Here is a 65,910-nt window from a genome sequence, read left to right as displayed (position 1 = left end):
ACCCCATTTATAAGGCAAGAAATCCCACTTATTAAACCTGACAGGGCACACCTGTGCAGTGAAAACCATTTCCGGTGACTACCTCTTGAAGCTCATCAAGAGAATGCCAAGAGTGTGCAGAGCAGGAATCAAAGCAAAAGGTGGCTACTTTGAAGAACCTAGAATATAAGACAGATTTTCAGCTGTTTCACACTTTTTTGTTAAGTATATAATCCCACATGTGGTAATTCATAGTTTTGATGACTTCAGTGTGAATTTACAATTGTCATAGTCATGAAAATACAGAAAACTCTTCGAATGAGAAGGTGTGTCCAAACTTTTGGTCTGTACTGTATATATTGTAAGCCGATGGCTGGGCAGGTAATGGAGGGGGTGTACATCTCATCCAGACTACTAAGATGGGTGAGATGAGAAAACTCCATAAAGAATCTTTATCAGCAGATAACTACTCTCTGCTGAGGGTTATTTCAAAGTTCCGGTTACTGGGCTGGATTTTTAAGAATGGCAGGTAGGTTGGCAGTGGGACCTGTCATTCCACCTCCCTCCAGTCCACACTTTGAGGATGTTCCAGCATCAAATCAGCTGCAGGGAGTCTGCTCATCAAGGGAGCTTAAGATGTCTGCTCCAGCAACAGACTTTTGGGCAGAGCTTGGCTGGAGAGCCAAAGAGATAGGTCGTATTTTTGGAGCTGTGTCCTGAATGATTCAACTGGCTTTTAATTTCTATTATTCTAGGTGAGGTAACCTACTCTATGTTTAGTTAGAGCCTAGCCGGGCACTTATTTATTTTTGTATTGTTTCCTTTTGTTGCTGCACTATATTTTTGAGTGAAAATAAAACTCTACCTTTGTTTTGGACTAAAGAAACTGGACTTGTGTGTCTATGCCACCCCATCTAGCAACCCCAGAACCTGACTATATATATATATATATATATATATATATATATATATATATATATATATGTTATATAACACATAAGTAGAACCTTGTTACCCCCCTTGGCAACCGCATGACAAGTCCACCCGAATGCTAGCCACTGCGTTCAGGTAGGCATATGTTAGATGTTCTTCTGGGTGACATGGCGATAGTCCTCTTCATCACTGAAAGGGGACAAGGTCCTGCCATATGTCGCCAGAGCTCAGTGTAAATATACAACAAGTTCTAAACCTTCCCCCCACCATTTTTCCCTAGCAGCATGAACAGGGCCCTTTCCACTCTATCCTGGATACCACCAAGAAATATATCCAGGCCAATGTAATTTAGATGGACACCATCATTTCGCAGCAAAGTCCAATTATCTCCCTCTAGTTGGAGCTGTCTGAAAACCATTCGTCTGTGCATCCTCATGTGACGCACCACCTGAATATTTGGCAATCTTTTAGATCTCTTAAGTGAGGCTGGGTTACGCGCACCGCACTAATGAGCTCTCGGCACAATCTTGAACCAGACTGCGACCATGGCTGGAAAAAAGCTAGAGAACCTGTCAAAATCTGACTGAATCAATGAGATCAACTCAGGCAGACACCATGTCATTGCTTCCAGCATGAATCACCAGTACCGCAGGGGCCTGGGTGTCTCTGCTGGCACGCACGACCTCCGGCAACACTTGTATCCATTTCATTCCACACACACTGAGCCAATGTACGTCAACGTTACTGAAGCTCAACTGGAGGCCACCTGGCCGAACGGCTGCCTGTCTGGCAGCCCACAAAACTTATGAATAGCAGATGATCCAAACTATGGGGCGAGAACCTGTACCAACAACCAGAAATAAAAAACAGCTTAACATACACTTTTATATTTTTTAGTTAGATAGTAATTAAGCCAGGCCTAACATAATGCCTGTAACAGTTAGATCGCTATCCGCCAATGTGCTTGACCTCCTCCTCTGTCAGCCCTGGTGCATCTGCCTTTGTCACGGTCCTGATGTGGAAGGAATCAGTGCCAAATTCTGAGGGTGCAACCTCGACGACTGTAAGGCATCTTTTAAACAAGGCCTCAAACTGAAATTTTGTTAAAAAAAAGCAACCATCGCTGTGTGAAGCTGGACCGTCTGAGCGATTCCAGCAGGATGATTACATCTTCTGCTAACAATCCTGACAACTTCTGGGCATAGCGCTAAAGGCTGCCTGAATTCCTCATCGTACCTCCACCACGCAAGCCAACACATAACTTAAGAGCTGAGAAAATGGTGTCTATATATCCAAACAGTTCAGCTGCCCTTTCAGGTTTAGCCTGGCAAAGTACACAGGACAACCTAGCGAAAACCTGCAACCAATTGGCAGAAGTCCTAGCTACTTTTGGATTATTATCCTCGACTCTACCATATGTTCACTCTTTATCCACCGTGAGCTTGACTTGTGATATTAATGACCATATGTCCAAAAATTCACCTCTCCAAATTTTCTCTTTAACCTCCGTTGGCTTGTGAGTGCCTAACAGTGCCAAACCACAAAATACGTATCTCTGAATAAACAACCATCAGGCTGTGATGTAACTACAACCAGTGTAATCACTGAAGGGGGCCGTCCTTCCAACTTTTCCAACATTGCTTTAAGAATATCCAAAACGTCACTGCCATTGGTGGACTGTGTAGACCAAGCTTGAGGACATGTCAACTAACTAGTCAGTATGAGAATATGAGGGGTGGTTGTGCCGGCTTGTCCAAGGGTGGAGGCAGCGGAGTAGGTCCAGGCATCTCAGCCGCAGGCACATATCAGATGTCCTGAGAGGCCCTGGGTTTTCTTCTGACACTTCGCCTCTAACTATTCACTTGGTCGTGCGTCCGTCTGGATCTGGAAGAGTTATGAGAAGAAGAGAATGAAGAGCACGAAAGAGAGGAACGTGTTATGGAATCCAATGTTGATTCGATTACAGATAAACTATGGTAACCATTTCAAGGTGACATAGTGACACGGGATGAGGGCGGTAGCAGCTGCATTAGTTCAACCTAGCATGCAGCCCCAAAAGCCAAAAAAATTTACATGGGGTAGATCCAAGTCCAGCTCAGATGGTGGTAGCACTGACAGACACATTGCTGGTTTTGGCAGCTTGTATGGTAGTTTTTTGTAAATTGACAGATTGATGGCAAGATCTGCAAATAGATAATTAGCCATGGCGTACAGGTATACGTGAAGGAACTAGGTCTCTCTGTACTCACATAAAATGATGGAATTAGCATATTTGGCAAAGTCGATTAGCAGTGTCACAAAGTGAGTAAGATCATTCTGTTTCTTCTCTGCATGACCGTCTTTGTAGGCAGGCCACATCCATTTTCTGTACTCCTGCTGTTGCTACTCCTAAACAGCTAGCACCACCCAGTAAGCTGTGTCCTGCAGCCTGGTATATACACATTTCCAACAATTGCCTAGTGTGTACCACCACAGCCCCCAGGCCGATAAAGATGTCCTAGAGGCGAAACAGCAAAAAAATAAATGTCATTTTGAATTGTGTTCTAGGGAAAGGGGGATGATTTGACCCTAGGGGTCTTGAACCTCAGGGGGTCTGATCACTAATGAAATGCATCACAATGTTAATATATTCCAATGTATTGATAATTACCAGGAAAGAGCTGCCTGTAATACAAGTAAATGAGAGACAAGCCTGGGCACCTTTAACAGGCTCCTGGCTGTTATAGCAACTGATTGCCAGACCCTGATCTTGTTCCGGGCATCAGTGATCTATCCAAAGATGGTGGTGCCCATGCGCCTTTACAAAAATATCACCTCTGTCAGATTTGACCGAGATGCCAGAGGCTTCAATGCCCAGTAATCAGTGCAGACATTGATTGCGGGCATTAGCAGTAGATGTTTGCTGTAGAATACAGCAAAGACCCGGCAGTTATGGCGGCCACTAAGCTCCTGAGTGGCTGCCATATTTAAACCGAAAGTGACATCACTAGTCCTACAGGTCCGTGGTTATAGCAACGCTGTATAAATAGAATATGTTCACACAGCAGGCAAACAAAGCAGAATTTCTAAAGCAATACATTTAGGAAAAGTCTTCAATTCACATAAGCTACCAGTATAGATAGGATGCTTGAGATGGGACAACCCCTCTAAGGCACATGGTACAATGCCAGTCCAGAATCCCTGGGGCCAGATTTGTGCAGAACTGGAATGAGGGGCCCATCCCTGGCACTGGTTGCAGATTCTAGGCTGCCAACAATAGTTGATCTATTCTTTATGGATAATGTCCCTAAGGATGTTCAGATTATTAAGGAGACTCAGAGCTCTGTGAATACAATAGAATAGCATATTAGGGTCAGTTTGCAACAGGATAGCTTGAAATAGGTTGAGGATAGCATCTTTTAACACAGTAATGGACTCTGGTACTCCTCAAATGTGGATGTTAGAATGTGTTGATCTGCTCTACCAATCCTCTAATTAGTAAGACCTGATTTATCATCTTCCAGGGCATCCGCCATTTTATCTATTCTGTCTTCAAAATCTGAGACCTGTATGCCAAGTTCATGGATCGGTTTGGTGAAATCCATTATCACTTTGGATAACTCAGTGAAGAATAGTTGTGTGATGTTAGCAAGAATGTTGATGGAATATGGTCGTAGCATGGGTCATGTTCAGAGGCTACTAAAGATGTAGTTGGATGAGGGGAGCCACTATCTGCCTTAAAGGGGTTGGCCACTTTCAGACCAATATTGACAAACAAATGTACAATAAAAAGATTTTCTGATATACTTTCTGTATCTATTCCTCACGGTTTTTTAGATTTCGGCTTGCTGTCATTCATTCTGTTACTTCTAGAGGATAAAACTCTGACCATGGTCATGTGATTTATGGTCCATGGTCATGTGATGAGCACACAGGTGCCGCTCGTTACAGTCATAGCACAATATTCAGATAGCTGACTGGTAATCAGCTGTGCACCTGTGTACTCATCACATGACCATGGACCGTAAATCACATGACCATGGTCAGAATTTTATCCTCTAGAAGTAACAGAATGAATGACAACAAGCCAAAATCTAGAAAACCGTGAGGAATTGATACAGAAAGTATATCGGAAAGTTGTATATCTTTTTATTGTACATTTGTTTGTCAATATTGGTCTGATGGTGCTCAACCCCTTTAATAGCAGGTCTTGGGGTCTGAAAACATTTCAAGAGAGTCTGCCATGAGGAGGGAAGGTCTCTATGCCCCTTATACCACAACTAAAACCACGACAAAAACCCAGTTTACAGAACAGTTTACAATAAGGAGGCTACATTAAGTCATTCTGTTGATGACATGACCTTATCCAGGTACATCAAAGAAAGCAAACAAGGATGGAAAGTGGGAAGGAAAAATCTTCTGCTCTTTGAGGTGTTAAAGATAATTCTATATTTGTTATCTTCCCAGGCTGAAGAATGGCTGATAGAACTTCCAGCTTTGGTAAGGATTCCTCCACTTCTCCCTCCTTTCTTCTTATTCCTCTATAGGTGGAAGGTCTTATAACATCTGGACAATTCACACATGCCAATATCCTGATAAGGAATAGACTGAATGGGAAATGGCCCCCTACAGATAACGTATTACTATGAAATGGCTAACATTATAAAGGATTAGACTATTATACTAGGAGGCCCTCTCCCGACATGTTCAGGCCGGTCAATCCGGGGAACACATGGAGTTTCATGTTGTGTGAATGTGGCTTCACTAGTGGTTATAGTGTTTCACAGTTTAATGATTCTGATAAGAACAGACAGTGTGTGAACTGTGATGTGAAGGAGGATCCAGTGGAGGTGGAAGCCATGTTGCTCTTTCTGGTAGTATTGGCGGTTGTAGCCATGTTTGTGATACTGGAAGGAGAAAATCTAGGTGGTGGAGATAATAGAAGGTAAGAAGACCATGGCCAGACCTATGATATAGAGATGTAACCCATGCTATGTCATAAGAAATATTCCACGCAGTATATTTCCTTCTCCATCTCCTCCCCCCCAGCAGGCACCCATTCCTTGGCTTAGCAGTGTTGCGGAGTGAAGCAGGTGGACTGTAGTAAACAAGACTATTTAGATCACATGTTTCTGTAGAAAATATCACGGCACTACCAGTAAGACGAGGATTCTGGTGCACTGGGAGAATTTCACCCCGTTCTAATATAATAGTTATATACAACTCATGCACTCAGAAGTTCAGATATCACTTGTAGGGTTGAGCGGATCTTGAGATTTCAGGACCGATTTTAAAATCTGATTTCAGATCATTTTCCAGCCGATCCCAATCGTAAAATTTGGATTTTTCGTAAAATCCAATCTTTTCCGATCCTGATCGCTAAACCCTAGTCAATGCTTCTATATGGGAAAAGTTGAGATCACGTTTGACCTCGATCTCGCTGGAAAAGATTGGATTTCTGATCACGATCATGAAATTTACTCGATTGACGATAGGAATCGGATCTTCTCCGATCCTGATCGCTCAACCCTAGTCAATGCTTCTCTATGGGAAAATAGGAAGAGGACGAGTGGATGGAAAGGACACTGCGCTACTCCAAAACTGTTGAATCAACACGCATTTTATTAAGGTTTCTTGCACACTGTGTGTAAGAAACCTTAATAAAGTGCATGTTGATTCAATGGTTTTGGAGTAGCGCAGTGTCCTTTCCATCCACTCGTCCTCTTCCTAATTTGCTTCACCCTTTGGGGGTGCCGGATGCTTCTACTGCTGCTGATTGTCTCCAGATCACAATCTCCCAGACTGATAACAATTTCAGACCACTATAAAAAGGTGGTGGGTTGCTCGGTACAATAGTTTATTGTGTTTCTCTATGGGAAAAGTCCCTTTTAGGGTTGAGCCGATCTTGAAATAACCTCTGACCTCGATTCCGCTGGAAAAGATCGTTATCGGAATTCCGATTGCGATCATGAAATTTACTCGATCGCTGATCTTTTCCGATCTCTCAACCTTAATCACTGGTTTATTTTCATGCAACCCATAAATCGTACAGTAAATGTTTTCAGTCCTTATGAGGCCTTTATCAGACCATCGCATTGTCTTAAGAAAAGAGGAATAGGAAATAAGTATTAGCAGGTAGTACAGCTGGTTGCAGGAAAATACACCACTGAAATCTGAACTACTGATGAAGAACTAGGGATTTTAAGTATATCTTGAAGAACTACACAATATGGAATCTGTCCTCCTTTGGAATTACTTAATATACAAATCACAAATTATTATTTATGTTACGAAAGTGACATAAATGACGTTAGAATCCAATACAATGGTAAACACCTCATGATGGAGACATAATTTATGGCGGTCTTGATGAATTCCCCCCAACGTCTATTCATATCTGTAGGGTGTCGATGTAAAGCAGGACAGGACAGTCCTCCACTGCATGAGATGATCTTTGTTACTTCTCTGCATCTTCAAGGCATAATGATCCTGAATAAAGTGAATCTATCCCCAGAATATTCTGTACTGTTTAAAGGGAACATATTATTGAGACAAGTCAGAAACTATTGTGTCACATAAGTGATATCACCTGACACTGAACTCATAGATGTAAGTCCGCTCTATTCATGGGGGATGTTCCCGTTCTCCAGTGACCGCCGTCTGTCGGCTATATACATGTATACAGGCAGTCAGATAATGTCTGCTGTAAATACATCCCAATAGTGCTGGTAAATTACTGGGGTTGTGGATTCTCATCCGTGGAACCTTCTAGAATGATCCAGAATAAGAATATTCTACATACAATGCTGCCAGTCTTCTCCATGTCCTAGAAGATTTCATTCTTGCCTTCATTTCCTAGATGATAATGAGGATGATGATGAGGAGACCCGGCAGTTTCACCAGCGGCTTTATCAGTATAAAGATCATGTCCTGAGGATGACGTATGAATATTTCCAGGATGATCTTCTCTACATTGTGGAGAACATGAGGAGGCCCCAATCACTTCTGAGTGAGCTGAAATCCAGAAATGTCCCAGATCTTGAGGTGAGAATAAATGACCAGCTAGTGCTGTATACAAGTGTCCTATGCAGGGGCATAACTAGCTAAGACTTGGACCCATAGCAAACTTTTGACTTACCCCCCCCCCCCCCCCACGTAACATAGTGCCCCCTTTCCTTGTTTCTACATGGTATATAATGCCCCATTTTCACACAAAGTGACCTCCAGACAGTATAATATCCCATAGCAGTCAATTCACACAGTATGATGTCCCTCAGCACACAAAATAATGTCCCATAGTGGACCCTCCACACAGTATTATGCCCCATAGTGGACCACCCCCTAATGATCATGTTCAGAGGCCCAGGTGAGGTGACAAATATAAAAAAACAGTGTTACTCACCTCTCCTGGGCTCTAGCACGACTCCACTTCAATGTCGTCACAGACATGGGTTATGCCAGCGTGATTATGCATCAAAACATCGGCCTGACCTACGTGTCATTTTGTGATGTCTATAAAGAGGCTCAAAGAGAGCAAGGACTCCCGAGTATAATAATAGTAGTTTAAGTTCAGATGTATTTGGTTCAACATAAGTGTCAGGTGAACCTCACTGGAAAAATCTTGTGAGTCCACCCAACAAACACTCTTGCCGTGGGCCCACAGCTTTTCTCACCAAACACCACCCTTGCTTGAGGTCACCTCAGCTTCCCCTTCTACCCTCCAGGGGGCCTCAAGTCTCCATCATGTCGGCCTATTAAAAAAAAAAAAAAGGCCCCACCAGACCCCCTAAGTTTTCAGCCCAGAAGCAGCTGTTATGGCCCCCATAGCAGCTGCCCCACTCTCCACATACATTAGGGGTCATGATTATTACTTGTGGATCCAAACAGTATTCTCTCCCCCCTAATCCATATATTTTTCTTTGGATCAACACATTATACGGAAGACTGACATGAAGTATCTGTGAGTATTGATCCTTTCTATTACTTATCTTTTATACTGACTCTTATCTGTGACCTTTCTTGTGTTCTAGGGATATCTGAGTCTAGAACATGATAGAAAAATATTGGCCCACACTTTACTACGGGATATTTTCCAGAGAGGAAGAGAAGCTGTGATAGCATTGTGGGTCAGTCTATACGTCTTACGGAAGAATCATGGTTCTCCCACCCTGCTCGCTGTACTGGCAGAACTCCGTCATAGAGGTAACATTGTGTATATGAGGATGCCGGTGCATGGCTTTTAGGGTTGAGCGATTGGGATCGGAAGAAAAAAATAAAAGATCAGATCCTGATTGAGTAAATTTCAGGATCGAGATCCAATCCCGCCTAAAAAAGATCGGGAATGGAATTCCGATCCAGATCACCCAACTTACCTGCACAGAATCGCTGCCACTGCCGGTTGTTTTTTTCTTCTCTCTACTTCACATGCCTGCAGAGTGCCGTGCGCACCCCCGCCTCCAAGACTAGTGTTACAGATGCTGGAAGAAGGCGGGGCCTAGGAAAGTGTGGGCTGGTACTGGGAGAGGACCTATGTGACATTTGTGTACTGCTCTGTACCTGCCCACACTCTCCTAAGTCAGTCCAGTTAACAAAAAAATTAGACATCAAAGGACTAAGGCTAGATGTGCACAACAGTGATGCAAAAAAAAAAATGCCCATCGGGTACAAGACGGTCATGAAATATGGGTGCTTTTCTCTGGCTATCTTGCACTTGCGGGGCATCTGTTGTAATGGATCCTCCATATATTTCTGTGTATGCCGGGATTCACCAAACTGGCCAAAACTAGGACATGGCCTATATTTTAGGTCATAAAAAATAGCATAGGAGCATTAGACCTTGTCCTGGTCACTGATAATCTCATATCTGTACATCCAGCACTGGTGAAGTGTATACCCTAGAAATCCTACAAATCTGTCAATTCTTATTAGGTGTCAGTTTGGTGGAGGAAATAATACTGGATGAAGAAGGACACCGACTAACCCCAGAACTGACAGGTAAGTGTATATTATATATACGTGTTATAGTGTCCATTAAGCTAAACCAATACAACCACTACCCAATGAAGCAGCCAACCCAACTACCACAGTGCCTTATCTACTTACAACTGTTCTACAATGGATGAGATCAGACATGGGCTCCTGTCACATACATACTGAAACAAAGCAGGAAAAACAGGTACAAAATAAGTGATAAAAAATAACAGAAAACCCTAATTTACATGATACAGTCCTACTGATTCCTTTACAGTAGGCAAAAATAGGGGAACGCCCTCAGACTTGTCAGCTCCCCATATGTGTAACACTGATAATTTGGCTAAACCCAGGTTTTATCCTCTCAGTCCTTGGCTCACGTTTCAGCGATGTCCTTCTATATCATTATCATGGGCATTAGATTAATAGGTTCCATGAATATTAATCTGTACCTGGTCTCTTAATTTACATTCCTGTATGGGATAGATTCAGCTGGTGATAGATACAGGATACTTTGTAGCATGAACAAGCCTGACCCAGGTGTCAGAAGTCACAGTCTCCTTTCTCCGGATGACTCTGACTCACATTCTCTATCTTGTAGTTAAAAGTGCTGGTCCTAAATCCCATTTAATACACATAAACTGGCATCAACAAGTGAATTCCCCTGTCAGATGTATACATTAACCCCTTAAGGGCACAGCCCAAAAGTATCTTCATGACCAGGTCTCATTTATCAAAACGGATGTGTCACTTTATATGGTAATAACTTTGAGACGTTCTAACTTACACAAGTGATTTTGAGATTTTTTTTTCGTGACACATTATACTTCATGTTAGTGGTAAGGGCTCATTCACATCTGCGCCCGGTCTCCGTTCTGCAGGTTTCCGTTTCCTGCACAAAACAGAGGCAGGAGACGGAAACCTGCAGGACTCTTTCAAACCCATTCATTTGAATGGGTTTGAAAGCTGTCCGGCTGTGAGTGGCGGTGAGCATTTTATGCTCTCCGCTGCGAAACCATTTTTTTTTTAAACCGGACACAGCGTCGGACATGTAGTACTCTGTGTGTCCGATTTTAAAAAATCCGGTTTCGAGGCGGAGAGCATAAAACGCTCACCACCGGACCCGATCTGACAGGTTTCCCTCTTCTGCATGCACCGCTCATGGCCGGACCCAATCTGACAGGTTTCCACAGAACAGAGACCCGAACACTAGTGTGAACCTAGCGTAAACATTGATCAATGTTTTTGTATTCATTTATAAAAAAAAAATAGGAAATTTGATGGAAATTTGGGAAAAATATCACCATTTCCAAAATTTACAAGGAAAAAGTTTGTTTTTGTACCGTGTTAGCCAGTGGGCATGAAATATAGAAAACAAAAAACTTGAGAGTCTTCAGTAGTTGATACCTTTTTTAATGGCTAACTAATAATGATGATAGATTACAAGCTTTCGAAAGATCTCAGATCCCTTCCTCAGGTATATTTAAAAACAATTTCTGAAGGATGCATATTTATGTAAAAAGAGGCACATAGGAATAGAATGTTGGTTGGGAGGGTGGATGGTCATTGGTACATACAAGTAAACAATTCATCAGTTCACAAGGTCCCTATCAGTTCAAATAGTGGTCTTTATGGCTGCTTTTAATCAGTGACTCCTGTAAAAGGCCATAAAACCTTGTGACAGATTCAACCCCTCCTAGAGTGTGTTGAACAGGGTTATCAGCTTGTACTCATAAATCCTTCTCTCTTTCTTATATTTGAAGTTTCTCCTTAAAACCCAAATTTTCATGTCATTGGTGATATTATGATTTGATTGCAAAAATGTTTTGGCACGGGAAGAATGGACCTTCCTTGGTGCACCTTCAGCTTATCTCACTTGGAGCTGTGGGAGTTGCTGGGAATCCAGAAATCCTCAAACCCACTACCATATGACAGGCTGCTGTTCACATTAGCTGTGATTTAAGGCAGCGGGCGAAGCCCGGTCTGACAGCGACCACAGAGCCTGATGCAGCTGTAGCACAGGCCATAGCAATAGATATTAGTGTTTTTAGTTTATGCACTAAAACACAGAGAAAAAGCTGGAGAGGACTTAGCTTACCTTATTGTTGGGCAGAGAATGAGCTGTAACACAGCTGACTCAATTAGAAACACCTTGCAAAGCAGGTAAGACAAAAGAATGCAATATCTAAAACACCTAAATCTTTCACTACCAGAAAGAAAGAAAAGAAGAAGAAGGTTTACCGACACCTTCTTCCAAACCATACAGGAGGCCACAGGGTCTCCACCACCTGTCCAGTCACACAGGACAGAAAAAAACACGCAGAGGGAAGGGCTCTGTACCCTCTTATAGGGGGCTAGGCTGCATTTATTAAGCTAATTAAAAATTCCACCTGTCCTATTAGCACACAGGGGCAGAAAATACCCTGTATGTTGTGCTGCTGTTGTGGATGTAAGGGAATCATTATTTCTGATGTTCACTGTGCAGAATTGGAATAAAGCATGAACCAAGCAATTACACAGGCAGATTAGTGCTGGAATTCAATAGAGAGAGGATAGGTTCATAGACAGTGGAGAACTAGGCCAAAAGTCATGGGAAGGAACCAGATGTGCCATTAATATCGGGTCGCCCCTCCACGAGCCCTGATAACTGCAGCAAGATGAGGAGACATGGACTCCACGAATTGTTGGAAGAGTTCTGAAGGGATATTGATCCACGCAGTCTTCACTACAGCCCACAATTGGATCTGTGTAGTTGGTGCTGGGTCCATGCAGCGAACACTGGTATCCACAGCATCCCATAAATGCTCTATGGGGTTGAGGTCGGGTGAGCGGGCAGGCCAATTGAGGGTCGGGAGGTCAATAGTGTGTTCATTACGCCAGTCCAGTGATACAAACGGACGATGACATGTTGCATTGTCCTGTTGGTACACAACATCCCCATCAGGGAACTCCAACTCCAGAAAGGGGTGCAGATGGTCTGCCATAAGTTGCACGTATCGTAGGGTGTCCAGTTTTGTGGGGCAGAAGATGGAAACCGGCAGGATTGGCTAAAGCGGGCGCAGATGTGAATCCACCCTCAGTGTGATGTCACACTTATGCAAGTTCAAACCTGCCTGTTCCTGACGTGGACAGGGGTAGAAGTGACCCCAAGAACATTTTTTTGAGTCATACTGCAGGTGGATGCTGATGGCAATATGTATGACATTGGTACTAAGAAAGGACGATTGGCTCAAAAGTATTCTAGAAACCAGTTTTCCATATGTGAGATTTTCATCTCCATCAAAACAAAAAAATGAAGTGGACTAACTTATCATTTAATGATAAATCTAAAAAGCTAGAAAATGTGTCACTGGTGCACAATCGTACTAAAACTCTGACTACAATAATGTGAACAGGAGCCCATAAAGAAATCTGCTATGTCTGAATATATTGCAGTAAAGAGACGATTAGAGTGTTGATGGCCGCACATAGTGCATAAACAGGAGGCTACATAAGGACAGCGGTGGTTACCTTTAAAAACCCATTCAAGTAGGTTTTAAAGCTGACCGCCGGCCAGCCGTCCCCAGTCCAGTTTCCCTAGTGTTTAGGATAGAAACTCCTGGGTGGACAGCGGTAGTGTGAATGCCCCTTAAAATAACCAGTTAAAATAATAAATTGACTACATCACTTCTCCTTTATTGGTTATTATGTATAATACCCGGTATTTATGCATATTAACACATTTATCAAAGTAGCAGTAACATATACAATCTTTATACATATAGTAACAGTGTTCTAATGTGTCAATAAAAACAGACAAGGCCATAATTTACTAAATGTGATTAAAAAAATGTTTTGCTCAACTTCTGATCTTCACCTTTTATTTTCCATAGACATCCAGGATTGTCACAAGAAACATTTATATGCAAAAACTGACATTCTTATAGAGAGCATACCTCCAAGATGTAACCAGGGAGAGGAACGTTTTTCCTTCTCTACACGTTATGTGAACCTCATCATTGTCTCCAGTGATCATTTTAGGGAACGTTCTGAGAATGAGCTCATAGAGACCGGGGTAATACATGAGGAATATTTAAAGAAAACCCAAAATGAATTAAAGTGCATTTCCCCCAATAAGATGTTCCGTTGGTGTCACCAATACAGGTTTGTACCACATATGATATTGGTGAGTGGAGTGCCCGGTGTAGGGAAGACCACACTGATGCAGAAGTTTGTCCATGATTGGGTGAAGGGCGATCTCTATCAAAGATTCTCTTTTGTCTTTTTCTTCAAATTCCGAGAACTCAACATTCTTAAGGATAAGGTTAGTCTGGAGACCATGATCCTTCATCAGTACCCATATCTGGAGGAGCAGCTGGAGAACATCTTACAAGATCCAGAGAAACTTCTCTTTATATTTGATGGATTAGATGAAAGCAATCATACAATGGATTTCACATCACGTCACTTGTGCTCTCATCCTAAACAGCTCGGACATTGTGGTCAGATTGTGGTTAGTTTGGTGAGAAAGTCTCTTCTTACTGGTTGTTCTGTCCTAATGACCAGTCGTCCAACCAGACTGGCATCAATTGATTGTAGAGTTTTCCAGAGAATAGTAGAAATCATTGGTTTTTTTCCAGAAGAACGACAGACTTACTTTGAGAATTTCTTCTCCAACCCTGAACTGTCAGAGAAGGCTTTTACTTATGTGAAGCAGAATGCCACCTTGTACACGTTCTGTTACTTCCCGTCCTACTGCTGGATCATCTGTACTGTACTATCCAGGAGCTTCCAGACGACAAGTAGTGACCAGCAGGTGACATTATTACCCAGAACAGTGACACAACTCTTTGCCATATTTGTCGCCAACATTCTGTCCAATCATAGCCTGGAGAAAAGTGACGCTCAGGAGATCCTGCAGTCCATTGGATGGATGGCAGAATATGGAGTCATGAATCACAGGGTTATTTTTGAGAAAATAGATCTGGATTCTTTCCATGTGGACAATAAGTCAAAGCTGTTATCAAGTTTTCTGATGGAATCGGAGGAACCTGTGACCTATTCCTTCTTACATCTCACTGTCCAGGAATTCTTCTCTGCCTTGGTCCATTATACTGATTATTCTCCTGAGACATTACAGGAATCACTTGATAAAGCCAAATCCTATCCTGATGGACGTGGTGAGATGTTTCACCGTTTCCTGTGTGGTCTATCAGACGGAACCACCAGGTCAATACTATCTGGATACCTGGCTAAACAAGCAGCTCAGGCCTCCAGAGATGTTATCACTTGGCTCCAGAACTTCATTTCAGAAGAACAGAGACTGGAGGAAAGTGAAGACAAGAAGCGACGTCTTCTCGGGACTTTCTTCTATCTATTTGAAACCCGGAATAAGGCTCTAGTGCAGGAATCATTACAATCACTCAGAATAATTGATCTTTCTCGTGTTCACATGTCAGCTCTAGACTGCACAGTGTTAGCATTCATCATGGAAATCTGCACACATATAGAAGAACTGAATCTAACTGGATGTTCCTTAAATACTGAAGGATTAGAAAGACTTGCGCCAGCGTTACATAACCTGCATCATCTGGGGTAAATACTATTTATATTTTACCTATCTTGGGTATTAAGGTTTCGACAGGGCAGGTTTTTTAGTGAGGATAAGAACCACTATAGTTACAGGAGGTTTAATCCTGTGTGTGAGGAACATGTGGTGTCCGTGTAACCTCTGCTCCATAAGATGGCTGCTCTAGCACACAGTCTCTGGTCTCTATCATATTACCCTGATTCTTTGCTATATTATTAATGCAGAGAAACCTCCAGGAACGTCACAAGAGTCATAGTGGGATCTTTTTGTGCTTGTTTCCTTAAAGGGGTTATTCAGGCAAAAATGGACAACCCTTTTAAAGGGACTCTATCATTGGGAATTTAATTTTTTAAGTAAGAACACTTTGGAACAGCCTTTAGAAAAGCTATTCTAGTCGTACCTCCCTTTCTCTACCCTTGCAGCCATTTTTGAAATATATTGTTCTTTGCAAATTTGTAAATGAAGCTCAGGAACCACCACAGCTTCATACCTTGTTCCCGAGCACCACAGCTTCATACCACTGATATCGCCTCCCGAGCCGTTCCTTTATGCAGATTAGCTAATCCTCTTCACTGCCTAGTAGCCGCCTCTGTCTTCAGCGGGATCTAAATCCCACACATGCGCTGTTCACTTCTATATAATAATAAGGATGGCTGGCGAAACCCGAAGTGGCCATGCATACAGCCCATGCATGTCTCTGAAGACAGAGTCAGCTGCTATGCAATGAAGAGGATGTGGTAATCTGCATAAAGGAACGGCCCAGGAGGAGGCCTAAATGGTATGACGCTGTGGTGCTCCGGCACAAGGTATGATGCTGTGGTGCGCCCTGAGCTTCATTTATATATTTGCAAAAAACAATATATTTCAAAAATGGCTGTGAGGAAGAGAAAAAGAGCGGTACGACAAGAAGAGCCTTTCTAAGGGCTAGTCCAACGTGTGTCTACTTAAAAAACTAAATCCCCAAAGATAGATTCACTTCAACTTTTTTTTTTTTTTTTTTGTAAATAAAGTTTTATTGGTTTTCAATATAAGAACATACAGCAAATACAGCCGTGACATGTTGAACATACAAATCAGTCACAACATCAATCATGAAACAGTCAGCACAACATACAAAGAGTGACGAATCAAAGAATGAGGCAATTAAATCATGGAATGAAAAAGGAAGATAAGCATGGGGCCTGCCATATGTGAGCCCAAGCAGCATCCTTAGTAAAGGAGTACCATGGCTCCCATATAGAACAGAATTTTGGGTAGGTACAGAGTAGAGTTGAGCGGATCGGAATCGGGATCGGAAAACATCGGATTCCGATCGGCAATCGAGTAAATTTCACGATCGCAATTTCAATCCCGATCTTTTCCAGCGGGAACGAGGTTGGAGGTTATCTCAAGATCGGCTCAACCCTAAAAGTGACTTTTCCCATAGAGAAGCATTGACTAGGGTTGAGCGATTGGGATCGGAAAAGATCGGATTCCGATCAGCGAATGAGCAAATTTCACGATCGCGATCGGCTGGAATATGATCGGAAATCGGATTTTAAAATCGATCCTGAAATCTCAAGATCGGCTCAACCCTAGTACAGAGTTCCAAATAAGAGAGCTCCTCCGTACGGGTTATGATATTTTCCTGAGGAAGTGAGAGATCGGTGGGGAATCTGAAGCCCAATAAAGGGGGATTAGGGATTTGGCAGCAGACACTAATTGGAGCCAGAGCTGTCTAGGAAGGAAGGTAGGCCACAGGTTCAGAAATATTCCTGCAGGAGACAGAGGGATAGAGACACCGCTGACTCGGTCAAGAATCTGCTGCACACTAGATCAGTATGGGATTAAGTCCTCACATTCCCATCAGATATGGAGGTCAGAGCCTATAGTTTTATGACAGCACCAACATTGAGGCGAATCATCTGGGAAAAACTTGTGTATTACCACCGGAGTTATGTAGCTTCTAGTCAAGAATTTATAGGTATACTCTTGCAGTTGAACACATCGGGAGGGCTTCATACAGCGGCTTAAAATAGATGACACTTCAACAGGAGAGAGGGACAACTGAAGTTCTGTCTCCCAGGCCCTGACATAGGAGGGGTGTTCCTTTGCCTGTTCCCTTAGGAGGATGGAGTAAAGAAGTGAGGTCTTTTTGGGGGCTGTTTCTGTAGGAGTAGTTTCTCTAACCAAGAAATGTCTCTAGGAGACTGCATCAATCGTAGAACACCAAGGTACGGAGCCCTAAAGGATTGGTATGTGAGAAAATGTGCCTGGATGGAGAGGAGTTACAGTGTTGGCCAAAAGTATTGGCACCCCTGCAATTCTGTCAGATAAAACTAATTTTCTTACAGAAAATGATTGCAATCACAAACTCTTTGGTATTAATATCTTCATTTATTAAGTCAAATCATTCATCATTTTACACAAAACTCCAAAAATGAGCCGGACAAAAGTATTGGCACCCTCAGCCTAATACTTGGTAGCACAACCTTTAGACAAAATAACTGCGAACAACCGCTTCGGTAACCATCAATGAGTTTCTTACAATGCTCTGCTGGAATTTTAGACCGTTCTTCTTTGGCAGGTCCCTGAGATGTGAAGGGGGCCTTCTCCAAACTGCCACCAAGAGATCTCTCCCCCTCCCCCACAGGTGTTCTATGGGATTCAGGGCTGGACTCATTGCTGCCACTTTACAAGTCTCCAGGGCTTTCTCTCACCACCATTTTCTAGTGCTGACCTGAAGTGTGTTTTGGGTCCTTGTCCTGCTGGAAGACCCCTGACCTCTGAGGGAGACCCAGCTTTCTCACACTGGGCCCTACATTATGCTGCACAATGTGTTGGTCGTCTTCAGACTTCATAATGCCATGCACACGGTCAAGCAGTCCAGTGCCAGAGGCAGCAAAGCATCCCCAAAACATCAGGGACCCTCCGCCATGTTTGACTGTAGGGACTGTGTTGCTTTCTTTGAAGGCCTCTTTTTTTTTTCCCTGTAAACTCTATGTTGATGCCTTTTCCTACTTTTGTCTCATCTGACCAGAGAACATTCTTCCAAAACGTATTTTGCTTTCTCAGGTAAGTTTTGGCAAACTCCAACCTGGCTTTTTTATGTCTCTGGGTAAGAAGTGGGGTCTTCCTGGGTCTCCTACCATACAGTCCCTTTTCATTCAGATGCTGACGGATAGTACGGGGTGACACTGTTGTACCCTCAGATTGCAGGGCAGCTTGAACTTGTTAGTCGAGGTTCTTTATCCGCTATCCGCACAATCTTGCATTGAAATCTCTCGTCAATTTTTCTTTTTCGTCTACATCTAGGGAGGTTAGCCACAGTGCCATGGGCTTTAAACTTCTGCGCGCGGTAGACACAGATTGCTCATGCTTCTTCACAATTTTGCTTCTCAAATCCTCAGACAGTTCTTTGGTCTTCTTTCTTTTCTCCATGCTCAATGTGGTACAGACAAGGACACAGGTTGAGTCAACTTTAATCCATTTCAACTGGCTGCAAGTGTGATTTAGTTATTGCCACCACCTGTTAGGTGCCTCAGGTAAGTAACAGGTGCTGTTAATTACACAAATTAGAGAAGCATCACATGATTTTTCAAACAGTGCCAATACTTTTGTCCAACCCCTTTTTTATTTTTGGTGTGGAATTATATCCAATTTGGCTTTTTGACAATTCTTTTTGTGGTTTTCCATTGAAGACAAATTAAATGAAGATAATAATACCAAATAATTTGTGATTGCAATCATTTTCTGGAAGAAAGTGAGTATTATCTGACAGAATTGCAGGGGTGCCAATACTGCACCCTGATGCTGTGCACAGGGTGCTGCTGTAATAAAACATGACATTCATATCTCATCTTCTTATCCTTTACAGATTGGATAATAATAAACTATCAGACGCTTCCTGCATCCATTTGGCTTCTGTAATAAGGAATAGCCCATCCCTGAAGATAATTGGCCTGTCTGGTAATGATCTTTCTGGTCCTCACGTTAGTGACTTGATGGCCGCTCTATCCAGTCCAACCTGCAGGATAGAGGAATTACTGTGAGTATAGGAGATGTGTATAGAATGAGACGTGGGGAAGGGCCGGCTTCAGTACCCAGCAAAACAGGGCAAGTGCCGGGGCCCCAACCTCCTGAGGGGACCAACTAGGCCGCCAGATGCTGACTGTCTGTGGTGCTGAGGGACACAGGGACTCCATCCTGCGGCAGATAATAGTGGTCTTAAAAATATTTGATGATGTCATGTGTGGGCGGAGCTACACTGGATCATACAGAACCGTTTGGTGTTACACAGGAAGGTGAATCTGCTGGGAACATTCTGATGGAAGGTAAGGAGAAGAGAACATGTGTGAGCAATAGTGAGGACATGGGGGTGCAGGCTATGTGAGCAAGAGTAGGGAATGATGTTGCAGGCTATGCGAGTAAGAGCGGGGAATTGGGGTGCAGGCTGTGTGAAAAAGAGGAGGGAGTGGGGTGTTCATTCTCTGGGGGGTGGACACTGTGAGCATATGATACCATGTGAGTGTTACTGGTGAGCACAAAATACTGTGGGGGGTCACAGTGGAGTGCATACTGTTTGGGGCCACTGTGGAGTACATAATACTGTTAGCAGGCCACTGTGGAGCACATAATATTGTTTTGGGGCCTCTGTGGAGCACACAATACTGTTTTGGGGCCACTATTGAGCACATAATACTGAGTGGGGCCACTATGGAGTATGTAATACTGTCCCAGTATTGTTTACATGCAGGGCGCTGCTCACTCACCGTATTCTTGATAACTGCAGTTGTAGGTACGAAAGCTGTATCCCTTTCAAGTATCAGATATATATCGCTTCAGCGCCCATAACTGCCACTATTAGAGATGAGTGAACAGTGTTCTATCGAACTCATGTTCAATCGGATATTAGGCTGTTCGGCATGTTCGAATCGAATCGAACACCGCGTGGTAAAGTGCGCCATTACTCGATTCCCCTCCCACCTTCCCTAGCGCCTTTTTTGCTCCAATAACAGCGCAGGGTAGGTGGGACAGGAACTACGACACCGGTGACGTTGAAAAAAGTAGGAAAAACCCATTGGCTGCCGAAAACATGTGACCTCTAATTTAAAAGAACAGCGCCGCCCAGGTTCGCGTCATTCTGAGCTTGCAATTCACCGAGGACGGAGGTTTCCGTCCAGTTAGCTAGGGCTTAGATTCTGGGTAGGCAGGGACAGGCTAGGATAGGAAGGAGAAGACAACCAACAGCTCTTGTAAGAGCTAAATTCCAGGGAGAAGCTTGTCAGTGTAACGTGGCACTGACGGGCTCAATCGCCGCAACCCAGCTTTCCCAGGATCCTGAATGGAATACACTGACAGTGTATTCCCGTATACCCGATATATACCCCCGATACCCGTTCCAACGGTGTGCGCCCCCCCACCTTCACCCCAGAAATACCCTGCAAGTCCCCTAGCAATAGAATTGGGGCCATATACACCCACTATTTTTGCTACTGCCATATAGTGCCATTGTCTGACTGGGAATTCAAAGAATATATTGGGCTTACATATAACTTCAATTCCAGGGAGAAGCTTGTCAGTGTAACGTGGCACTGACGGGCTCAATCGCCGCAACCCAGCTTTCCCAGGATCCTGAATGGAACACACTGACAGTGTATTCCCGTATACCCCATATATACACCCCAAATCCCCGTTCCAACGGTGTGCTCCCCCACCTTCACCTCAGAAATACCCTGCAAGTCCCCTAGCAATAAAATTGGGGCTATATACACCCACAATTTTTGCTACTGGTATATAGTGCCATTGTCTGACTGGGAATTCAAAGAATATATTGGGGTTACATGCACCCACAATTTTTGCTACTGGTATATAGTGCCATTGTCTCAATGGGAATTCAAAGAATATATTGGGGTTACGTGCACCCACAATTTTTGCTACTGGTATATAGTGCCATTGTCTGACTGGAAATTCAAAGAATATATTGGGGTTACGTGCACCCACAATTTTTGCTACTGGTATATAGTGCCATTGTCTCACTGGGAATTCAAAGAATATATGGGGGTTATGTGCACCCACAATTTTTGCTACTGCTACATAGTTCCAGTTTCTGACTGGGAATTTAAAGAATATATGGGGGTTATGTGCACCCACAATTTTTGCTACTGGTATATAGTGCCATTGTCTGACTGGGAATTCAAAGAATATATTGGGGTTACGTGCACCCACAATTTTTGCTACTGGTAAATAGTGCCATTGTTTCACTGGGAATTCAAAGAATATATGGGGGTTATGTGCACCCAAAATTTTTGCTACTGCTATATAGTTCCAGTTTCTGACCGGGAATTCAAAGAATATATGGGGGTTACGTGCACCCACAATTTTTGCTACTGGTATATAGTGCCAGTTTCTGACTGGGAATTCAAAGAATATATGGGGGTTACGTGCACCCACAATTTTTGCTACTGGTATATAGTGCCATTGTCTGACTGGGAATTCAAAGAATATATGGGGGTTACGTGCACCCACAATTTTTGCTACTGGTATATAGTGCCATTGTCTCACTGGGAATTCAAAGAATATATGGGGGTTATGTGCACCCACAATTTTTGCTACTGGTATATAGTGCCAGTTTCTGACTGGGAATTCAAAGAATATATTGGGGTTACGTGCACCCACAATTTTTGATACTGGTATATAGTGTCATTGTCTCACTGGGAATTCAAAGAATATATGGGGGTTATGTGCACCCACAATTTTTGCTACTGGTATATAGTGCCAGTTTCTGACTGGGAATTCAAAGAATATATTGGGGTTACGTGCACCCTCAATTTTTGGTACTGGTATATAGTGCCATTGTCTTACTGGGAATTCAAAGAATATATGGGGGTTACGTGCACCCACAATTTTTGCTACTGGTATATAGTGCCATTGTCTGACTGGGAATTCAAAGAATATATTGGGGTTACGTGCACCCACAATTTTTGCTACTGGTATATAGTGCCATTGTCTCACTGGGAATTCAAAGAATATATTGGGGTTACGTGCACCCACAATTTTTGCTACTGGTATATAGTGCCATTGTCTCACTGGGAATTCAAAGAATATATGGGGGTTATGTGCACCCACAATTTTTGCTACTGCTATATAGCTCCAGTTTCTGACTGGGAATTCAAAGAATATATTGGGGTTACGTGCACCCACAATTCTTGCTACTGGTATATAGTGCCATTGTCTGACTGGGAATTCAAAGAATATATTGGGGTTACGTGCACCCACAATTTTTGCTACTGGTATATAGTGCCATTGTCTCACTGTGAATTCAAAGAATATATGGGGGTTATGTGCACCCACAATTTTTGCTACTGGTATATAGTGCCATTGTCTGACTGGGAATTCAAAGAATATATTGGGGTTACGTGCACCCACAATTTTTGCTACTGGTATATAGTGCCATTGTCTGACTGGGAATTCAAAGAATATATTGGGGTTACGTGCACCCACAATTTTTGCTACGTGTATATAGTGCCATTGTCTCACTGGGAATTCAAAGAATATATGGGGGTTATGTGCACCCACAATTTTTGCTACTGCTATATAGTTCCAGTTTCTGACTGGGAATTCAAAGATTATATTGGGGTTACGTGCACCAACAATTTTTGCTACTGGTATATAGTGCCATTGTCTGACTGGGAATTCAAAGAATATATGGGGGTTATGTGCACCCACAATTTTTGCTACTGCTATATAGTTCCAGTTTCTGACTGGGAATTTAAAGAATATATGGGGGTTACGTGCACCCACAATTTTTGCTACTGCTATATAGTGCCATTGTCTGACTGGGAATTCAAAGAATATATTGGGGTTACGTGCACCCACAATTTTTGCTACTGGTATATACTGCCATTGTCTCACTGGGAATTCAAAGAATATATGGGGGTTATGTGCACCCACAATTTTTGCTACTGCTATATAGTTCCAGTTTCTGACTGGGAATTCAAAGAATATATTGGGGTTACGTGCACCCACAATTTTTGCTACTGGTATATCGTGCCATTGTCTCACTGGGAATTCAAAGAATATATGGGGGTTATGTGCACCCACAATTTTTGCTACTGCTATATAGTTCCAGTTTCTGACTGGGAATTCAAAGAATATATTGGGGTTACGTGCACCCACAATTTTTGCTACTGGTATATAGTGCCATTGTCTCACTGGGAATTCAAAGAATATATTGGGGTTACGTGCACCCACAATTTTTGCTACTGGTATATAGTGCCATTGTCTCACTGGGAATTCAAAGAATATATGGGGGTTATGTGCACCCACAATTTTTGCTACTGCTATATAGCTCCAGTTTCTGACTGGGAATTCAAAGAATATATTGGGGTTACGTGCACCCACAATTTTTGCTACTGGTATATAGTGCCATTGTCTGACTGGGAATTCAAAGAATATATTGGGGTTACGTGCACCCACAATTTTTGCTACTGGTATATAGTGCCATTGTCTCACTGTGAATTCAAAGAATATATGGGGGTTATGTGCACCCACAATTTTTGCTACTGGTATATAGTGCCATTGTCTGACTGGGAATTCAAAGAATATATTGGGGTTACGTGCACCCACAATTTTTGCTACTGGTATATAGTGCCATTGTCTCACTGGGAATTCAAAGAATATATTGGGGTTACGTGCACCCACAATTTTTGCTACGTGTATATAGTGCCATTGGCTCACTGGGAATTCAAAGAATATATGGGGGTTATGTGCACCCACAATTTTTGCTACTGGTATATAGTGCCAGTTTCTGACTGGGAATTCAAAGAATATATGGGGGTTACGTGCACCCACAATTTTTGCTACTGCTATATAGTGCCATTGTCTGACTGGGAATTCAAAGAATATATGGGGGTTACGTGCACCCACAATTTTTGCTACTGGTATATAGTGCCATTGTCTCACTGGGAATTCAAAGAATATATGGGGGTTATGTGCACCCACAATTTTTGCTACTGCTATATAGTTCCAGTTTCTGACTGGGAATTCAAAGAATATATTGGGGTTACGTGCACCCACAATTTTTGCTACTGGTATATAGTGCCATTGTCTGACTGGGAATTCAAAGAATATATGGGGGTTACGTGCACCCACAATTTTTGCTACTGCTATACAGTGCCATTGTCTCACTGGGAATTCAAAGAATATATTGGGGTTACGTGCACCCACAATTTTTGCTACTGGTATATAGTGCCATTGTCTGACTGGGAATTCAAAGAATATATGGGGGTTACGTGCACCCACAATTTTTGCTACTGGTATATAGTGCCATTGTCTGACTGGGAATTCAAAGAATATATGGGGGTTACGTGCACCCACAATTTTTGCTACTGGTATATAGTGCCATTGTCTGACTGGGAATTCAAAGAATATATGGGGGTTACGTGCACCCACAATTTTTGCTACTGGTATATAGTGCCATTGTCTCACTGGGAATTCAAAGAATATATGGGGGTTATGTGCACCCACAATTTTTGCTACTGCTATATAGTTCCAGTTTCTGACTGGGAATTTAAAGAACATATGGGGGTTATGTGCACCCACAATTTTTGCTACTGCTATATAGTTCAAGTTTCTGACTGGTAATTCAAAGAATATATTGGGGTTACGTGCACCCACAATTTTTGCTACTGCCATATAGTGCCATTGTCTCACTGGGAATTCAAAGAATATATGGGGGTTATGTGCACCCACAATTTTTGCTACTGCTATATAGTTCCAGTTTCTGACTGGGAATTCAAAGAATATATTGGGGTTACGTGCACCCACAATTTTTGCTACTGGTATATAGTGCCATTGTCTCACTGGGAATTCAAAGAATATATTGGGGTTACGTGCACCCACAATTTTTGTTACTGGTATATAGTGCCATTGTCTCACTGGGAATTCAAAGAATATATGGGGGTTATGTGCACCCACAATTTTTGCTACTGGTATATAGTGCCAGTTTCTGACTGGTAATTCAAAGAATATATTGGGGTTACGTGCACCCACAATTTTTGCTACTGGTATATAGTGCCATTGTCTCACGTGGAATTCAAAGAATATATGGGGGTTATGTGCACCCACAATTTTTGCTACTGCTATATAGTACCAGTTTCTGACAGGGAATTCAAAGAATATATTGGGGTTACGTGCACCCACAATTTTTGCTACTGGTATATAGTGCCATTGTCTGACTGGGAATTCAAAGAATATATTGGGGTTACGTGCACCCACAATTTTTCCTACTGGTATATAGTGCCATTGTCTCACTGGGAATTCAAAGAATATATTGGGGTTACGTGCACCCACAATTTTTGCTACTGGTATATAGTGCCATTGTCTCACTGGGAATTCAAAGAATATATTGGGGTTATGTGCACCCACAATTTTTGCAAATGCTATATAGTTCCAGATTCTGACTGGGAATTCAAAGAATATATGGGGGTTACGTGCACCCACAATTTTTGCTACTGCTATATAGTGCCATTGTCTGACTGGGAATTCAAAGAATATATGGGGGTTACGTGCACCCACAATTTTTGCTACTGCTATATAGTGCCATTGTCTGACTGGGAATTCAAAGAATATATGGGGGTTACGTGCACCCACAATTTTTGCTACTGCTATATAGTTCCAGTTTCTGACTGGGAATTTAAAGAATATATGGGGGTTACGTGCACCCACAATTTTTGCTACTGCTATACAGTGCCATTGTCTCACTGGGAATTCAAAGAATATATTGGGGTTAGGTGCACCCACAATTTTTGCTACTGGTATATAGTGCCATTGTCTCAATGGGAATTCAAAGAATATATGGGGGTTATGTGCACCCACAATTTTTGCTACTGGTATATAGTGCCATTGTCTGACTGGGAATTCAAAGAATATATTGGGGTTACGTGCACCCACAATTTTTGCTACTGGTATATAGTGCCATTGTCTCACTGGGAATTCAAAGAATATATGGGGGTTATGTGCACCCAAAATTTTTGCTACTGCTATATAGTTCCAGTTTCTGACTGGGAATTCAAAGAATATATTGGGGTTACGAGCACCCACAATTTTTGCTACTGGTATATAGTGCCATTGTCTGACTGGGAATTCAAAGAATATATTAGGGTTACGTGCACCCACAATTTTTGCTACTGCTATACAGTGCCATTGTCTCACTGGGAATTCAAAGAATATATTGGGGTTACGTGCACCCACAATTTTTGCTACTGGTATATAGTGCCATTGTCTCACTGGGAATTCAAAGAATATATTGGGGTTACGTGCACCCACAATTTTTGCTACTGGTATATAGTGCCATTGTCTGACTGGGAATTCAAAGAATATATTGGGGTTACGTGCACCCACAATTTTTGCTACTGGTACATAGTGCCATTGTCTCACTGGGAATTCAAAGAATATATGGGGGTTATGTGCACCCAAAATTTTTGCTACTGCTATATAGTTCCAGTTTCTGACTGGGAATTCAAAGAATATATGGGGGTTACGTGCACCCACAATTTTTGCTACTGGTATATAGTGCTATTGTCTCACTGGGAATTCAAAGAATATATGGGGGTTACGTGCACCCACAATTTTTGCTACTGGTATATAGTGCCAGTTTCTCACTGGGAATTCAAAGAATATATGGGGGTTACGTGCACCCACAATTTTTGCTCCTTCTATATAGTGCCATTGTCTGACTGGGAATTCAAAGAATATATGGGGGTTACGTGCACCCACAATTTTTGCTACTGGTATATAGTGCCATTGTCTCACTGGGAATTCAAAGAATATATGGGGGTTATGTGTACCCACAATTTTTGCTACTGGTATATAGTGCCAGTTTCTGACTGGGAATTCAAAGAATATATTGGGGTTACGTGCACCCACAATTTTTGCTACTGGTATATAGTGCCATTGTCTGACTGGGAATTCAAAGAATATATTGGGGTTACGTGCACCCACAATTTTTGCTACTGGTATATAGTGCCATTGTCTCACTGGGAATTCAAAGAATATATGGGGGTTATGTGCACCCACAATTTTTGCTACTGGTATATAGTGCCAGTTTCTGACTGGGAATTCAAAGAATATATTGGGGTTACGTGCACCCACAATTTTTGCTACTGGTATATAGTGCCATTGTCTGACTGGGAATTTAAAGAATATATTGGGGTTACATGCACCCACAATTTTTGCTACTGGTATATAGTGCCATTGTCTCAATGGGAATTCAAAGAATATATGGGGGTTATGTGCACCCACAATTTTTGCTACTGGTATATAGTGCCATTGTCTGACTGGGAATTCAAAGAATATATTGGGGTTACATGCACCCACAATTTTTGCTACTGGTATATAGTGCCATTGTCTCACTGGGAATTCAAAGAATATATGGGGGTTATGTGCACCCAAAATTTTTGCTACTGCTATATAGTTCCAGTTTCTGACTGGGAATTCAAAGAATATATTGGGGTTACGTGCACCCACAATTTTTGCTACTGGTATATAGTGCCATTGTCTGACTGGAAATTCAAAGAATATATTGGGGTTACGTGCACCCACAATTTTTGCTACTGGTATATAGTGCCATTGTCTCACTGGGAATTCAAAGAATATATTGGGGTTACGTGCACCCACAATTTTTGCTACTGGTATATAGTGCCATTGTCTCACTGGGAATTCAAAGAATATATGGGGGTTATGTGCACCCACAATTTTTGCTACTGCTACATAGTTCCAGTTTCTGACTGGGAATTTAAAGAATATATGGGGGTTACGTGCACCCACAATTTTTGCTACTGCTATACAGTGCCATTCTCTCACTGGGAATTCAAAGAATATATTGGGGTTACGTGCACCCACAATTTTTGCTACTGGTATATAGTGCCATTGTCTGACTGGGAATTCAAAGAATATATTGGGGTTACATGCACCCACAATTTTTGCTACTGGTATATAGTGCCATTGTCTGACTGGGAATTCAAAGAATATATTGGGGTTACGTGCACCCACAATTTTTGCTACTGGTACATAGTGCCATTGTCTCACTGGGAATTCAAAGAATATATGGGGGTTATGTGCACCCAAAATTTTTGCTACTGCTATATAGTTCCAGTTTCTGACTGGGAATTCAAAGAATATATGGGGGTTACGTGCACCCACAATTTTTGCTACTGGTATATAGTGCTATTGTCTCACTGGGAATTCAAAGAATATATGGGGGTTACGTGCACCCACAATTTTTGCTACTGGTATATAGTGCCAGTTTCTGACTGGGAATTCAAAGAATATATGGGGGTTACGTGCACCCACAATTTTTGCTACTTCTATATAGTGCCATTGTCTGACTGGGAATTCAAAGAATATATGGGGGTTACGTGCACCCACAATTTTTGCTACTGGTATATAGTGCCATTGTCTCACTGGGAATTCAAAGAATATATGGGGGTTACGTGTACCCACAATTTTTGCTACTGGTATATAGTGCCAGTTTCTGACTGGGAATTCAAAGAATATATTGGGGTTAAGTGCACCCACAATTTTTGCTACTGGTATATAGTGCCATTGTCTGACTGGGAATTCAAAGAATATATTGGGGTTACGTGCACCCACAATTTTTGCTACTGGTATATAGTGCCATTGTCTCACTGGGAATTCAAAGAATATATTGGGGTTACATGCACCCACAATTTTTGCTACTGGTATATAGTGCCATTGTCTCAATGGGAATTCAAAGAATATATGGGGGTTATGTGCACCCACAATTTTTGCTACTGGTATATAGTGCCATTGTCTGACTGGGAATTCAAAGAATATATTGGGGTTACATGCACCCACAATTTTTGCTACTGGTATATAGTGCCATTGTCTCACTGGGAATTCAAAGAATATATGGGGGTTATGTGCACCCAAAATTTTTGCTACTGCTATATAGTTCCAGTTTCTGACTGGGAATTCAAAGAATATATTGGGGTTACGTGCACCCACAATTTTTGCTACTGGTATATAGTGCCATTGTCTGACTGGAAATTCAAATAATATATTGGGGTTATGTGCACCCACAATTTTTGCTACTGGTATATAGTGCCATTGTCTCACTGGGAATTCAAAGAATATATTGGGGTTACGTGCACCCACAATTTTTGCTACTGGTATATAGTGCCATTGTCTCACTGGGAATTCAAAGAATATATGGGGGTTATGTGCACCCACAATTTTTGCTACTGCTACATAGTTCCAGTTTCTGACTGGGAATTTAAAGAATATATGGGGGTTACGTGCACCCACAATTTTTGCTACTGCTATACAGTGCCATTGTCTCACTGGGAATTCAAAGAATATATGGGGGTTACGTGCACCCACAATTTTTGCTACTGGTATATAGTGCCATTGTCTGACTGGAAATTCAAAGAATATATTGGGGTTACGTGCACCCACAATTTTTGCTACGTGTATATAGTGCTATTGTCTCACTGGGAATTCAAAAAATATATGGGGGTTATGTGCACCCACAATTTTTGCTACTGGTATATAGTGCCAGTTTCTGACTGGGAATTCAAAGAATATATGGGGGTTACGTGCACCCACAATTTTTGCTACTGATATATAGTGCCATTGTCTGACTGGGAATTCAAAGAATATATGGGGGTTACATGCATCCACAATTTTTGCTACTGGTATATAGTGCCATTGTCTCACTGGGAATTCAAAGAATATATGGGGGTTATGTGCACCAACAATTTTTGCTACTGGTATATAGTGCCAGTTTCTGACTGGGAATTCAAAGAATATATGGGGGTTACGTGCACCCACAATTTTTGCTACTGCTATATAGTGCCATTGTCTGACTGGGAATTCAAAGAATATATGGGGGTTACGTGCACCCACAATTTTTGCTACTGGTATATAGTGCCATTGTCTCACTGGGAATTCAAAGAAAATATGGGGGTTATGTGCACCCACAATTTTTGCTACTGGTATATAGTGCCAATTTCTGACTGGTATTTCAAAGAATATATTGGGGTTACGTGCACCCACAATTTTTGCTACTGGTATATAGTGCCATTGTCTCACTGGGAATTCAAAGAATATATTGGGGTTATGTGCACCCACAATTTTTGCTACTGGTATATAGTGCCAGTTTCTGACTGGGAATTCAAAGAATATATGGGGGTTACGTGCACCCACAATTTTTGCTACTGCTATATAGTGCCATTGTCTCACTGGGAATTCAAAGAATATATTGGGGTTACGTGCACCCACAATTTTTGCTACTGGTATATAGTGCCATTGTCTCACTGGGAATTCAAAGAATATATGGGGGTTATGTGCACCCACAATTTTTGCTACTGGTATATAGTGCCAGTTTCTGACTGGGAATTCAAAGAATATATGGGCGTTACGTGCACCCACAATTTTTGCTACTGCTATATAGTGCCATTGTCTGACTGGGAATTCAAAGAATATATGGGGGTTACGTGCACCCACAATTTTTGCTACTGGTATATAGTGCCATTGTCTCACTGGGAATTCAAAGAATATATGGGGGTTATGTGCACCCACAATTTTTGCTACTGGTATATAGTGCCAGTTTCTGACTAGGAATTCAAAGAATATATGGGGGTTACGTGCACCCACAATTTTTGCTACTGCTATATAGTGCCATTGTCTGACTGGGAATTCAAAGAATATATGGGGGTTACGTGCACCCACAATTTTTGCTACTGGTATATAGTGCCATTGTCTCACTGGGAATTCAAGGAATATATGGGGGTTATGTGCACCCACAATTTTTGCTACTGGTATATAGTTCCAGTTTCTGACTGGGAATTCAAAGAATATATTGGGGTTACGTGCACCCACAATTTTTGCTACTGGTATATAGTGCCATTGTCTCACTGGGAATTCAAAGAATATATGGGGGTTATGTGCACCCACAATTTTTGCTACTGCTATATAGTTCCAGTTTCTGACTGGGAATTCAAAGAATATATTGGGGTTACGTGCACCCACAATTTTTGCTACTGGTATATAGTGCCATTGTCTGACTGGGAATTCAAAGAATATATTGGGGTTACGTGCACCCACAATTTTTGCTACTGGTATATAGTGCCATTGTCTCACTGGGAATTCAAAGAATATATTGGGGTTACGTGCACCCACAATTTTTGCTACTGGTATATAGTGCCATTGTCTCACTGGGAATTCAAAGAATATATGGGGGTTATGTGCACCCAAAATTTTTGCTACTGGTATATAGTGCCAGTTTCTGACTGGGAATTCAAAGAATATATGGGGGTTACGTGCACCCACAATTTTTGCTACTGCTATATAGTGCCATTGTCTGACTGGGAATTCAAAGAATATATGGGGGTTACGTGCACCCACAATTTTTGCTACTGGTATATAGTGCCGTTGTCTCACTGGGAATTCAAAGAATATATTGGGGTTATGTGCACCCACAATTTTTGCTACTGGTATATAGTGCCATTGTCTCACTGGGAATTCAAAGAATATATGGGGGTTATGTGCACCCACAATTTTTGCTACTGCTATATAGTTCCAGTTTCTGACTGGGAATTCAAAGAATATATTGGGGTTACGTGCACCCACAATTTTTGCTACTGGTATATAGTGCCATTGTCTGACTGGGAATTCAAAGAATATATTGGGGTTACGTGCACCCACAATTTTTGCTACTGGTATATAGTGCCATTGTCTCACTGGGAATTCAAAGAATATATTGGGGTTACGTGCACCCACAATTTTTGCTACTGGTATATAGTGCCATTGTCTCACTGGGAATTCAAAGAATATATGGGGGTTATGTGCACCCACAATTTTTGCTACTGGTATATAGTGCCATTGTCTGACTGGGAATTCAAAGAATATATGGGGGTTATGTGCACCCAAAATTTTTGCTACTGGTATATAGTGCCAGTTTCTGACTGGGAATTCAAAGAATATATGGGGGTTACGTGCACCCACAATTTTTGCTACTGCTATATAGTGCCATTGTCTGACTGGGAATTCAAAGAATATATGGGGGTTATGTGCACCCACAATTTTTGCTACTGGTATATAGTGCCGTTGTCTCACTGGGAATTCAAAGAATATATTGGGGTTACGTGCACCCACAATTTCTGCTACTGGTATATAGTGCCATTGTCTCACTGGGAATTCAAAGAATATATGGGGGTTATGTGCACCCACAATTTTTGCTACTGGTATATAGTGCCAGTTTCTGACTGGGAATTCAAAGAATATATTGGGGTTACGTGCACCCACAATTTTTGCTACTGGTATATAGTGCCAGTTTCTGACTGGGAATTCAAAGAATATATTGGGGTTACGTGCACCCACAATTTTTGCTACTGGTATATAGTGCCATTGTCTCACTGGGAATTCAAAGAATATATGGAGGTTATGTGCACCCACAATTTTTGCTACTGCTATATAGTTCCAGTTTCTGACTGGGAATTCAAAGAATATATTGGGGTTACGTGCACCCACAATTTTTGCTACTGGTATATAGTGCCATTGTCTGACTGGGAATTCAAAGAATATATTGGGGTTACGTGCACCCACAATTTTTGCTACTGGTATATAGTGCCATTGTCTCACTGGGAATTCAAAGAATATATGGGGGTTATGTGCACCCACAATTTTTGCTACTGGTATATAGTGCCAGTTTCTGACTGGGAATTCAAAGAATATATTGGGGTTACGTGCACCCACAATTTTTGCTACTGGTATATAGTGCCATTGTCTGACTGGGAATTCAAAGAATATATTGGGGTTACGTGCACCCACAATTTTTGCTACTGGTATATAGTGCCATTGTCTCACTGGGAATTCAAAGAATATATGGGGGTTACGTGCACCCACAATTTTTGCTACTGGTATATAGTGCCATTGTCTGACTGGAAATTCAAAGAATATATTGGGGTTACGTGCACCCACAATTTTTGCTACGTGTATATAGTGCTATTGTCTCACTGGGAATTCAAAAAATATATGGGGGTTATGTGCACCCACAATTTTTGCTACTGGTATATAGTGCCAGTTTCTGACTGGGAATTCAAAGAATATATGGGGGTTACGTGCACCCACAATTTTTGCTACTGATATATAGTGCCATTGTCTGACTGGGAATTCAAAGAATATATGGGGGTTACGTGCATCCACAATTTTTGCTACTGGTATATAGTGCCATTGTCTCACTGGGAATTCAAAGAATATATGGGGGTTATGTGCACCAACAATTTTTGCTACTGGTATATAGTGCCAGTTTCTGACTGGGAATTCAAAGAATATATGGGGGTTACGTGCACCCACAATTTTTGCTACTGCTATATAGTGCCATTGTCTGACTGGGAATTCAAAGAATATATGGGGGTCACGTGCACCCACAATTTTTGCTACTGGTATATAGTGCCATTGTCTCACTGGGAATTCAAAGAAAATATGGGGGTTATGTGCACCCACAATTTTTGCTACTGGTATATAGTGCCAATTTCTGACTGGTATTTCAAAGAATATATTGGGGTTACGTGCACCCACAATTTTTGCTACTGGTATATAGTGCCATTGTCTCACTGGGAATTCAAAGAATATATTGGGGTTATGTGCACCCACAATTTTTGCTACTGGTATATAGTGCCAGTTTCTGACTGGGAATTCAAAGAATATATGGGGGTTACGTGCACCCACAATTTTTGCTACTGCTATATAGTGCCATTGTCTCACTGGGAATTCAAAGAATATATTGGGGTTACGTGCACCCACAATTTTTGCTACTGGTATATAGTGCCATTGTCTCACTGGGAATTCAAAGAATATATGGGGGTTACGTGCACCCACAATTTTTGCTACTGCTATATAGTGCCATTGTCTGACTGGGAATTCAAAGAATATATGGGGGTTACGTGCACCCACAATTTTTGCTACTGGTATATAGTGCCATTGTCTCACTGGGAATTCAAAGAATATATGGGGGTTATGTGCACCCACAATTTTTGCTACTGGTATATAGTGCCAGTTTCTGACTAGGAATTCAAAGAATATATGGGGGTTACGTGCACCCACAATTTTTGCTACTGCTATATAGTGCCATTGTCTGACTGGGAATTCAAAGAATATATGGGGGTTACGTGCACCCACAATTTTTGCTACTGGTATATAGTGCCATTGTCTCACTGGGAATTCAAGGAATATATGGGGGTTATGTGCACCCACAATTTTTGCTACTGGTATATAGTGCCAGTTTCTGACTGGTAATTCAAAGAATATATTGGGGTTACGTGCACCCACAATTTTTGCTACTGGTATATAGTGCCATTGTCTCACTGGGAATTCAAAGAATATATTGGGGTTATGTGCACCCACAATTTTTGCTACTGGTATATAGTGCCAGTTTCTGACTGGGAATTCAAAGAATATATGGGGGTTACGTGCAGCTACAATTTTTGCTACTGCTATATAGTGCCATTGTCTGACTGGGAATTCAAAGAGTATATGGGGGTTACGTGCACCCACAATTTTTGCTACTGGTATATAGTGCCATTGTCTCACTGGGAATTCAAAGAATATATGGGGGTTATGTGCACCCACAATTTTTGCTACTGGTATATAGTGCCAGTTTCTGACTGGGAATTCAAAGAATATATGACGGTTACGTGCACCCACATTTTTTGCTACTGGTATATAGTGCCAGTTTCTGACTGGTAATTCAAAGAATATATTGGGGTTACGTGCACCCACAATTTTTGCTACTGGTATATAGTGCCATTGTCTCACTGGGAATTCAAAGAATATATTGGAGTTACGTGCACCCACAATTTTTGTTACTGGTTTATAGTGCCAGTTTCTGACTGGGAATTCAAAGAATATATTGGGGTTACGTGCACCCACAATTTTTGCTACTGGTATATAGTGCCATTGTCTCACTGGGAATTCAAAGAATATATGGGGGTTACGTGCACCCACAATTTTTGCTACTGGTATATAGTGCCATTGTCTCACTGGGAATTCCACAAATAATTTGGGGATTCATTCACCCTACATCTCAGGCTCTTGCCATATTCACCCAGGTTGTCAGTGCTGCACCAGCTCGTTCCCAGACAGCTCGGCCCGAAAAACACGTTACCTATATAGAGGATTTGGACAATGAAGACAACATGTTCTAAATCAAATGTCTGCACCTTCTCCAGAATTAAAATAAAGGCAGCGTTTAACTTTCAAATAGCACTGCACAAAGGAAGATCCTATCAGCTTGTCTCATGACATGCTACTGAAAAGTGTCATTTGTGTATCTTAATGTAAATATAGTTGTATAAGCTTTTTGGGTTTTAGGCACTGCCAAGTTATTTATTACCACCCGCTCCCTTATAATGATGATGACGCCAAAGTCACTGTGGGTGTTCAGAGCTCACAGCTTTGGTTGACATTTGTCTTGCTCTCTGTCGGTACCAGCTGTCTTTTTGGATACCGTAAAGTTATGTTGACTTTATTAACAGCTATAGAAGCTTTTGCCAGGTTGTGACGGTGTGTAACCCTAACAACACTAAGTGGGATACACATTAATAGTCAGTCTATGTACGCTAAACGTATCACTGAAGTAATTTTTTTTCCCTCTCCCCTAATATAAGAAAGGAACAGACATTAGACCTAGACCGGGGTTCGAGGCTTGTAAAAATCCAGTATTATTTGTTCTTCATGATGTGAAATATGTGTTGAAAAGCAACCCAAGATGAAGTCAGCCATGTGTGCCAGTGTGTTACTTGGCATGCCTTTGCTGGCCCCAACTGTAAGGGTCACTCTCCATTTCCTCCATTTTCCACTCCCCTTCACACCATTTGTGGTGAAGCAATGGGATGCACTGAAGTGCACCCTCTAGCCTCGTGTGGGACAGGGACATCATATGCCACTCCAACCCCCTCGTCTTCCTCCGCCAGCCAACGGTGCGAAGATGAGAGGAGTGTGCTCTGAATGTTTTCTGCCTAGCAGAGGCTAGTTCTCACTTACAAAAATGGCCCCACTTTGACCTGTATATCAGGCACAATGGTGTAGGTTTCAAAGAAACATGGCACCAACAAGTTGGAAAACGTGGGCCATGCGTGGACCGTGTTTGAGTCTGGCAAGCTCCAGATCTGCTACCAGGTTCCAGCCATTATCACAGGCGCAAAAATGACAGGCCCCAGGTGTAGCAGGGAAAAAAAAATGCCATCTCAGCCAGGATGGCATCCCTGACCTCAGAGGCACTGTGCTGTCTGTCCCCCAAGCTGATCAGTTTCAGCACTGCCTGCTGACATCTCCCCACGCCAGTGTTACAGTGTTTTCCGCTAGTAGCTGGGGTGGAGGTTGCAGCATCGTAGGGTTTCAGTCTACTCCTGCCATGAATTTTGGCCTGGGAGAGGAGATAGGCCACCCCAGTTTGCACCCGGGGACCAGACTCCACCACATTCACCCTGCCTGTCATTAAAGATAAGCACTGCAGCATCCCTGACCACAGGCGCTTGTCCATGTGTCGGTGGTCAAGTGGACCTTGCAGCAAAGCGCAGAGCTCTGGGCCCGACTGATGTTATGGGACACATGCAGGCGCAAGGCAGGGACAGCACACCAAGAGAAGTAGTAACGGCTAGGCCCAGCATAGGGAGGTGCCCCAGCTGCCATCTGCTGACGGAAGGCCTGGGTCTCCAGAAGCATAAACAAACACCAACATCTCCAGGGCCAGCAGTTTATCGATGAGGCTGTTAAAGGCTTGGGCATGGGGGTGGGTTGTGTTGTACTTCTGCCTGTAATGAAAAGCTTGGGAAATGTGGAGTGGCTGGGAAGAGGCGCATGATGGTGCAGGCCAAAAGGGCGCATGAGGGTGAACTCCCCAATGTGTCAGAGATAGGTGTGTAGGTGTCCTTGCATCATATACTTGCACCATATTTGGCTTTGGAAGTTAATTTTGTGCCAAAAAGTGGTTAAGACAGCGATCCCTCAGCTACTCCCGTTACACTGTCTAGTGAAATTACTATCTTTGGAAGTGGACCACCACTTGTAAGATCCCAAAGGAAGCAGGCAAGAGATGTGCAGTGCAGAAAAAAAGATGAGAAAATAAGTGTAGGCTGTAGAGCACAGAGGGATCGGAGAGGACAGAGCTGGTGTCGGCCAGGTATTCCCACAACATGCGCCTATACTTGTCCCTCCTGGTGACACTAGGCCCCTGAGTGGCAGTAAATTGTCCAGGGGGGCCATTAACGTGTTCCAGACCTAGGAATAAGTCTTCCAACAGGGTAGAGTTTTGCATGCCTTTGCTTCTACCCACTGTTTTTGCTGCTTAGCTTCCCTCCACATCTACACTGCTTTCACCCCTAAACATCACCCCAGTTTATGCCTTTGCTTCTACCCTGTTTTTTTTTTGTTGAATTAGCTTCCCTCCACATCTACACTGCTTTAGCCCCTAAACATCACCCCAGTTTATGCCTTTGCTTCTACCCAGGTTTTTTGTTGATTTAACTTCCCTCCACATCTACACTGCTTTAGCCCCTAGACATCACCCCTGTCCATGTGGGGTCGGTGGCCTCGTCATCCACCAACTCCTCTTCCAATTGCGCACTGGCCCCTTACTGCAAAACGCACATGACCACAGCTTGCCCTGATGGCAACTGTGTCTCATGATCCCCACTTAGGTCCAGACAAGTCGGTGGCGGGTCCAAAACCCCAAAATTGGAAGGAAATGGCGGATGCTGCAGTATTTCTAACACCTGTTCCTGGTGCTCGGGCCTGGTCTGTGTTGTACCCTGCACCCTGCTTAACGCAGCTGCCATATCCGAAGTTGTGCTGAGCGCATGCTAATGTTTCGTGTCCAGTGCAATGGATGGGATGGGATTTCACATAAGTCTGCCACCCATGGTTGAGCAACTGAGGGAGTTGACTTTGACGAACCCGAGGGTTTTGGAGTTGGAACTACATCAAAGGTCTGTGCTGCTCACACACTCTGCTCAACACATGATATGTTTAGTGCCAGCAGTGTGAAGACGTCGCACAACAGCCGTTGTTCCAGCAGGTACAGGCGTTGTAGGAGTGCATAGAGGCTAGCAGCGGCAATTATAGACTTTAAAAACTATCCGCACAAGCGCCACACTTTCACCAGTAGCTCAGGAACATTGGGGTACCTTTTTAAAAAGATTAGCAGCAATGAGTTAAAAACGTGGCCCAGGCATGGAATATGTTGCAGGCTGCCAAGCTACAGAGCCGATCCCAGGTTACGGCCATTATCACACATGACAACATGCCTGGGCCCAGGTGCAGTGACAAAAACCACATTGCCGTCTCATCGAGGATGGCATGACTCACTTTGTAGGCAGTGTGCTGTCTGGCCCCCAAGCTGATGAGCTTCAGCACGGCCCGCTGACGTCTCCCCACACCAGTGTTGCAGCGTTTCCAGCTCGTAGCTGGGGTCAATTTAACAGCGGAGGAGGGTGGTGTTTCAGCCCTCCTCCCAGGAATGTTGTGTGGGGAGACAAGTCAGGCCACCACATTTTGCGACCCGGTCCACGACTCAACTACATTCAACCACTGTGCCCAAATTGAAAGGTAGCGTCCCTGTCCGCATGCACTTGTCCATTCGTAACTGGTCACGTGGAACTTTAGGGCTAAGCGCTGAATTTAGGGACCGCCTCATGTTTGGGGGAAAGTGCTGGTGTGGACGGCACAGTGCGGTGGCGCAGTAGACACTCTTCCCAAAAAGGGCAGAGTGTCCCCCAGCCGGGATTCCAACATCTCCTGGGCCAGATTTCTTGAGATGAGGCCGTTGAAGCCTTGGGCATGCGGGTGGGTTGCGCTGTACTTTAGCATGAAATGAAAGGCTTGGGAGATGGGGAGTTGCTGGGAAGAGGCGCATGATGGCGCGGGCAAAAGGAGAAATGGCAGGAAAAGGTGAGGATGAGGGTGAACTCCCCAAAGTGTCAGAGGCAGATGTGGAGGTGTCCTGGCGGCTGGTCTGGACTGCAGCGCCAGCCCTGTCAACAGTGGGAGAGGCAGTGGCCGCCAGGCCAAACGACGATTATCCTGTGCTTGCTCTCACCCACTGAGCCCAGGGCTTGCCTTCCAAATGATGGCACCCGCAAGAGGTGGTGAGATTCCTCTCTGCAGATCTCCAACCCATTTTGGACTTGCAAATTGCACTAAATTTGTCATGTAACTGACATGTATATGATGAGTCTATCCATTGTCTGTTCATTTTGGTGAAAGTCAGCCTGTCAGCTGACAGACATCTGTGCTTGTCAGTGATGATGCCACCGGCTGCTTGTACCCCCAGTTTTTGCTGCTTAGCTTGCCTCCACATCCACACTGCTTTTGCCCCTACACATCACCCCTATCCATGCCTGTGCCTCTAGCCATAAGTCTGCCACCCATGGAAACTCATGGTGCAGAAAGTGAGGGAGCTGACTCTGAGGAACCCTTGGGTTTTGTAGCTGGTACTCCATCAAAGGTCTCTGCTGCTCACACACCCTGCTGAACATACGGTATCTAGGGTTAGAGCGTGTGGTGACCTCGCACAACAGTAGGTGCTTCAGGCAGATGTAGGCCTTGCTGGAGTGTATTGCGGCTAGCTCCAGGTACTGTAGACTTGGGAAAGTGGGTGTCCAAGTGCCGCACTTTCACCCTTAGCTCAGCTAATTTGGGGTGTTTTTAAAAATCATTGCACCACTACATTGAACACGTGGGCCAGGCATGGAACGTGTTGGAGGCTGGCAAGCTCCAGAGCCCTCCAACAAGACAAAAAAGACTGGCCCCAGGGGCAGCGGGGATAAACAAATTGCCATTTCATCCAGGATGGCATCCCTGACCTCAGAGGCAGTGTGCTGTCCGTCTCCCAAGCTGATGAGCTTCAGCTCAGCCTGCTGACGTCTCCCCACACCAGTGTTGCAGCGTTTTCAGCTCGTAGCTGGGGTCAATCTAACAGCGGAGGAGGAGGAGGGTGGTGTTTCAGCCCTCCTCCCAGGAATGTTTTGTGGGGAGACAAGTCAGGAAAATTCTTGAAACAGGGGAGAGTTTTGCATCTTTGCCCTTGCTGCCTATGGACATCCCTTTGCCTCTAGCCACCATTTTCCCTGCATTGCTTGCCTCCACATCCACACTGCTTTTGCCCCTAGACATCACCCCAGTCCATGCCTTAGCTTGTACCCCCAGTTTTTCCTGCTTAGCTTGCCTCCACATCCACACTGCTTTTGCCCCTAGACATCACCCCAGTCCATGCCTTAGCTTGTACCCCCAGTTTTTCCTGCTTAGCTTGCCTCCACATCCACACTGCTTTTGCCCCTAGACATCACCCCAGTCCATGCCTTAGCTTGTACCCCCAGTTTTTCCTGCTTAGCTTGCCTCCACATCCACACTGCTTTTGCCCCTAGACATCATCCCTATCCATGCCTCTGCCCCTAGCCATAACTCTGCCACCCCTGGAAACTCATGGTGCAGAAACTTTGGGAGCTGACTTTGAGGAACCCTTGGGTTTTGTAGATGGAACTCCATCAAAGGTCTGTGCAGCTCACACACCCTGCTCAAGATATGGTATTGTAGGGTTTCAGCGTGTGTGAATGACGGACAACAGCCTGTGTTTGGACAGATGTAGGCCTTGCTAGAGTGTTTTTAGGCTAGCAGCGACTCCTGTGCACTTGCAACAGTGGGCGCACAAGCGCCGCATTTTCAACAGTAGCTTCGGTACATTTGGGTATGTTTTCAAAAAACTTTGCACCACTAGGTTAGACGTGGGCCAAACATGGAACGTGTTGGAGGCTGGCAAGCTCCAGAGCCGCTACCAGGTTCCAGCCATTATCACAGGCGTAAAAATGCCAGGCCCCAGGTGTAGCAAGGAAAAAAAAATGCCATCTCAGCCAGGATGGCATCCCTGACCTCGGAGGCACTGTGCTGTCTGTCCCCCAAGCTGATGAGCTTCAGCACCGCCTGCTGACGTCTCCCCACACCAGTGTTTTAGCGTTTGCCGCTAGTAGCTGGGGTGGAGGTTGCAGCGTCGTAGGGTTTCAGTCTACTCCTGCCATGAATTTTGGCCTGGGAGAGGAGATAGGGTACCTCAGTTTGCACCCCGAGACCAGACTCCACCACATTCACCCTGCCTGTCCTTAAAGATAAGCAGCATCCCTGACCACAGGCGCTTGTCCAAGTGTCGGTGGTCAAGTGGACCTTGCAGCAAAGCGCGGAACTAAGGGCCCACCTGATGTTGAGTGACACGTGCTGGTGCAAGGCGGGGATGCCACACCGGGAGAAGTTGTGACGGCTAGGGACGGCATAGTGAGGTGTGACAGTTGCCATCAGGTCCGGGAAGGCGGGAGTTTCAACAAGCCGGAACGCCAACCTCTCCTGGGCCAGCAGTTTAGCGATGTTGGCGTTCTAGGCTTGCGTGGGTGGGTGGTTAGCGGTGTATTTCTGCCGGCGCTCCAATGTCTGAGAGATGGTGGGTTGTTGTAAAGAAGCGCTTGATGGTGCCTTTGATGGTGCAGGAGAAGGAGATAAGACAGAAACAGGGGAGGATGAGGGAGAAGTCAACAAAGTGGCGGAGGCAGATGAAGTGATGTCCTGGCTCGTCCTCTGGAGTGCATCGCCAGCACTGTGAGCAGAGGCAGTGGCATGAACGGCGGGCGACGTTTGTCCTGCCGTTGCTGCCTGCCACTGATTCCATTGCTTGGATTCCAAATGACGGTGCATTGAAGTGGTGGACAGGTTGCTCTTCTCAGGGCCCCTACTCGATTTCGAGAGGCAAATTGTGTAGACGACACTATATCTGTCCTCGGCGCATTCCTTGAAAAAACTCTACACCTTCAAGAAAGGTGCCCTCTATGGGGGAGTTTTTCTGGGCTGGGTACAAAAGGAAACATCTTCGGACATTCCGGGTCTGGCCTGGCTTCGGCAAAGCAGCTGACCTCTGCCTCTGGACATGTCTCTGCCTCTAGCTACCCTTTTTGGTGCTGCACCTGCTTCAACATCCACACTACTTTCCCAGCTTGACATCCGCCTTGTCCAGGTGGGGTCGGTGTCCTCGTCGTCCACCACCTCCTCTTCCAACTCCTGTCTCGCCTCCTCCTCCTGCACAATGCGCATGTCAACTGGCTGCCCTGACAGCAACTGCGTCTCATCGTCGTCGATGAGGGTGGGTTGCTGGTCATCCGCCACCAAATCGACCGGAGATGGAGGAGACTCTAGTGTTTGAGCATCTGGACACAGATACTCGTCTGTTAGGTCCGTGGAATCGCGAAATGGAGGGGCAGGTTGCGGTACAGTCAAAGGGAGGGAGAACAGCTCTGGGGAGCAGGGACAGTTGGGGTTATTGTTCTGGGAAGATTGGGAATTTTGGGTGGAAGGAGGACAAGACTGTTGGGTAAGAGGAGGTAGAGGCTGACTGGCTGGTGGACAATGTGCTTTAAGCGTTATCCGACAGCCATTGCAAGACCTGTTCCTGGTTCTCGGGCCTACTAATCTTTGTACCATTCAGCCTAGTTAATGTGGAACTTTTGTGCAAAGCGCAGAACTTAGGGCCCGCCTGATGTTAAGGGACACACGCTGGTACAAGGCTCAACTCACCCTAAGTGCCAAAAACACTGCTGGTGCAAGGCTCTACTCATGCCAAGGGCCTCAATCTCTGCTGGTAGCTCAGCTTAAGGTCCTGTAACTTTGCTTGGAAGGGCTCATGTTAAGGGCTAGAAAAGTGAATTTTGGAAGGTCTTACCACATCACACACACACACACACTCAAAATGACAGGTAAGGGTGAGGGCTTTTGGAATTCCCATTGCCTATTCCATTTGTGGTTGTCATGGGGAACGTGATTTAAAGGGGTGGTTGTTACTGTTTGTTGAGCTTAAATTGGGGTTTGTGTCCATCCATTTGGGGAGTAAAGAAGGTTTCCAGGTATTTTCCCACTTTGATAGAGGTTTTTTTGAATGTGTAAAGTGTGTAGTTGTTAGGCTGTGATGTTGGGGTAATAGAGGGTCTTTGGTGTGTTAGATGCCCCCAGACATGCTTCCCCTGCTGTCCCAGTGTCATTCCAGAGGTGTTGGCATCATTTCCTGGGGTGTCATAGTGGACTTGGTGACCCTCCAGACACGGATTTGGGTTTCCCCCTTAACGAGTATATGTTCCCCATAGACTATAATGGGGTTCGAAACCCGTTCGAACACACGAACATTGAGCGGCTGTTCGAATCGAATTTCGAACCTCGAACATTTGTGTTCGCTCATCTCTAGCCACTATCAAGCATTCGCTCTAGAAGGGGGGTAGGGGGCCCCAGACAAATGTTTGCACCCGGGCCCACGAGACTTTAGTTACGCCAATGGCGGCTGCCCTGAGCCTACACAGGTGCTGCCATTAATATATCTTACTTTTAACTAGATCAGTGTCTGCAGACACTGATCTACTTAAAATGCGTCCTGCAACTAAACAGTCCTGTAAAGTTCAAGCGACGTAAGGCCTGCAGTTTACAAGACAATGAGAAGGCAGACAGACATCTGCTTCTCAGCACATGTGCGCAATGACATCATAGCATCGTGCTGCCTGTGCTGATACACAGACATCCTGCGCGTAAACGTAAAAGAGACAGCGCCTCCGTTCATCAGGATTGCAGGAAGGTGAATCGTTGTGGGTATTTTAATAGTATAAGGGGTTGTTTGGAGGGGGAATTTATAACTATAAGGGAGGGGGCATTATGAACATAAGTGGGGTCATTTATGTAACGGATATTAGGGGACATTATGAATACAAGTGGGAAGTTATTTATATTAGGAGGCATTATGAACATAAGGGGGTGGCCTTTGATATAAGGGGTCATTAGGGGTGCAGTATTTATGTCAGGGGGAATCGGGCATACTATGAGGGGGCAATTCATTTAATGAAGGTGGCACTTGGTCTTTATTAAGAATAAGGTCTCACGGAGTGGGCTGACACAAAATAGCGCTGCAGGAAAACCTGCGGCAATAATGCATTGTGGTTTTTTCTCACAGCGATTTTCACTTTCTACAGTACTTCCATTATACCTATAGGGAAACCACCGGTGTTTTCGTAGGTATAATTGATATGCTGCGACTTCCAAGGCCCCATCCCCACTTTGCGGTAAAAAAAGACACGCTGCAATTTCCAAAACATCTCGGTTTTGTAAATAGCAGCATACCTACAGAAATGCCGGCAGTTTAGATATAATTGAAGAAGAAAATTTGTAGAGGAAACCTCTGCAAACTTTCTTTTTTTTTTTTTTTTTTAAATGTAGATTGTGAGCCCCACATAGGGCTCACAATGTACATTTTTCCCTATCAGTATGTCTTTGGAATATGGGATGGAAATCCATGCAAACACGGGGAGAACATACAAACTCCTTGCAGATGGTTTTTTTTTTGCCCTTGGCGGGATTTGAACACCAGAACTCCAGTGCTGCAAGGCTGCAGTGCTAACCACTGAGCCACCGTGTGGCCCCCAAACCTCTGCAAACTTTCTGTGCAAAAGGCTGCAGGAGGAAACGCAATGCACTATGGCGCCTGTTTATATCACACACTGTCTGCCTATAGTGACCATGTGATGTAATTCCAGTCTTGTCATACGGACATTTATAGGACCAGGCTGTATTTACATTACATGGCCGCTATGAGATATATGACACTATACAATCCAGAGAAGGGGGTCACGGTACTTACACATATACAACGGTTCATTCACACAGTAGATTCTTCCCGCATTCTGCCTTCCATTGAAAACAATTCCGATCCAAAATATGGGTAGCTGCATCTAGTCGCGAACTCAGCTCCAGATTAGGCCCAAGTGTCTTCAAGCGGACTCACGAGGCGACTCCGCCTGTAGAATGAGCATGTCCGTTCTTTTTTCCGGCACCCGGAAAAAAAGAGAACTGATCGGCTGCCATTGAATTTATACAGCAGATACAGCCTCAAAATCGTGACCATAATACCCTGCGTGAACTCAGCCTAAAGAGGAATCTGAGGCAGATATCTGCATAAAATTCTTCTTTACTTTCTGATGTCTGAACACATTCTATCTACTTGTATGGAATGGACTGTATTACAGGCCACTCCAGTAGGTCTGCCTCAGAAAAAACAAAACAAAAACAAACAAACAAAACCCAGCCAATTTCAGTTGGTTTTCTTGCTGCAGTGCACATTGGTTGCTCCAAAAGGGGTCCACTGAAGCTCTGTCACCCAAGGTCCCACAAAATCCTGGAGCCAGCCCTCTGTGGGGGATAAGTTATAGGGCTCATTCACACGGAGTAAACGCCAGCTTATTCTGAACATAAAGCATGTTCAGAATCAGCGGCGTATAAAGCAGTTCCATTCATTTCTATGGGAGCCGGCATACGAGCGCTCCCCATAGAAATGAATGGGCTGCTTTTTTCACTACAAGCACTCCCATTGAAGTGAATGGGAAGTGCCGGCGTGTACGGCAAGCTCTGCTCATGCCGAGCCGTACACGCCGGCACTTCCCATTCACTTCAATGGGAGTGCTCGTAGTGAAAAAAGCAGCCCATTCATTTCTATGGGGAGCGCTCGTATACCGGCTCCCATAGAAATGAATGGAACTGCTTTATATGCCGCTGATTCTGAACGTGTTTTATTCTGGCGTTTACTCCGTGTGAATGAGCCCATAGATTGATTTTATTCTATTTTATGCTCCTCCGCAGCATTGTTCTGTTTATGAGAAAAACCACTGACTGCACCTTCATATGTGATGACTATACTGCATCTATACTGCATTTTGCATCTAATCCTGATACATCACTCACATCTCATCTTCTTATTCTTACAGTTTGGATAGTAATGATCTACCAGACACTTCCTACAGCCAGTTGGCCTCTGTAATAAGGAATAACCAGTCCCTGAAGATACTTGACCTGTCTAAGAACTTTCTGTTGGGTCCTCACATAAGTGATTTGATGGCCGCTCTGTCCAGTCCAGCCTGCAGGATAGAGGAATTACGGTGAGTATAAGAGACTAGCCTCTGCCCGCGACTTCGTCTGCGTGTTGTTGGTGTCGATCATCCGCTTATATTCAGCAAATTGCCACCGTCGATGGTTTGCCTTTTCCGGCAGCTCTTAAGCTGTCCTGCTGCTGAACTTGTTTCCTCACGCCGTGCCTGTGATTGTTACGGCATCTCAGCAGCACACCATATAATGAGCGTGTTGTTACTGTTATGTCAGTCCAGATAGCTGCAACGGGGCTAAGGAATACCAGTAGGAAATCTCGCCCTGCACTACTCCCACTAGCTAACCCGGTCCCTGCCTCACGGGTGTAGGTCGGCTGTTCTCAGGCTAAGCCTGACCCCGACAGCTCCTCTCTCACTGACACCGTAGGCCTAGAGGGAAGTGGGAGAAGGAATGCCCTATAAGATCTCTAGGGACTGGAGACTAAAGGGGGTCACCCCTAACGAACAAGTGAAGCTGCTACTGACAGGGACTGACAAGGGTGTGCGCTGACTAACAACACAAGCAGCACACAGGAAACATGTAGGAAAGAATTCCCCAAACCAATATGGGAAGGAACCATACACTAGGAAACAAACACAGGGAAACTGAGTAGAAATCAAAGGATAAGGCAATTCACTCACACAGTCAATTATACACAGAGGGAGGATTGGTGAACACAGAAGGGAAAACACAAACCAACTCGTTCACCCAAAACCTCCCAAAAACCAACCACGGAACTTCCTCTATCCAAGATAACCACCTACTCCTCCTGCTAAGGCCTAGCTCTGTAAAAGCGACACTCAGCACAGAACCATGGGAGGCATGGGTTTAAATACAGAGTAGAGACCACTCCTCCCAGGTGCAAATGGGAGGACAGACTAATCAACCAGGAAAGAAAGCAATGAACCTAAATACTCCTAACAGGATCCTCCCCTCAAGGAGAAGACTCCGGATTCTCTAGGAGCATCCTTCTTCGGGAACTCCTTGTGGAATTTCTCCACGAGTCTGGGGGCTGACATATCCGACTCCAGAACCCAAGAATTATCCTCAGGACCGTATCCCTTCCATGCCACCAGATACCGTAGCTTCCCCCGAACATATTTGCTATCCAGAACTCGGGATATCTCATACTCCCCGGACTCAGAAACTGGTGGAACCTTAACAGGAGACGTTCCCTTCTTGGCCTTCTTTAACAAGGAGACATGGAACACCCGGTTTATCTTCCACCTTTTAGGTAGTTGCAGCTGCGCCGCCACTTCATTTACCATCTTGATGATCTTAAAAGGCCCCACAAACCTGGGACCCAGCTTCTTGCAAGGAACCTTCAACTTGATATTCTTGGTGGACAACCAAACCATCTCACCAGGGAAGAACTGCAACTCTCCTCTCTTCCGATCCGCCTGGACCTTAGCCTGGTGCGACGCCCGCACCAGATTCTCTCGGATACGGGACCATACCCCTTGCAGCTTTTTAGAAAATAGCTCCTCCTCCGGAACTGGGGAAGAAATGGAAGAAAATACTCCGAAAACAGGATGTCTACCACCGGAGCAAAAAAAAGGTGTGGTACCTGTGGCATTGGAATCATGGTTGTTTAGGGAAAATTCTGCCAGGGGGAGAAAGGCAGCCCAATTATTCTGGTTCTCTCGAACAAAACACCTCAAAAACTGTTCCACATCCTGATTCTTCCTCTCTGTTTGTCCGTTAGACTCTGGGTGAAACCCGGAGGAAAACGACAGTGTAACTCCCAACCTGCTGCAAAAAGCCCGCCAGAATTTAGCCACAAATTGCGGTCCCCTGTCCGAAACGATATCCTCAGGAAGACCATGCAACCTTACAATTTCTTTAATAAACGCCTCAGATAGTGTCTTGGCACATGGCAGCCTGGAAAACGGGATCAAATGGCACATTTTCGTGAAGCGGTCAACGACTACCCAAATGACCGTGAAACCCTTAGACACCGGAAGGCCCGTGATGAAATCCATAGACAGATGAGTCCAAGGTGCCTTAGGAGGTTCCAATGGATGTAGAAGACCGTGGGGACGGGTATGCGACGCCTTGGCTCTTGCACAGACCGAACAATTTTGAACAAACTGCAAGACATCCTTACTCCACCCTGGCCACCAAAAATTCCTAGACACCAATCTCATGGTCTCTGAAACCCCCGGGTGACCAGCAAGAACCGACTCGTGACACTCCCTCAGGAGACTTTGTCGGAGAGTAGTTGGGACAAAAAGCTTGTTTCTAGGTATCTTGGAAGGTGCAGCGTGTTGCGCTTCGATCAAGGCCTTCTCCAATTTCGCGCCCAATACTGCTACCACCACTCCATCCCCAAGAATAGTGGCAGGCGCCTCTCGTTCCTCCTCAGTCGACATATACCGGGATAAAGCATCAGCCTTGACATTCTTTGAACCCGGCACATAAGTCACGGTAAAATGGAACCGCGCAAAAAATAGAGCCCATCTGGCCTGCCGTGCATTTAATCTCTTCGCCGACCCAAGATAAACCAAATTCTTGTGGTCAGTAAATACCTGGACTGGCCTTCTGGCCCCCTCCAGGAAATGACGCCAATGTTCGAATGCTAGTTTTATTGCCAGTAGTTCCCTATCTCCGATGTCATAATTCCGTTCAGAGGCAGAGAATTTCTTAGAAAAGAAGGCACAGGGATGCGTACCCTCCTCGAACTCCTGAGAAAGTACTGCTCCCACCCCCACCGAGGAGGCATCCACCTCCACTCGGAAGGCCAACCTCTCATCCGGCTGTCTCAAAATGGGAGCGGACGAGAATCGCTTCTTCAGTTCTTCAAACGCAGCTAGCGCCTCTGGCGACCACTTAGCACAGTCAGCCCCCTTCTTAGTCAAGTCCGAGATAGGTTTCACAACCTCAGAAAATCCCTTGATAAACTGGCGATAATAGTTGGAGAACCCCAAGAACCGTTGGACCGCCTTTAGGTTCTCGGGTCGCGGCCACTCCAAGACTGCCCTGACCTTCTCAGGGTCCATCTCGAACCCCTTGTCCGATAGGATATAGCCAAGGAAACATAACTTATTGACCGCGAACACACATTTCTCCAGCTTAGCACTTAATTGGTTAACCCTCAGGAGATCTAAAACCTCTCTCACTCTCTCCCAATGAGTCTCCAAATCCGGGGTGTAAATGAGTATATCGTCCAGATAGACCACAACCCCCCTCCCTATGACGGCACTTAGTACATCATTAATAAAATTCTGAAAAAACGCAGGCGCATTGGTTAGACCGAAAGGCATCACAAGATTCTCAAAGTGTCCTAGGGGTGTGTTAAACGCTGTTTTCCACTCATCCCCCTTCTTGATTCTCAGCAAGTTATATGCCCCACGTAAATCTATTTTACTAAACCAGCGGGCTCCCGTAATCTGGCTGAATAGATCCGAGATCAACGGAATGGGATAGGGATTCCGCACCGTGATTTTGTTAATTTCCCTAAAATCCAAACAAGGGCGCAACCCTCCATCTTTCTTCTTTACAAAGAAAAACCCCACTGCTACTGGGGACTTAGATGGGCGAATATGCCCCACCTCTAGACTCCCCTCAATATACTCTTTGAGCGCCTCCCTCTCCGGAATAGTGAGATTGTACAATCGTGTCTTGGGTAGCACTGCATTTGGTATAAATTTAATCGAGCAATCATAGGTGCGATGTGGTGGTAATGTCTTGGCTGCCCTTTCCTCAAAGACCTCCCTGAACTCACATATTTCTTGAGGCAAATTGTCTATAGACAAAGACATAACGGATATGGGCAGACATCGACCATTACACCCCTGCCCCCAAGAAACTACTGACTCGGTCTCCCAGTTGATAATAGGGTTATGCTGCTTCAGCCAGGGCCACCCCAACACTACTTGTGCTGGTAATTTAGACAACAAGAACAAGTCAATCTCTTCCCGGTGGCCACCCACAACAAACTCCAGACCCTCCACCTGTTTGGAGATGACAGCTTGCTGTAGAGGGGTCTTATCAATAGCCCACACCGGTATCTGAGACTTCAAGACCAAAGGACTCACCCTTAATTGCTCACAAAACTCTGAGTCAATAAGGTTGACTGCCGAACCACAATCAACCAAAATCCGGCACTTCTGCCCATTTACCCATCCTTCAAGGGTCAACCCGGCAGTCTGAGTACAGGAAATATGCACACCTCCCTCCTTAGTAGGTTTTCTCCCTTTACCCTCAATAGACCTGGGGTTATTACTCTCCTTGGCGAACCATTCTCTGGAGGGGCATACCCTTGCTACATGTCCCATCCCTCCACACACAAAACAGCGTACTGTGCGGGACCCTTCACTCTTGGGTCTAGCACTTCGCACAGTCGCCCCAATCTGCATGGGTTGGTCCCCCGGGTCCTCTCTAAAAACGGAGAATTGAGGAGGGTTAAGCCCCCCAGGACTCTTGTCTCCACGCTCCCGGAGGCGCCGTCCAACTCTAATTGCCAGCTGCATGGCCTCATCTAGATCTCCCGGAACAGGGTGAGAAACTAGATGGTCTTTAACCTGGTCTGAGAGCCCTGTCTCAAACTGACTAAGTAGAGCGGGGTCATTCCAGTGTACTTCTGCTGCCCACCTACGAAACTCTGTGCAATATTTCTCTATAGCGTGATCCCCTTGCACCACACGTCGTAGGTTATACTCAGCCGTGCGTACCCTGTCTGGGTCGTCATACAGTAACCCCATTGTGGAGAAAAACGCCTCTACAGTTAGTAAGCAAGCTGAGTCGGCTGGTAACGAATGTGCCCAGATGAGGGGATCATCTCTCAATAAAGTAATAATAATCCCAACTCTCTGTACCTCAGAACCGGAGGAAAACGGCCGTAGCCGGAAATACAAAAGACAGTCCTTTTGAAATCGGAAAAAATCTGACCTCTTACCTCGGAAGGGTTCAGGTAAGCTGACTTTTGGCTCCAGAGGCCGACCCACAGGGGCGCTACTCACCTGCCTCTGTATGCCCTCCACCTGAGAGGCTGTGTGTTGAGCCAACTGCTGTACTTGAGATACGCCAGAAGCTTGGATGGCATCCATTCGTAGCTTGATCCCCTCCATCTCAGTGGAGATCTGCTGCACCGCCTGGTACAACTGTTTCAGGTCCGTCATAATACAAACAAACCTTTTTTTTTTTTTTTTTTTTTTTTTTTTTACCGGCTGAGTGTACTGTTATGTCAGTCCAGATAGCTGCAACGGGGCTAAGGAATACCAGTAGGAAATCTCGCCCTGCACTACTCCCACTAGCTAACCCGGTCCCTGCCTCACGGGTGTAGGTCGGCTGTTCTCAGGCTAAGCCTGACCCCGACAGCTCCTCTCTCACTGACACCGTAGGCCTAGAGGGAAGTGGGAGAAGGAATGCCCTATAAGATCTCTAGGGACTGGAGACTAAAGGGGGTCACCCCTAACGAACAAGTGAAGCTGCTACTGACAGGGACTGACAAGGGTGTGCGCTGACTAACAACACAAGCAGCACACAGGAAACATGTAGGAAAGAATTCCCCAAACCAATATGGGAAGGAACCATACACTAGGAAACAAACACAGGGAAACTGAGTAGAAATCAAAGGATAAGGCAATTCACTCACACAGTCAATTATACACAGAGGGAGGATTGGTGAACACAGAAGGGAAAACACAAACCAACTCGTTCACCCAAAACCTCCCAAAAACCAACCACGGAACTTCCTCTATCCAAGATAACCACCTACTCCTCCTGCTAAGGCCTAGCTCTGTAAAAGCGACACTCAGCACAGAACCATGGGAGGCATGGGTTTAAATACAGAGTAGAGACCACTCCTCCCAGGTGCAAATGGGAGGACAGACTAATCAACCAGGAAAGAAAGCAATGAACCTAAATACTCCTAACAGTTACGTTGATAATCCGCCTGCTCCAGCGTTTCAGCAGCTGTCAAGCTGACCTGCCGCTAAACTCATTCCTTGTGCTGTGCCCATGATTGTTACGGCATCTCAGCAAATTGCTGGGACGCCATATAATGAGTGTGTTGTTGCGTTGATAATCCGCCTGCTCCAGCGTTTCGGCAGCTGTCAAGCTCACCTGCCGCTAAACTCGTTCCTTGTGCTGTCCCCATGATTGTTACGGCATCTCAGCAAGTTCCTGGGACGCCATATAATGAGCATGTTGTTGGCGCGGATGACACCCCTCAGCTCCGCTTGAGTTGAACTCTGAGACTTCTGGCTACGTTCATAGCTGTCATTGTTTTTGAATTTTGAAACAAATTAGATTTTCTTTTTCTCCGGCATGTTTAAAAGTAGCAAACTGCCAATCTGGATTAAATGTGTTTTCCCATCCAGTGTGTCAGCACTGCCTGGAGCAGATCAGATAATATGCAAATGCATGTACAGAATGGACTGAGGATTAGATGAGTGTTTACATAGAGAGATAACAGAGCTGGCTTTATCAGAGTCTGAGATAAGCTGCTGCAAGAGCAGTGTAATATAGTATGTGAACATAAATTCATAACAGTCATTAAGACATGTCATTTACTAGGATAAAAAGTAGTCTATGTGTTAATAGAGGTTACAATCTATGTGTCAAATCTCATTCAAATCCGTTCAGCATTTTTTGAGTAACAAACATCCAAACTTATAATATTAGTAATATTAAATTGTATCTAATCCTATCATGTGTGATACTGTGTACTGAGCTGTGTATCTAATCCTATCATGTGTGATACTGTGTACTGAGCTGTGTATCTAATCCTATCCTGTGTGATACTGTGTACTGCGCTGTGTATCTAATCCTATCCTGTGTGATACTGTATACTGAGCTGCGTATCTAATCCTATCCTGTGTGATACTGTATACTGAGCTGTGTATCTAATCCTATCCTGTGTGATACTGTATACTGAGCTGTGTATCTAATCCTATCATGTGTGATACTGTATACTGAGCTGTGTATCTAATCCTATCCTGTGTGATACTGTATACTGAGCTGTGTATCTAATCCTATCATGTGTGATACTGTATACTGAGCTGTGTATCTAATCCTCTCATGTGTGGTACTGTATGCTGAGCTGTGTATCTAATCCTATCCTGTGTGATACTGTATACTGAGCTGTGTATCTAATCCTATCATGTGTGATACTGTATACTGAGCTGTGTATCTAATCCTATCATGTGTGATACTGTATACTGAGCTGTGTATCTAATCCTATCATGTGTGGTACTGTATGCTGAGCTGTGTATCTAATCCTATCCTGTGTGATACTGTATACTGAGCTGTGTATCTAATCCTATCCTGTGTGATACTGTATACTGAGCTGTGTATCTAATCCTATCCTGTGTGATACTGTATACTGAGCTGTGTATCTAATCCTATCATGTGTGACACTCACATCTCATCTTCTTATTTTTACAGTTTGGCCTGGAATAATCTCCCAGACACTTCCTGCACCCACTTGGCATCTGGAATAAGGAATAGCCAGACCCTGAAGAAACTCGTGCTGTCTTTCAACCGCCTGTTTGGTCCTCACTTCACTGACTTGATGGCCGCTCTGTCCAGTCCATCCTGTAAAATAGAGGAATTATAGTAAGTATAAGAGATAAGAGATGTGTACAGGAGGAGACATGTGGGGACAAGTTATACAGGGATTTTATTCTATTTTATGCTCCTCCACACCATTGTTATGTGTATGCAGGGGCGCCTCTTGGAATAAATTGGAGATTGGATTTTTTTTTTAAAAGGCCACTACTTATTGTATTAATGCAAAGCTATTGCACTTACGCTACAATTCTGATTAATACTAAGATGCTATGTCCAGCGTCCTAGCATTCTTCAGCATCAGCCCTGAAGGTGGCAGCGTAGGATGGCCTAGACAAGAGTGTGGATGGGTGTGTAAAAATTATCGGCCACTATCTGTTGTAATAATAGAATAGGCACCGTGCTAACATATACTCTGGAAGAGGGAGTCATATACTGTGTAACTATGGGGGGTGTAAAAAGGGGGTCATATACAGTTTTCTTACAATGAAGATAATATTAAATGAATGTTAGCACCACTGAAAACAGTCTTGCTGGTTAGAGAAGCTATAAAACTGACCTTCCTCTGAGCTATTTGAGAATCTGGAACATTACATTTGTTGGTTCCATTAAACTCTCAAAATGTCCAGAAAAAGAGAACTTTCATGTGAAACTCGACAGTCTATTCCTGTTCTTAGAAATTAAGACAATTCCATGCGAGAAGTTGCCAAGAAACTGAAGATTTCCTACAACGGTGTGTGTACTACGCCCTTCAGAGGACAAACAGGCTCTAACCAGAGTAAGAAGAGAAGTGGGAGGCCCCGCTGCACAACTGAGCAACAAGACAAGTACCTGCCTCAACTGGCAGCTTCATTAAATAGTAGTCGCAAAACAGCAGTGTCAACGTCTGCAGTGAAGAGGCGACTCCGGGATGCCGGCCTTCAGGGCAGAGGGGCAAAGAATAAAGCCATAACTTAGACTGGCTAATTAAAGGAAAAGATTAACAGATTAACATGGGGAAAAGAACACAGACATTGGACAGAGGAAGACTGGAAAAAAGTGTTATGGACAGATGAATCGAAGTTTGAGGTGTTTGGATCACACAGAAGAGAAAATTTGTGAGACGCAGAACAACTGAAAAGATGCTAGAAGAGCCTGACGCCATCTATCAAGCATGACGGCGGGGATGTGATAGTCTGGGGTTGCTTTGGTAAAGCTGGTAAAGTGGGAGATCTGTACAAAGTAAAAGGGATTTTGAATAAGGAAGGCTATCACTCCATTTAGTAATGCCATGTCATACCCTGTGGACAGCGCTTGATTGGAGTCAATTTCATCCTACAACAGCACAATGACGTATTTTTCGGACTATAAGACGCACCTAGGTTTTAGAGGAGTAAAATAGGGAAAAAAAATTTTGAAGCAAAAAATGGTAAAATATTTAATATATGGGAGTTGTAGTTTTGCAACAGCTGCAAGGCCACATTGACAGGTGACCCTGCAGCTGTACGGGGATGCATAGAGTGTTTTTTTTTTTTTTTTGCGGGGCCAGAAGTACTTTTTAGTTATACCATTTTGGGGAATGTCTGTTGCTTAGATCACCTTTTATTGAAAAAAAAAACCCGGCGGTTTAGCAATTGTGATATTGACGTTCACCGTACAGGAAAACTATTAGTAGAGCGGGCATTTTTGGACACAGGGATTCCTAATGTGTATGTGTTTGACATATGATTTTCTACTGTTATATATATTCTAGGGAAAGGAGGTGATTTAGAACTTTTACTTATTTCATTTTTTTATTATATATTTTTAAAACTTTTTTATTTTTTATTTTACTATTTTATTTCCCCCCGGGGGCTTGAACCTGCAGTCATTTGATTGCAAGTCCCATACAACTGTATTGCCGTCTATGGGACATTCTGTATATTACTATTACAGCTGGTCATAGACCCAGCCGCAATACTAATATAGCAGTGACAGGCCTGGGAGCCTCATTAGGCTCCCGGCTGTCACCCGAACAGGTCGGCTCCTGCGATATCGCCACTCAGGAGCCGGCCTGCAACTCTACAGGTATGGGGCCGGTGGGGACCGGCCCCGGGGGAGAAGGAGCCGCCAATACAGACCCGGCATCCGCTGTACTAGAGAGGCGGATGCCGGCGAGGGATAGACACCGGCACAGGTGCCGGGGCCTGAGACATCGGTGCGCTCCTGCCCTGCATGAAGCCAGCAGCGGCTCCTTCTGCTGCTGGCTTCATGCAGGGCAGGGCAGCGATGTCTCAGGCCCCGGCACCCGTGCCGGTGTCTATCCCTCGCCGGCATCCGCCTCTCTATTACAGCGGATGCCGGGCGGCCACATTCGGACTATAAGATGCACCCTTCTTTTCCCCCCAAATTTTTGGGGAAAAAAGTGCGTCTTATAGTCCGAAAAATATGGTATACAAGAACTATTTAGGGAAGAAGCCGGCAGCTGGTTTTCTATCTGTAATGGAGGGGCTGGCGCAATCACCAGATCTCCACCCCATTGAGCTGTTGTGGGAGCAGCTTGACCATATGGTACGCAAACAGTGCCCATCAAGCCAATCCAACTTGTGGGAGAGGTTTCTGGAAACATGGGGGGAAATTTCTCCAGACGATGAGCAAATTACCAGCTAGGATGCTAAAGATCTGCAAGGCTGGAATTACTGCAAATGGAGCAAAGCTTGAAGGAGAAAATTATTATTTCAAATAAAAGTCATTATTTCTAATCTTGTCAATGTCTTGACTATATTTCTGTTCATTCTGCAACTCAAATTTAATAAATAAAAGTGTGAGTCTTCATGGAAAACACAAAATTGTCTGGGTGTCCCCAAACGTTTGAACGGTTGTATCTAATCCCGCTTTATGTGATACAGTCTTCTGATCCCTCACTCACATCTCATCTTCTTGATCTTACAGTTTGTCTAATAATGATCTGCCAGACACTTCCTGCACCCACTTGGCTTCTGGAATAAGAAATAACCAGTCCCTGAAGATACTTGTCTTGTCTTTTAACCGTCTCTCAGGTCCTCTCTTCAGTGACTTGATGGCCGCTCTGTCCAGTCCAGCCTGCAGGATAGAGGAAATAGAGTGAGTATAAGAGATGTGTACAGGAGGAGACATGTGGGGACAAGTTATACAGGGATGTTATTCTATTTTATGCTCCACCGCACCATTGTTATGTCTATGAGATAAACTGCTGACTGCACCTTCATATGTGACGTCTCTACTATGGATGGGATTAATCAGAATTCCCTCCACTTTGCGGGTAGTGTAAAATGCTGCATTGTTTACACCATGTGGGCCTGGCCTAAATACTGTTGACCCTAGAGATAAGTCAGATGGGTGAGAGATTTCACACCCCATCACCACTATCAGCCAATACGCAGAGAATGGAGCAGGAAGCAGACAGCACTGTTGTCTGTGAACTGGAAGAACTGAGATACTGCAGCTTCAGTCCTATTCAAGTTCATGGGAGATAACCTGCAGTGCCTGATCTGGCCACTGCACAGAGAACAGCGCTGTCTGCTTCCTGCTCCATTCTCTGGGCATCAGTTGCTGAGAACAGCTTAACAATAGGGATGTTTGGTGTCTGACTCCCACTAATCTGATATTGATGACTGAACCTTAAATAACCGATTTAAGCATTAATGGTGCTTTCCCCAAGCAGTAGCCGTACCCCCTAATCCCTGACGATGGCGGCTCCTATAGGCAGACAGAAGCTTCTCTCTATATTGATGAGGTGTCAGCTCTATGTAACAGCCAGCAGCACATGACACTGGTTTGTGAAATGTCCTGTAGGTCTGGTAAAGGATCGGACAGTGATATATAGTATACAGCTACTACCCAGCAGGGGGCACTTGTTATTTTTTAGAAAGAGAACTAATGTTCATTTTGTGTGTCCTCACACACCATGGTCGGCCACACAAATGTTTCGATGCTACAGAGGTGAAATACCTCTAATAATTGTGTAATAGGACCAGTGTATTAATATTAATAACCAATCCTGAAAAAAAGTGAAAAAGTGAAGCGGCACTCGCGTTCTTCTAAATGCTTCTTTCTTTTTATTATTAGCTCAATATATGGCAATGCAGCAAAAACATGTCAAAAACACAGACTGAATGTGCAACGGCCGCTTCACGTTTCCATGCTTCTTCCGGCTCTCAGTACAACACTTAGCGCAGCCATCTTCTCTTTACATTCTCCTGAGCTGACGTAAAATCGTCATACAGATGATGCCACGCATGCGCATACTCATACAAGTGTCTATCAGATGGGCATGGTGACTCCAAAACAAGGATAGGGAGACACTAGGCCCATCTGAATCATATCAAACAAATTACAACACTAAATATAACCTCTTACTACATCATATGTATTTTTAAAGGAAAACACTAAGATCATTATGGTCATTGACACCCAATGGACCCAAAGCATCTGTAAGCATCATCCATCTAGTCTCATTTTTTTCAATAAAATTCTATTTTTATCCCCTCCAAATTTGGATGAATTAATTTTTTTCCAATCCAAAAAAATCTCAAAATCTTACTGTCACTGTTATCCACCTCACAAATATGTTCTATTAATAATAACTATAACAGGGGAGGTATTCGATCGAATACTACTCGCTCATCTCTAGTAACCCCTATAGCCCATCACCGGCCCCTGGTAAGATTGTACAGATCCATCCTCAGCAGATCTAGTCACTGACTAATCTGAGGTCAGGAGAAAATCCTCACAATACAAAGTCACTAATACTGCGCTGTCTGTTTTATGCTCTAGTTTGGGGAGTAATGGATTGTCAGAAGAGGAGGAGGAAGAAATAAGAAAGCTGGAAACACACAAACCAGATATGAAGATATATTACTGGCGATAACAGAAGATGGGTCTGTATGTGCTGATCAGATAACAGGACATTATGGTGAATACTTCTTCACAGCTCCAGTATTAGGAGTGTCTACTGGTGCATTATGGGTAATATCACTCATCTACACATTACACACAGTGTAAGCTCCGCCCACATGTCACATTGTATTATAGTAAGTTCTTTCCCATGATGTGACACATGATGGGTATACTGGTGATCTGACTGGGGTCATGGTTTGGGGATGGATATCCTGACATCATGGGCACAGACCTAGGACCCAGTGCTGTCTATAGGGGATAAAACCTCCATATTACACAACCCCTGGACTGTATAACTGTATGATACACTCAGATCCTGTATATTACATAGATGAGGACACTGACACCAGTACAGTTCATTGTAGATTTGTCCTATCACATGTTATTACATATCAGCCATAAGAGGTTACACGGCTTCCCGCTCATGTAGTATAATAGTGCCATGTGTGTGCATGAAATAAACCGTTTTTACCATTCTCATTGTGTGTGACCTGTGATTTGTTATGTGGTATCATCCTATCACAGGTAAGTAGTCACACACTACAGACACCACAGTCCAAGGAGAACCAGCAGATGTAACGCTGGAACAAAAAGAAGGAAAGAGGTGAAAGGATCCATCAAACATCCCGATTGTGTGCAGTCTGCTGACACCAGACCTGTACATATATAATCTACTAGCTTTTACCTGCGACTTCGTCTGCGGTGATTTGAGAATTGGGCGGACACAGACGTGTGAAACTGTAAAAGTGCTTTAAAAAGTTTGGTGGGCTAGCAAATGTGATGTGATGTGTTGTATTGTGTATGTCGTGATACAGACAATGTGATGTGTTGTATTGTGCATGTCGTGATACAGACAATGTGATGTGTTGTATTGTGTATGTCGTGATACAGACAATGTGATGTGTTGTATTGTGTATGTAGTGATACAGACAATGTGATGTGTTGTATTGTGTATGTCGTGATACAGACAATGTGATGTGTTGTATTGTGTATGTCGTGATACAGACAATGTGATCTGTTATATTGTGTATGTAGTGATACAAACAATGTGATCTGTTATATTGTGTATGTAGTAATACAGACAATGTGATGTGTTATATAGTGGAAAGCTATATGTAAAATGTGAGTGAGTAGAGTGAGGGCGACTCCTGAGGTGACAGTAAGGAGTGTGCAGGCAGGTTGAGGCAGGAAATGCCAGGTAGTGTGTGTGAGTCTATAGCTGGGGCTAGGAATCCTGCTTTTGTGAGTCTCCTGCTAGGAAGCCATGTTGTTTAGTGGCACCAAAAGTAGCCTGTGACTCAATCCTAAGGGAAAACTATGTTTGTGGAAAATTGACGCAAATCCGTCCAGGCGTTTTAGCGTGATTGAGGAACAAACATCCAAACTCACAAACATCCAAACACACAAACTTTCACACTTATAATATTAGTAGGATATGAGATACTAGAAGTAACATGTAGTATCCAGGTCTGCAGTGTAGGGGCGCTATCATCCATCACATCACTAGGTCCTATACACAAGAAACAAGATCTGTCAATAGGACATTTGCTGGTAAGGCTGGATGTGATATCAAATGAATGTGTTTGAAAATGCCTGCAGGTTTCTGTTTCCTGCCCAGTTTTGGAATGCTGCAAAACAGAGACCGGGGTGCAGGTGTGAACGAGCCCTTACTTTATTTTCCTGTTGTATCCACTTCTGGCTTTGTATCAATAAACTGCACCAATACTGCATGTGTGTATCCAGCCTTAAGTAACCAAGTATCTCTCAAACTTAGTGAGAATTAAGGGGGTGTCTGGGGTACCCGACTACATAGCAATGTGAAGAGGTCAATCATCATCTACCAGTCAGTAAGTTACATAGCCCCGTAGTAGATGGAGAACATCTACAGAAGATTGTAGGTGGCCCATTCAGTGTAATCTACAGACACCAGTATACAGTCCTCCTGTAATATACAGAAGTTACACAATATACAATATATATCTGAGGATAATACAGGGACTGGTCAGTGTAATAAACTGCAGACACCAGTATACAGTCCTTCTGGTATATACAGAGGTATCACAGTATACAGGATATATCTGAAAATACAAGATTAGAGATGGTCAAACCTCTCAAGGTATGTCTTGTTTTGGGTGGTTTAACAGTAAAAGATGAGCGAGTCTGTTAATAATGAACCAGTTTCGACTCAAATTCAACAAAACCAAACTACTTGGGATTTGTCGCCAACAAACTAAAATGGCTGCCGCAAGTAGATGATAGGAGGACCACCGCTATCATGCTATCACTGAAGAGCCAATGCATTCAATACCTGATAATTATGGCTGTGGTTGTGCTACAATCTATCCCTGTGCTGTGACACGATCATGTCACAGTACAGAGATAGTAGGAAAAGAAAAATTAGTGGTAGAGGCTGCAGTCAGCGGTGGCCCCGCTATGTCTTGACACTTTGACAACTAGAATTGAGCACCAAAGCACCTGTTCTGCCAATGAATTCAGATGGGCCGATCACAGGAGATCTGTTGATACTACTGGATTTAACAGCAGCAGCAGTGGCTCTTCTGTGATAGCAGGACCACCACTGATACTAGTGTCAGTGGTCCTGCTATACATATGCCTGGGCTGTGACACTTGATGTCTCAGCAAAGGGAAAATAAAAAAAATTGGGCAGTGGTTAACAACCAAAAAAATCACAGCGGAGCTACTTCTGCTATTGCCGTGGCCCCGATATTTATAGACTCTTTGGCAATTTGAATTTAGCACCAAAGCACCTACGCAGATGCTAAATTCAAATGGGCCAAAATCAGGAAAACTTATGCCACTATATTTAATTCACGACACCAGTAGAAGTAATACCATACCTCCTACCACTACTATCTCCACCATTACCACCAGTCATGTCTTACTCCTCTGCATACACACAGTGCTGACGGTTCTCATTCAGCTCATCAAAAAGAGACTGCTGGAAGACTACACTGACCAGGAAAAATAGATTCTCAGCAGGTTCCACATTACTAAAAGGGATCTGTTTCAGTGATGAATGTGAAGGAGTTACAGCTAAATTATGTGCTACGTAGGAGGGAGATCAGGAGGAACACTCAGAAGCCTGACTCAAGATCACATCATCACCACTCTTGGATGTAATATTCTCCTGTGTCCTGAGATAATCCAGTAAAAAAAAAATTCAAAAACTGCAATATTCTCAGGGTCCATTCACACAGAGTTTTTTGGCAAAGATTTTGATGCTGAAAATCCACGTGGACAAAAAGCTTCCCATTCACTTTATTGGGTTCCTTTTTTCACGTGGATTTTCATCACCAAAATCCTCGCCAAAAAACTCTCTGTGAATGGACCCACAGGAAGTACAAACAACCTTGTGGCTACTGGTGGTGTCTTCAAAACCAGAAGCAGTGTTGCTCTTGCCACCCACATTCTTATTGTTGGTAGTAGTTGCATAAGTGTTTTTTCCTTCCCCCTTCCTTTGTCTGTTGTTTTCCATTCATTTTTTTAATGCACACAGACAGTGTTTAATTATTAACCAAAAAAACGCTGAAATGACAGATTCTTTTTTTTACATTACAAAAGGAAACACTACTAGTACCACAGTATAATCCTTACCAAAAAGATCCTTACCCATTGAAATCAATGTCAGGTCAGGTGTTTTTTCCGGGAGCCACTTTGTTCCGGCTCCTGGAAAAAGAAGCAAGTTGCTCATTCTATAGGCCGTTTTGCCTCGTGATTCGGCCTCCTCCCAACTAGGCCCATTCATTGTGTCTAATCCAGAGCGGAGTGCACGACTGGATGCCGATGCAGTGCACCGGCATTCAGTCGCGGCTGCACGTATTGTAGACCGAAACCTGAGGCGGCCTCTGCCTCAGGTTCCTGTCCAAAAATCTCCGAGTGAACTTACGCTTAACAGGTAGCAAACAGTGCTAAGTTCACACAGGGTATTTTGGTCAGGATTTTGAGGCAGAATCTGTCTCAAAATCCTGACAAAAAAAAGGCTCCCATTGGAAACAATGGGAGCCGGTCAGCTCTTTTTTCCGGAAATGGTTTGTTCGGACTCGCGGAAAAAAAAAAGAAGTAGGACATCACTAAAAAGTAAAAAAAAAAGTTGAAAAAAAAGTGAACTGTATGAAAAATAAATAAATGAATTAATAAAAAAAACAAAACAAAGGAAATACCGTATTTTTCGGACTATAAGACGCACTTTTTTTCCCCAAAATTTGGGGGGAAAAGAAGGGTGCGTCTTATAGTCTGAATGTGGCGCCTGGCACCCGCCGTAATAGAGAGGCGGATGCCGGCACGGGATAGACGCCGGGGCCTGAGACATCGCTGCGCTCCTCTGCCCTGCATGAAGCCAGCAGCGGCGATGCTATTCCGCTCCTCCGTGCCCCCGCCGCTGGCTTCATGCAGGGCAGAGGAGCGCAGCGATGTCTCAGGCCCCGTCACCTGTGCTTGTGTCTGTCCCTTGCCGACATCCGCCTCTCTAGTACAGCGGATGCCGGGTCAGTAGTCAGTATCGGCGGCCCCTTCTCCCCCGGGGCCGGTCCCCACCGGCCCCGTACCTGTAAAGTTGCAGGCCGGCTCCTGCGCGGCGATATCGCAGGAGCCGACCTGTTCGGGTGACAACCGGGAGCCTAATGAGGCTCCCAGGCCTGTCACTGCTGTATATTAGTATTGCGGCTGGTCTCTATGACCAGCCGTAATACTAATAGACAGAATGTCCCATAGACGGCAATACAGTTGTATTGCCGTCTATGGGACTTGCAATCAAGTGACCGCAGGCTCAAGCCCCCGGGGGGGAAAAAAATAGTAAAAAAAAAAAAAAAAAAAAAAAAAGCTTTAAAAATATATAATAAAAATATTAAATAAATAAAAGTTCTAAATCACCTCCTGTCCCTAGAATTTATATATAAAAGTAGAAAATCATATGTCATAAACCACCGGGGTTTTTTTCAATACAAGGTGATCTAAGAAATAGATATTCCCCAAAATGGTATAACTAAAAAGTACTTCTGGCCCCGCAAAAAAAAACACTCTATGCGTCCCCGTACAGCTGCAGGGTCACCTGTCAATGTGGCCTTGCAGCTGTTGCAAAATTACAACTCCCATATATTAAATATTTTACCATTTTTTGCTTCAAAATTTTTTTCCCCTATTTTCCTACTCTAAAACTTAGGTGCGTCTTATAGTCCGAAAAATACGGTAATTTTTTGCCATCTCACCTTAAAAAAAACCTGTTGTAAAATGATCAAAAAGTCATATGTACCCCAAAACAGTGCCAATAAAAAGCAAAGATCGTCCTGCAAAAAATAAGCCCTCAACCAACTCTGATAACTGAAATAAAAAATTGCTATACATCTTAGAAAATAATTGATTTATTTGCCAAAATGGGTTTTTGTTAAACCAGTCACACATAAAAAATAACACTATCAATGAGTTATCGCCGCAATTGTACCAACCCGCAGAATAAAGATAACATGTTACTTATACTGTACACTACATGGGAAACAAATTAAAAGGTAAAAAGTAATAACAGAATTGCTAGATATTTTTTTAATCCACCAAGAAAGAGTTAATATAATTTATTCTATAAGGCATAGGCACCCAAAAATAGTGTCATTACAAAATACACCTCACCCTGCACACAACAAGTTCTAATATGGCAACATCAACAGAAAAATAAAAATATATAGCTTGTACAATGGGAAGACAAAAGCTCCCAAAAATTGGCAAATCATTAGAACATAACTGGCTGCGGCAGGAAGGGAATGTACAAGATGTGTGAGCGTATATCAGGGGACACCTCAATTTTAGAGCTTACAAAGGAAAAGACAGCAGAAATGACCCCTAGAGTGCCCCCCCTCTCCTCCCCAATCATAGGAGCAACTGGGGAAAAGGTAGGGAATTTGGTTTACCCAATGTACTCTGCAAAGTTTACATATTCACTGTCCACCATTGGCTGTGCATACACGTCTGGGATCCTAATACTCACTACACCCCCTGATAAATTTTGAGAGGTGCAGTTTTCAAAATGGAGTCACTTCCTAGGGAATTCCACTTTACTGGCACTTTAGAGGCTCAGCAAACATGACATTGTGCCCAGAGATCAAACATGTAAATATACACTTCAAAGGCCAAATAGAGCTCCTTCCATTCTGCGCCCTGCTGTGTGCCCAAATTACAGTTTATGCCACATGTATGACACTGTTGTACCCAGGATAACGTATTTAAGGACATATGTGGGTATAAACTGCTGTGTGACCAAAGCAGGGCACAGAAGGAAAGGGGCACTATTTTGGTTTTTGGACCAAAGATTTAGACAGTTTGGTTTTTGGATGCCATGACACTTTTGCAGAAACCTGAATTGCCAATAAAGTAAAATCCCATGACATGTGACCCCATTTTGAAAACTACACCCCTGAAGGGCATTATCCTGGGTACAACAGTGTCATCCATGACAGTAGAGATGTCAAGGAGCGCTATGTGTTTTGGAGTGCAGATTTAGATTGTTGGTTTTTGGACGCCATGTCACATTTGTAGAGATTCTTAAAATACCACTACAATATGGGGTCACTTCTTGAAGAATTCCAATTTACTGGCACCTCCAGGGCACCGAAAAAACAACATGGCGTCCAGAAAATCCCTTTAAGGCTAAGGCCCCACGGAACGATTCGCAGCTATAAAGCACTGCGGGAAAAACCTTGGAGGGAAAGCATTGTGATTCTTCCCTCAACGCTTTAAACATACAGTCTGCAGAGTTTTCCTCTGCAGACTTACTGCTACCATTATATCTATGGGAAAGCTGCCGGTGTTTCCATCGATATAATTAACATACTGTGATTTCCAAAACCGCGCCAGTTTTGGAAATCACAACGTGTCCGTGCTGCGGCATGCCCAAGTAGCAGTTTACACCCATATATATAACTTCTTTGGGATAACCCACTTAATTATGCAAATGTGACATGGCACCCAAAATATAATGCAGCAAAATCTGCCCTCTATGTCAGGCTGTACCTGGAAAACCCATGTAAATTCCCTACATCATTACACCAGATCCTATCTCCCCTTATAAGTCCGGACATATG

At 43.9% G+C, this 65,910-nt stretch overlaps 1 protein-coding gene across 1 annotated transcript; it reads left to right on the top strand.

Moving 5' to 3' along the window:
* The first annotated feature begins 5,594 nt into the window (after positions 1–5,594).
* On the top strand, positions 5,595–59,281 carry LOC142214640 (NACHT, LRR and PYD domains-containing protein 12-like). Its single transcript, XM_075283578.1, has 11 exons — positions 5,595–5,836; positions 6,030–6,049; positions 7,751–7,935; positions 8,922–9,093; positions 9,820–9,885; positions 13,734–15,435; positions 19,287–19,457; positions 46,258–46,428; positions 53,804–53,974; positions 56,837–57,007; positions 58,700–59,281. Exons 1-11 carry the CDS (start codon positions 5,595–5,597, stop codon positions 58,791–58,793), a joined length of 3,165 nt encoding a protein of 1,054 aa, XP_075139679.1. The 3' UTR covers positions 58,794–59,281.
* The last annotated feature ends 6,629 nt before the right edge of the window (positions 59,282–65,910 follow it).

The sequence above is a fragment of the Leptodactylus fuscus genome, chromosome 7 (genome assembly GCF_031893055.1).
Source record: "Leptodactylus fuscus isolate aLepFus1 chromosome 7, aLepFus1.hap2, whole genome shotgun sequence".
NCBI lineage: Eukaryota > Metazoa > Chordata > Amphibia > Anura > Leptodactylidae > Leptodactylus > Leptodactylus fuscus.
Note: the sequence above shows the minus strand (reverse complement) of the source record. Positions and strands in the feature narration are given on the sequence as shown.

Bases quoted from the DNA above. Each gene is read 5' to 3' on its own strand.
- LOC142214640 (XM_075283578.1), top strand. From the start codon at position 5,595: ATGTTCAGGCCGGTCAATCCGGGGAACACATGGAGTTTCATGTTGTGT. The intron at 9,886-13,733 runs GTAAGTGTATAT...TATTTTCCATAG, and splicing joins ACTAACCCCAGAACTGACAG to ACATCCAGGATTGTCACAAG. The intron at 53,975-56,836 runs GTAAGTATAAGA...TTGATCTTACAG, and splicing joins TGTAAAATAGAGGAATTATA to TTTGTCTAATAATGATCTGC.